Below are 72,089 nucleotides of genomic sequence, written 5' to 3' on the forward strand. Positions count from 1 at the left end.
TTTTCCTCACAGCGTTACCACTTCCTGAAGGCATTATGTATCCATGGTTCTCAATCAGGAATGATGTTCCTCCCCAGAGAACATTTGGCAATGTCTGGACACCTTTTTGATCATCACAATGGGGAGAGTGTTACTGGCATCTAGTGGGTAGAGGCCAGAGGTGCTGCTATACATCCTACAGCGCAGAGGACAGTCCCTGCAATAAAATATCTGGCCCAAAATGTCAATAGGACTGAGATTGAGAAACTTTTTTTTTGATGTTTATTTTTGAGAAACTGAACGTGAGCAGGGGAGGGGCAGAGAGAGAGGGAGACACTGAATCTGAAACCAGCTCCAGACTCCGAGCTGTCAGCACAGAACCCAAAGTGGGGCTCACACTCGCAAACTGCAAAGTCACGACCTGAGGTGAAGTCTGATGCTTAACCGACTGAGCCACCCAGGCGCTCTGAGAAACTCTTTTATATAAATCATTTGTCTATCCAGGATTAGTATAAATTCCATGGGACGTTGTGTCTGTCTTGCTCAGTTATTCCCAAAGCCTAGCTTTTAATGCATATTTATTTAAACAGGGTTCAGATCCACGCTTCTTTCCAAAATACTATATCAAATATGTGTATGGTCTTCTTTACTGTTGTCTCCAGTGACTACCTTTGACCTTCTTAGATTCTCCACAAATCCTGGATCAGGACGGGAATACTAGCACTCACACTTTGAAGATCTTCTTCTTTAAGAATTTATACTCTCTGATCTACATTAATCTAGAATACATAACTATTCTTTTAAACTTCTACTAGGAATTCTCAGAACCTTAATATAATGATGTTAATCATGTCTTTAAACCACAGTGGTGTTGGATCTATCACTTTCACGGTGTTGCTTGGCAAGCTTTATATATGAGAGAATATATTGCTTAGTCATTTTAGACTTATAGCTCTATTTTGAATTATCTAGATTTCATTACATAACTGTCTCTTTTTCTCCTATCCTTTAGGTCAGTGACCCAGTTGCAGCTAATTTGGTCTAAATACCCAGATGTTCCTTTTCTCCAGAAAAAAAAGCTCTGGATATCTGATGGGTCCATGGGTTTTGAGGAAGAAACTGATGTGATCTTTTCTGAAGATGAAGGACCTTCTGTATCTAAGGTACAACTTAGAGTTATGTTCATAGTTAGTATACATAAGTCCACAGTCTCTACCCTGGTGGTAGCAAATAAACTGCCTTTGTAACCATGTGACCTCATTCTCTTTCCCAACTTAAGACAAACATGTTAATCATGTTCTCCCTGTCCTGCTGAAACCCACAAATCTCCAAGTGGCTGCTACTAATTATCAGAATTTTCATAAGCAATGAAACCTGGTACTGTTTATGATTTAAAATCCCACAGAAGCTGCTTGTGTGAATGTGCTACCATTGGTCAAGAATCCTACATTTTATCCTCTGTTAAAAAAAAAAAAAAAAAAACTTACTATGAACTTAGGCACAAGGATATCACTTTCAGTAATTTTAAAAATTCCTCATTTCTTCAGAATAAGCAATCTATTTTAAAAAATAAAACTTAGAGTAATGCTATCTTCTATCTCAATAACTTTTATAGTATTTCAGCCTTATTAGGAAGTTCTTGGAGAACCTTATATTCATCATCTGATGTATTGGCTGCTCTTGACAAAATCTGGAAAATGTCTCCTCTAGGTCTTTATGACTTTTTTCCATTCTTCAACACTTGCAACCACTAGTTTTGCATCTAAAAAAAAGAAAATCTAAATACCAAACTCATGAACACACTCGAGCACACAACTCTCATCTGATCTGACTTTTCCCCCTGTGGTCACCATGACATCAGACTGGCATATTTTCTTTCGGTTTCATTGATCTAGCATCATGTAAAGGTGATGTAAAGTTCACGTAAAGGTCATGTAAAGTTCACTGCAACATCGAGAAGATGCTCCCATGCACAGAAACAGAAGAATGTGTTCCCAACATTCCAGGAAATAATATGGCTGCGTGGCTGACTTACCCTCCCTCCTCTACAGGTTCAATATCCTGGTATGTGATTCTTGTATATTTATTAACATCCACTCTATGGTCCATAATATACTATCTTAGGGAAAAGGGGAATGACCAGGAATATTCTTGCTGTGAGTGCACATAGCTGGCCAAATAGATACTATTAGCCCAGTTTCATGAGCTTTATTTATTGGTGATTCTTGAAATGAAAAATTTACACTTTATTCAGAAAGAAACTTATGGACTTTTGAATACTAGTGGTTAAAAGCTGATACAAATGGTCTCCTGTCATCTTCTAATATAAAGCCCACCCAGAGAGCCAAGTTAGAAAACTTAGCCATGTGGATTTTGATACTCAGCCACAAGCCACAAGGAAGCACTTCCTCTAGAGGAATGGCCAGGATCTGACGGTTTCAGCCAGTCCTCTGCTGCCCTCTTTCAGGTACGTATGTCCAGCAACTCCCAACTTAACAGTAGCCTCCGACTTCCCTGCCCCATCACTGCTCATACTTTGTAAACTCCCTAAAGTAGATTTTTGTTTGCTTCAAAAGTGACAACTGGGAGATAGTGACCTATCCACACAATTCCCACTGTCCAATCAAGAGAGCATACAAACAGCATTTGGAAAGAGGAGTTTGGAATATCGTCAGCCCATATTCTGCTTTGCTGGGGGCAAAACATTGAAACAGTGGAAGAGCCAATTCTGAGTTCCTAACCTGATCTCAGGATAAAAACAGAAAAATTAATATCTGACATATTGCCCTGAACCATTCTAAGTAAGCTGTCCTCAAGCTAGTTCCCAGGTGACAAGGCTCATGAGCAAATGGGTGTGGAAGTTATAAGTATGGATACTCAAAGCAGCACCATGTCTGTTGTAGAGGGTACATTTTGTCTCTTATTACTGTTTAAGACACTTTTATATTAACATCAAGATAACATGGTTTTTTTTTTTTTTTTTAGATTAATAGACTTCCCTTCTGCTGAGACCTATGCCTCTGATGTGAAATATCACCCAGCTGTAAGCAACTTTAACAGTAATCAGACCGTAACTCTGTTATTAAGTTATGGTGACTCCTCAGAAGTCCAAACTGTCTGATGAAGCTTGAAGAACCGTCTCTGACAAGTTGAGCTTGACTGAATCTGGGAAGCATCAGCATGGGAACCTGCTTTTCTGACTTCAACCCAGATTAACCATTTAAAAGTAAATCCTAAAAGAATATATACAGCAAATACGATGGGAATGATTGTTGTTGTTGTTAAAAACTGTCCTTCCTGTGAAAGAGAGGACCCAGTCATCCAAAATCATGGTCAGCAGGGCTCGTTCTTTGACCATCAAACCACTGCCCTGGATTCACTATCAGTGAGGTTGCTGAGGTGTCATTCATTGAATTACCAACATGCTTAGTATTATTTCTTTTAGTCTTATTTGCAAGTTTGAATAAGACCAAGCAAATCAGTCATAAGTTCAATAATTCCATTTAAAGAAAAGGGAAACAATAACCAATGGGTATATTGAGATGTACTAAAGCAGGATGCCTGAAGCTGAAGGGTGTAAGATGTAAATTTCAGGGTCCCACCCACAGATATTTCAATTCAGTAGATTAGAGTATAATCTGAGGATCTGTATTTTTAATAGGCTCCCAGCTGCCACCCACTGCTGCAGGTCTTCAGACCCTATACAGTGGGGTAAAGCTCCACTCTCTAATATATTTGGGGTGTAATGACTTAAATGCTAGTATATTGAAACTCACAAGAGGGGCACCTGGTAAAACTATCTGGATCTCCAAAATTTAAGATAAAAGCCTTTCTATAGAAATGAATGATTTTCCTCACCTAAACAAAAAACAAAACCCACATTACCTTGATGTCCTGTTAAATAAAGGTATCTGCTAGGGGCGCCTGGGTGGCTTAGTCGGTTAAGCGTCCGACTTTCGCTTAGGTCATGATCTCGTGGTTCGTGGGTTCGAGCCCCGCGTCGGGCTCTGTGCTGACTGCCAGCTCAGAGCCTGGAGCCTGTTTCAGAGTCTGTGACTCCCTCTCTCTCTGACCCTCCCCTGCTCATGCTGTCTCTCTCTCTCTCCTAGAAACGAATAAAACATTAAAAAAAAATAATAAAATAAATAAATAAAGGTAGCTGCTAAACAGTTATTGAGGTTCATTTTACTTTGCTTTGGCAAAAAGTGTTTAAAGCAGTGGCTTTTCAAAATTTTCTGTGAATATGTATCACCTTTGAAGAGATTATTAAAATGCAGTCTAAATTCAGCCTGTCTGCCCTGAGGTTTTAGATTCTACATTTCTAATAAGCTCCTAGGCTCTGAAACCTTTACCTATTACTGTTAAGTCTAAAGATTACTGTGGTATCAGTTTTCAAAATACATCAGACTCAGGTTGATACTTTTTTTTTTCAGGTGAAACTTGCAATGCCGAGTGATGCCTGAGACTTAAGCGGAAAAGTTGTTTCAGGAAGAGAGGTGTACATGAGGACATCAGAATGCTACCCTAGCTGATTCTGCAACAAATTTTACCAGTGCTCAGTGAGTGACCATCTAATCTTAGGAATTCTAAAACTTGACTGCCACAAATCTAAGTGTGGGGCCTATACACCAGTATTTTGGATCCAGATACAGCAGCCTGATCTCATTTTATTGCACTTTGCAGATATTGTGGGGTTTTTTGTTTTTACTTTTTTATAAATTGAAGGTTTGTATTTAAACTTCATTATAATTGTTACGGTGACCTGGGATCTTTGATGTTACTGTAATTGTTTGGGGCGCCATGAACCATGACCACGTAAGAGGGCAAAATTAATGGATAAATGTTATGTATGTTCAGACTACTCCCTAACTGGCTGTTCCCCATCTCTCTCCAGTGGCTCGTGCAGCCGGTGACTCTCATTTGAAATCAATGCTCACCAACCATCCTAAAAATCCTAGGGCCCTTCAGCATAATGCTAAATGTACTCTGCTTGTGCTCTATAAATGTAATAACAAAGCCTGAATGACAGCACATCTGTTTACAACATGGTTTACTGAATACTATTGAGACCTACTGCTCAAAAAAAAGTTCCTTTCAAAATATTACTACTTATTTGACAATGTGAATGCATCTGGTCCACCCAGAACTCTAACAGAGATGGACAAGATGAGTGTTGTTTTCATGTCTGCTAACAAAGCATCAATTTTGCAGCCCACGGATCAGAGTCCTTTCGACTTCCAAGTCTTTTTAATTTAAGAAATACAATTCATAAGGTTGTATATAGTTGCTGTAGGGATTCCTCACAGATCCTGGCAAAGTACACTGAAAACCTTCTGGGAAGAATTCACCGTTTTAGATGCCATTGAAAACAATCATGATTAATGGGAAGGGGTCAAAGTATTCACATAACAGGAGTTTGGAAGAAGTTGATTATACCCTCTTGGATGATTTTGAAGGGTTTCAAGACCTAACTGGCGTGTAAAAATGTGACTAAACTGCTGTCATCTCTTCATAAAATTTCAACAGAGGAGTTGCTTCTTATGTATGAGCAAAGACCGTGGTTTTGTGAGATGGAATCTATCCCTGGTGAGGATGCCATGAAGACTTGAAATGACAATGGGCTTAGAATATTCCATAAATGTAATTGATGCACAGCAGCAGAGTCTAAAAAGAATTTAATTTTGAAAGAAGTTCTAATGTGGATAAAATGCTAACAGCACTGCCTGCTACAGAGAAATCTTTCATTGGAAGGAAGAGTTGAGGTGGCAAACTTCATTGTTGTAAAAAATTGCCCCAGCCATCCTGACCTTAAACCACTGCCACTCTGAGCAATCAACAGCCAGCAACATCAAAGCAAGACCCTCCACTAGCAAAAAGATTACAACTCGCTGAAAGCTTAGATGATAGCATTTTTAGTAATCACACATTAGGGCATGTGCATTGCGTTTTTTTAAACATAATGCTGTCACACTACATTGTTAATGTAAAATATAAAATGTAAATATATAAAAATAATGTAATTTTTTATAGACACCAGGAAATCAAAATAGCCATTTGACTCCCTGTACTGCAACATTCACCTTATTGCAGTGGTCTGGAACTGAATCGCCAGTATTTCTGAGGTAAGCCTGTATACTGAAATAGGTTACACTATTTTTATAAAAAGCTACTCCTTCCTTGAAAATGGTTTTTAGGAATCAGGTCAACCATGTTCTATGTGCAAGTCCATCATTTTGCACTTGATTCAACCTCTTCAAATCTTTTCAGCTTGAAAACTGCCCACTGAATTGCCCTCCTAAAACACTAAGAAGTGTCAAAGCTGGCAGCCCTTCAGAAATGGAATTTTTAAATATTCCTCAAAATGTTACTAGAACTAAACCCATCTACCACTCTTAAGAACATGCAGATCTTTAAAAATAAATACTACAAAAATAACAAAATATTATAAAGTATAATTCTGAGAAAGATCTGAAGCCACTAAATTGGTAGGTCAACTGGTATCTAACAACCAAAAACTAGTCCATATATTGCTGTTTGTATCTATCACACTTAATCCCCACCTCTTCCCATCTCTAACCCATTCGCACCAGATGGTATTAGGCTGTTTCTCTTCCTCTTGAAAACCTGTCTTTGGTGACTTTCAAGTTTTTCTTCCAAAATGAGGCCATTTTGGATGTAACGCCTTCTTAAGAAGGGTTATGTTTCATGACAAGAGCAATCATTCCTCAAATTTTGTGTACATTAGACCTAAAACTGTGTTCCCCTCCAAACTGACCTCATTTTGACTGTGGATTCTGAAAACAAACTCAAATTACTCTATAACTAACTTGTCATAAACCCTTAATTTTGCTGGACACTGACAGCAACAACTCCACATTTTGGAAAAGCAGTATTGGTAATACTTTAAGAAATCAGCATTTTAAAATTAAAAATCTCAGTCATGTGGGCAGACAACAATGCCAAGCGATAGAAATTTTAGAAGAAATCTAAAGGAAAGAGATAATGTCCTAAGGAGAAAAAAACGGTAAAAAATTAAAGGAGAAAATTGAAGACATGGAAAGAAAAGACCACTTAAGGATTATAAAAGTTATATTTATTCACGATGCTACATTTATTGCATTCCCTTAGAAAAATGGAGAACTGTTTATGTACCCAATTTGCACATATAAAACTTTATACAAATTATGTGTAGCACATAAAGGCCTCTGGTACAGCTAAAATCCTGACACTACGATTTGGGTAAATCCTGCTTCAGGGTCTCCAGTTTATCAAGTCTGTTCAGAGAAAATAAACACTGGTATTATACTCAATCTTGCCATTCACACTTAGAAATTACTTTAAAATATAAAATTTTCAATTACTCTAAAAACTCAAAAAAGGTAAAGTGGAAGGTGACACATTTTGTTGCCGATGTCAATTTAACAATATGACAAATCCATACCTTATTTTGGCTGGGTCTTTTTAAAAAAACAAATCACCTTAAGTTTTGACATTCTCTAAGGTTGTGACTGCTTCAAGAAGGTAGTAGGTCAAAACCATTTACCAAACAGTAAAAATAATATTCCTTTTATAAAATGGTACAATTAACACATTACGGAACCAGAAAATACTAAATGTCTTTGGCTATACAACTAAAAGGCCAGTCTTCCAAAAGAATAGGGCATATTCACACCTCAGAACCAACTATAGAAACAAAGAATAACAGAAATATGCATAGAATTTAATGATAATTTGTCTTGCCTTTTTTCCATTCTACCTATATGATAATCAAGGAGAATGCAATTTACATAATCTTCCCAGATGAGACTCCATATAGCACTACAAAGATACCCAAATTTCTGCAAAGGCAAAGTGAATTAAAACAATTACACAACTAAGTGAAGACCAAAGGGACAAATGTTTGTTATCTGCAATTTTTCTTAGTTGGTTGCTTGTTTTTTTTAAGCTTTGAGTGTACAAATCATAGCTGATAAACAAAAAGTCACAATCTTCACAAATGGAACTATAATAGAAAAATAAATCAAATGAAACATTTATTAATAAATGAAGCCTGTTTTATTACTTCAAGTGTTAATGATAAAAAAAAATTTCAGCACAGCTGTCGCATTTTAAAAAAGTGAAAACTACATACTATGTTTCTAGCTCAGTAAACAGATGAACCTGATGTCTTTGAATGACATAACAATTGAGCATTGTACAGTACATCTTATGAAGACCCGTAAATTAAAGAACTACTGGTTTAAAGTTAGTGATTATGAAACAAATATGTATTCATAGTTTCAGCTTCTTTTTTCTTCCTCGACCATCAGGTGCTCCATCCATTTTACGTTTCTGTGTCTACAAATGAACAGAAGGATTGCTTTTCAGCACAAGACAATAAAGGTAAAACACAGACTAATTTTACTTTACTAATAACTGCTACACAGTAATAGGTATTAACCTTTCTTATTAGAATCTTACCTACTCCCTTTACTAACACAAATTTTATTGCTAATGAAATGATTTACAGTAAGCAATAGTGATTCAATACATCAAGCCAGTATAAACATGCCTACCAAAAGAAAGCATCACTATTTTATGAGCTTACATAAATACCTCAAGGGCATTATTCAGAGGCATTCATTTATTCATGACCTTCTACATTAAATCTAAATAAAAACACGACTTTTTTTTCTCTTAAAATAAGTGTTCACACATTGCTAAGATACCATTGGGAAAATACGCCAAATCTTGGAAGTTTACGGTAAAGGTTAGAAAAGCCAGTTTCTTTAAATATTCTAAAATTATAACTTGTACTATTCAAGGTCAAGTGTAGGCATTCATAAGACATTCCCAGGTTTTCAGGACTGCCCAAATTATGGACCACCATCGTAACATGATATTCTCCCCAGAATGCATAAAAGCAACTTATTCAAAAAAAAAAAAAAAAAAAAAAAAAAAGGACTAACACCTCAATGATAGCTAAGTAATGTTCAAATTCTTAGAAAGAAAGGCCTTCCAACCAAGTATTTACATATTCATGAATACTTACGGAAGGTTTTGGTCCTCTCTTCTTTTTCTCTGCCTTCTCTTTTTCTTCTAGTTCCATGTTTTCTCTTTCAATCAAGGTAATTAAGGTGTTACACCTCCTCTGGAGCTCCTGAATTGTAAAAAAAAAAAAAAAAAAAAATTATGTGGTAAATGTGTATTTTCCATTGTTTTCATGACATCCAGGTTTTAAAGTTGTAATGTTTTGGGGTGCCTGCGTGGCTTGGTTGAGCATCTGACTCTTGATTTCAGCTTAGGTCATGATCCCAGGGTTGGGCTCTATGCTTAGCATGGAACCTACTTGAGATTCATTCTCCCTCCTAGCCTCTCTCCCACTCATGTGCTCTCTCTAAAAAGAAAACAATGAAACTGTAATATTTTAATAATATAAAATCATTTCTACACCCCCTTAAAAAGGTAAGGCAGACCTTACAGCAACTAAATCACTCTTTTATTTCTAATCCATTTATAGTGCAACATTTCCCAAACAAGGATACCCAAAACAGGAGCCGCTTTGAGTGAAAAATAATCCTGCAGCAGTCAAACATGAAAGAACTGCACACTATCCTCCATCTTGAAGGGTGACATACTTTAAATATATGGAGAGAACTCTTACTATGAAATATGTTTAAACTTTGCTTATTCCTGTATATCCCAAACCTAAAACTACATAACATTTCTAGTAATTTCATCCTAAATAACACAAGATGGAAGTTAGAAGTTCAAGACTGGTATAAAATGCACAATAAAAAGAGCAATCCATTGAAGCTCAACTTTCCTGAATTTTAACTTTAGGAACTTGCTGATCAAAAACAGCTTTTAAATTCTTTTTTCTTTTTTATTTATTTCTGAGAGAGAGAGAGACAGCGTGAGCAGGGAAGGGTCAGAGAGAGAGGGAGACACAGACTCTGAAATAGGCTCCAGGCTCTGAGCTGGCAGTCAGCACAGAGCCCGACGCAGGGCTCAAACCCACGAACAGCGAGATCATGACCCAAGCGAAAGTCGGACGCTCAACCGACTAAGCCACCCAGGCGCCCCCAAAAACAGCTTTTAAAATGACCCAGACTCAACATTCAAATGGGCAGATACCTAAGCACAAGTTCTTTCTTTATAGAAATGTGTTCATTTGCAAAACCAAAATTTTCTGAAAACTTCATCACATTCAGAAGCTGAAACTGAAGAACCTGATTAAAATCAGTATCAAAAACTAGCCCTTATCATACATGATGATGTTAAAAGATATGTGATACTAAAGGATGGAACCAGGAAATTTTTTAAGTTATCCATAATAATAGCCTTTTAATTGTAGACCAAGAACTTTTTTCTAAGGATCTGGTTTAACCTATAATACTTAATGTAACAAATGTACTCCAAGTATAGAAACAATTTTACTTAATATTCTCCAGGTAAGTAAGGTAACTTACCTTAATACTTACTCTGAAGTGTTTGCTACATTATATAAAAAGGCCCAAGCACTCACCATTGCAGTTCTAGACTTCAGAAACCAGTCAAATCTGAACTGAGGAGAGTTGCGAATACACTGTCGTAATTCATCGTAAACATTTTCTTTGTCGAATCCAAGCTTGTGAAGCATACAGATTAGAAAACGATCCTCTTCTTCAGTATAATTTTTTCCTTTGTTAGTACCATATGATATTCTCAGCTGATGAAAAGGTGCTTTGTACCGTCCAATCTATCAAAGTTAAATTTTACATAAAATAAAAATGCTGTATAATCTGGATTTCCAACTCAGCTTTAGTAAAATTAAAAGCGTTATGTTCCAAGTCAGTATTTTTCTCAACTGCATTATATGACCTTTGTTGTGAAACAACTTTATAATGTTTATTAAAAGAAACCTAGGCTGAGACTCTCTGATACTATGTAGGAAAGACCAGGATCCAGTACTAAGGTAAATTCTGTGAGACTACATGTGAATGTTGTTCTTTCAAGAAAATTTTCATTTTAAAGCATCCTTTCATTTCCTTTTAAAAAGTTACTTTAAGTTGCATATTCTCAGATAGGAATTACACTGCTGACTACCATATGTATTAATACACAAAGTACCTTCGTGTCAAGTGCTTTTTTGATACTAATTCTTCTTTGAATTCTTGCCTCTCCCCTTTCAATCTGAGCCATAATCTTCTCTATGTCCTGGAGTTCATTGCATCTTTCCCAGAATACAGCTGGTTTAAAAACAAAAACAAAAAGGTGGACAGATGGAATAAGTGGAAGAAAGGGGAAAATATAAATAATTTCTCATAAATGCTCTCATTTAAGAAGTATTTCCATTTCTCTCCTAATATTACAAAGTAAATAAGTCAATTACTTAATTTTCTTAACTATAAAAAAAATGAGATGGACTAGATGATATAAGTATCTCCCAACTCTTAAATTTCTATTCTTGAATTCTAAGCAGACTCATCACAGCACAGCTACACCTATTCACCTGACAATCCAAGCGACATCAGGAAACAGAGGCATATAATGCATGAGACATTATGGAGAAAAAAATGAAAGCACAATTATTCAGTGTATTCAGTAATCTATCTTTGCTGTAGACAGTTAGCTAGGGTTAAAAAAACAAAATTTTTAAAGTGCCTTAAAAAATAAAAAGACCTTTTCTAAACCAATTTTTTAAAAAAAGGACAGTTCTAACTTGATTTTTTAAAAACACAAAAAGACAAATTGTGGCAAAATTTAGCAAAACATAATTCAGAGTAATAGAATCTGAACTCCCCTAAAGTTCTCCAAAAAACCCAAGAACACTCTTAAAATAAGAAAAGAATTACCAGAGTATTCAATCACTTCTTCTGGAGTTTTTCCTTCTACTTCTCTTGCAATATTTTCAATATCATCACGACCCCACTTCTCATTAGCTTTGATAAACTGGTTAAAATCTCTCTTATTCCAATTGGTAAATCCCTACAAAGCAACAGAAACAAAATATTAACAGCACACTGAACGTGGGTAAGATGCCATTACACTTTACCAATTCTTCTGAGGTATTACAAAAAATTTTCAATTACTCTTTGTTTTTAATTTCTTTTCAAGTAGTAACTTTTCATACACACAGATGTGCAATTTTAGCAGTTATGTCCTATGTTGCTTAGATAACCACACAATTAAATCTGAGTGAAAGAGAGTAAGGAATGCTACATGAAAAGGTGACCTTTTTGCTGAGCCCTGAGGATTAGCAGGAGGTTGCAAAGAGGAAGGAATAACATACAGTAAAGAGCAAAGACATAGCAAGTGGGAAAATGGAAGAAAAAAAAACTTCAAAAGTAGTGTAAGGCCAGATTGAAAGACCCTGATTAAACCTTAATGGTTGTTAAACAAGTACCAAAAATAAACTTGTATTTGAGAACAGAACTTAATACCAATGTGGAAGATTCATAGGAAGAGAGAGAATACTGAAAGAAAAGTGATTAAAAGGATATCTACTCTACCAATGCTGGTGCAAATCTCTAAACTTCTAAACTACCTCAACTCATGACAATCAAAATGTAACATACGTTATCATCTCCAACGACTCCATCTTTGAAAGAAGACATACTTCTTTGTATATCCCAACACAACCTAAACACTCTTATCTTACAAAATGATAGTTACTAAATTTTTGTTGATTAAAAACTATACCTGTGTTAGAAGCTTCTCTTTTTCCTCTAACTCTTCATCATTAAGGGGTTCAGCTTCATCAATTTTAAGCTGTTCTTCTTTCTGTGCCTGTGCTGCATTTGGTAGGTCGGGATTTCGAGGCACCTAAAAAAATATAATCCAACCATGAAAAAAAATACCGCTATATATTGTTTGTTAAAAAAAAAACAAAAAACAACAAAATAAAACAGATTAGTTATGAAAAAAGTGTTACTCCCATTACCTTGTACCCAATAGTTTTTCTGTAATACAGGATTTCTTTTTCCAATAATTCAAATAAACGTGGAGGAAAGAACTGGAAATCCTGAACATTAGGTTGTTTCGGAGGTCGAGGAGCCTAAAGAAAAAAATAGTATTGTTCATTAAAAAAACCTGTTTTAATTAAATAAGCTTCCTGTTTTCATATAGCATGACTGGCAATTCTCCAAGCAACTGAATCTATCATTAATACTGAACATTAATCAAATTTTAAATGCATACATTCACAACTGAGTTTTAGAAAATTTTTTAACAAAACTGGAGGATCTACACTATAAGAAGCCACAAAAATACCCAATTCTCAATCTGCTTTTACTGCAAGAACAGAAGGACAAAAATTACACTTCCGGTATTTTTAGATGTTTCACTGTTCTGTCAACTCACCTTGGGTGCTTTAGGTTCACTGACACGAAGAGCTTCCCTAAAATAGGCATCAACAGCATAGTTGGCTTTTCTTTCTCGTTTTGGTGGTTCAATCCACTCTGTGAATGCAATCTAGCATATGAGAAATAATTTATATAACCAATTTTTATATACAGTCACAAATCTTATACAAACGCAACTCATACTGTGTACATCGTTACAGCCATTGTTTGTAAAGAGACATTCATAAAATCCTGGACTATAAGCTCTAGGGAAATAGGACAGTGTCTAGTAACACACACACACACACACACTCACACTCACACACACTGTCTCCTGATCAAACAAACATTCTATCCAGCAGGGGGATAAAATTACATAATGTGCTATAACCCAAACTAGGAGAAAAATGAAGGTGTGTACTTAGCCTAGAAAAAATTCAGAAGATATACAGGCCTAAATGTTAACAAAAAAAAAAAAAAAAAAAACCACTGAGTACAATTATTTTTTTCTTCCAACCTGTATGTATTTTTAAATTTCTCAATAATACAAATAAGTATTACATAAGAAATTAGGAAGTTTTTCCTTTTAATTACCAGCCAATCTGTTTAAAAAAAAAAATCTAGGAAGGCTGTAATAATTTTTTTGCCATTTTAATTTTTAAAGATTCCAAATTATTACAATTACCCCATATTTCAACTATAATAGTATGTACAGTAAGCCTCATTAAATTTTTAAAACATTTCAGAGTTTACTAACTGAAAATCTGACATTACACATAAAAATAAATAATTTAGATGTCAATATACAGAAATGACTACTTTGAGACAAACTTACAAAGGCATTACATCTAACACTTAAAATTGCAAGTTGCAAGTAAAATAAAATGTTCAAGTAACCAAACTGTCTTTCAAAATTACCTTTTGTTTTTCTCTATAATCCTCTCCTTCAAAGTTATAAACACTCGACTCTGTATCCATTGTAAAGTTTCTAAGGGAGCTTTCACCCATCTTGGAGAGCTTTTCATTCATCTCTGCAGTCTAGGGGGAAAAACAGATTAGAGATAGAGAATAAAACAAACAAAAAATAGGTGAACTGTAGTCAAAATTAGGCTTTACAGTATACAAAAGCTTCTTTATTATGATTCACATTAACAAGTGTTTCCTCAAACAGTTCTGATTTAAAACATTTTATATATTAAAAACATCACACTGAGGGATGACTGGGTGTCTGGCTCAATTGGGTTAAGTGTCTGACTCTTGATTTCGGCTAAGGTCATGATCTCAGTTTGAGAGTTCCAGTCCCATGTCAGGCTTTGTGCTGACAGTGTGGGGCCTACTTGGGATTCTCTCTCTCTCTTTCTTGGCCCCTCCCCCTCCTGTGCATGTCTTTCTAATAACTTTAAAAACTAAAATAAAAACACTGTCACTTAATCTGTACCTCACCTTCTTTGCACCTCTTTCCAAAATACCATCAATATCCTCATCAGTAATCTCACTTTCCTTTGAAGCAAATACATGTGTTGCCCCATGTCTAATCATTTGAAGCATTTCATCTTTCCCAATTTTGTTCAAATTCTGATCCACAAGTCTTCCTGGAAATTAAAAAAAAACAAAACATATGCTGTATAATGTTAAACTATACTTTACTGGAAACTTGGAATTTTAAATGTTAGATGTAATACTATGTATTTTGCCTCAAGCATCAATCACTTGTTTATTCATCTGATAATTTTCATTTTCACATAGAACAATGCCAAATTCTTAGCTATAAGATTTAAAATATTCTAAAGCTTATCTGTTACATAATGAAGCCTACTGTACACCAACTCAATAAAATATATTCTTGTATGGGCTGAATAATAGCAATTTGGGATATTTGAAAATCAAAATTATCAATTTTTTTTAAGTATCAACAGAGGAGATTATAAACACAAGGAATTTCTGATAAGCAGAAATGCATTAACTTCCCAATCAGCTTTTTCTGCTTAAAAAAAGGTGAAGTACTAAAAAACTTTTACACTGCCAAACTTTAAGCTCTGAAACATAATCAATTTCTGATTTTAAAGACTAAAACTCTTGAAAGCATTTTTTTTGATTGTAGAACAAATTCAACCTAAGAAAATTAAGATCTTCAGTTGGTCGGAATTTGGCTAACACTGTAATTTGTGTTTTCAAAAATGCAGGCATCAAAACAAAACAAACCAAAATACAAAAAGAATTACTTTCGCCCAGAAGGCCATACAACACACAAACTTCGAGTTTCGTAGTCCAACCAACTTGTAATGAGTGTTTACATAAATATCCAAGTTGTTCTCTCAGATCTAAAATGCATGGATCCCTAACAGAATACACAAACATTTATGACTTAACAAAGTTAGAATAGATCTACAGAACACGTTTCTTTGGATTGAAGCCATCTCACTATCAAAATGTTCACAGCCTTATTGAAACTACTTCCCCACAGGACAGGGGAGAGCTATTCAGACATAAAGTGGTTCTGTGATACCTTTATCTTCTACCTTTAATTATGTTCCTTACTCCACAAGACGGTAATGCAAAGGTATACACCTGAGGTTTGCTGTTTGACTAATGCCTGCAAAGCTATCAGCACAAAATTGTGCTCCAAAATTTGACCCTTCCCCACAAAAAACCCCAACTAAGTAAAAAAACTCAAACAGCTTTTCTGAGTTGACAACTAATTTTTAATCCTTTAAAAAAAAAAAAAAAAGTGTTTCATAGATGAGAACAATTAACACAAGGTAGGTGTTCTTCTAAAAACATGGATGAAGAATGAGAGGGGGGGGTAAAAAAACTAGCCCTTACATTACCCATGAGAAAACTCACTGTTGGGCAGGCTCCAGACACTTTCATAATTAAACACTCCACTCTAATAGTTAATAAAGTTCTTGGTCCTCAATGAGTCGCTTCCTAGCTACACAAATGTTAAACAAGTGACTTGCCTCTAATTCTTATGCCAACATGAAGCTTGTATGAAGACTACAGGAGATAATAGATGCAATTTAGCATCTTGCTTGGCACAAAGTAAGCACATGATAATAATTACTAATAAAAACAATAAGCCACCATTTAATTGTCACATCTTCAGAGATGTGGCTAACACTATGGCTGGCATTAATGAGGTATCAAAGAAATGTAACATTCCCTTACATGAAAATTAAAGCTGGGTGACAAAACGAAGACACCTAACATGGAATCATCAGTGAACCGTATTAACCAGTGTATCTTTATAGACAGATAAAAAGTACATGCTCATAATGCAAATCTGAGAAAGAAAGAAACGAATGTGATTCCAAGGTTAGTGAGGTATTCCCCCCTATATTTTCATGTTATACATCCCATCACCAACCTTACCGTAATACAGCTTCATGAAAATGTAAATGTCTTCTTAAAAGCTAATCTGGCATGAGAACTTAGTTCTCTTCAATCAACCCAAAATAAAGTCCCACTCTTACCCACTAGTCCTATTTACATTATGTAATAAACATTACATTGTAATATTATATTGTGTTACCCTCTCATTAAATTATAAACTCTATGGAAGTACAGTTTGTTGCTTTCATTCACCACTGTGTTCTCAGCACTAAGAACAATGCCTGGCATCTGGTGGATGTTCAGTAAATAGCTGGCAGACTAAAAAAAGAGTAACATCAGATTCTTTGAGTGTCATTTGTATTTCTTCATTTTACCCCAAGGTAATTAAAAGAGTGCTTATTAGTACATGTAAATCATACTCCCTACAGCTCTACTTAATGTGTACCACACTGAATGCTGGGTTTTTTATATACATTATCCCCTTTCTTTAATCCTTAAAAGTCCTAAATGTAATTCCCATTATCCCCATTTAACAGATGAAGAAACAGGCTCAAGTAGTATAAAAACACTGCTAACTGGCAAAATCAATATGCAAACTTCAACCTTCCTGAGCCCAAACCAATCTTCTTAATAAAACTAAAGCTCACTTTTTCTCTGAAATATAAATAATGTTCAGGCTGCTAGCTTGATTCCATAGGTGCTCAATAACAAACTGAGGAAAAAATCTAGGAAGCAAACATGTCAATCCAATTTGGTAAATTCTTCAAAGTTCTAAGGCTCACCTTGTTGAATGACTATTGAATCCAGTCTGAGTTTCATCTCCGCACGTTCCACTATTCTTTCTTCCACAGTGTTATCAGTTATAAAGCGGAACACTCGGACTGTCTTGGTTTGTCCAATTCTATGTGCCCGGTCCTAGGCAAATTACCATGTTACTTTGAATACAGTTAAAAACTCACATAAATAACATCTGATTATGTATACTGGCAAACAAAATATTCTCAAGAATGAAACAGTTTTTAAGGTAACAAAAGTACTCTGAAAATAGATTTGTATTACATTTATATTTCTTAGATTCTCAAAGTTTCTCCATTTCAGTAAGATTAATTCGTTATCTCACAAGGAAAACTTTTAGGAGGTATGAACACATCAGATACTAAGTCTGTGAGAAACTATCTGGTTACTTTTACCAGGTTACACGGACATAAAATTCACATCTCTAGATATAACAAAGTTATAATTTTTAAGTCAAATAATAAAAAATTTTCCTGAATCTATCTTTCTTAGGTTTAAATTTACTTTTCTATAGTTTTATTAAATTTATTTTTGAAACAGAGAGACACAGCATGAGCAGGGGAGGGGCAGGGGGAGAGGGAGACAGAGAATCCAAAACAGGCTCCAGTCTCTGAGCTGCCTGCACAGAACCCGATGCAGGGCTCGAACCCACTAACCACAGGATCATGACCTGAGCAGAAGTCGGACGCTTAACCAACTGAGCCACCCAGGTGCCCCTATTTTTCTTAAGTTTAAATTCAAACTGCCTTTCCACTTAAATCATATATAAAGTTTCACTGTTTAATTAGGGAAAGGAGTAACATGAATAAAAGAATTCCACAAACAATGTAAAAATCCTAATCCTTAAATATCGCCCAATTAACTACAAGTAGTCAAATTAAATTCCATTTGTTTAACTTCTGTTAAGTTCACAAAACACATTTTTATAAAACATCCCTATTTCTAATTGATCAATATTCCTCAACTACCCTTATAAAAAGTACAGGATAAAAGCAACCAACACCAGTTATGGTCACCAACATTATGTATCCAGTACCAAATGTAAGAAATTTTTAACTTTTCATATTTATCTACAGATCACAAATCTTTTCAACCTAAGAATGACCTTCCTGATATAGCCAAAGTACTCCCACACATGGGTACAAATTTGGTAGGGAGGTTTGTAGTTCACCAAACCGGTTTCCCTTTCTTCCTAAGGCACAACTGTACTTTTACCAATTGTCTTGCACCCAGCTATGTGACTGAGTGCTGGCCAATAAGCGTGAAGACACTTGCAGGTCTGACCCAGAAAAAAATTTCCTTGGCAATCCTCAGGTCTCTCTCACACCCCTTCTACCATCAGAATATACAGGATATAGCTGGACTCCAAGGTCCTAAAATATGGCAAAACTATAAAGATGGAAATACCCTGCTTTAGATGAAAGTTCACCTATAAAATATCCTCACTGAATTATTAGGTCAGAGAAAAATAATATGCTACTGGGTTTAAGTCACTGACATTTGTAGACTATTAGCTTGCTCTAATGAAAATATTAAGCACAGAATATATTTACTGTTATCTCTTACCATAGCTTGGAGATCTACTTGAGGATTCCAATCTGAATCATACAAAATTACTACATCTGCAGTAGCAAGATTAATGCCAAGACCACCAGCACGTGTACTTAACATGAAAACAAACTTTGTGCTGTTTGGTTCATTGTATGCATTGATGGAATCCTATAGACAGAAAATAAAACAAATGTCAGGAAACTATTTTATCTGATTATTTTTTACCTTCCCCCTTGGATTTTACTTACTTGTCTCTCATCATGGGGTGTCTGCCCGTCCAATCTACAGTACTCATAATTTCTCCACATGCAATAATCTTCCAAAATATCTAATACCCTTGTCATCTGACTGAAGATTAGTACTCGTGAACCTGTTAGCAAATAGAATAGCCCATTTTCAGAAGCTTCAAGAGTAAAAAAAATGTATTTAAAAATTTAAGGCTAACTAAAACTAAGACTAACCAATTACCGCCCTTAATTCCAAGTTACCTAGTTGGGCGTCAGAAAAAAACTATACATTATTTACATATCCAAGTCAGTCATTCTCTACATTTTTCCCATCGTGGCACAAATGGAAAAGGGGGGAAATCTGTACAACACACTGAAGTAAACAGAAAAGGGTATTTGTTCTGGTGTGGGATGTCTTGCCATCCCAAGGCTGAGAGAACCATTCTTTTTATTCCACATACATTTAAAAGTAACCTTCCATCACCACCACAATTCTCCCATGTGCAGGGCCCTGAACATCCCCTAACACACTCAAAACCATCTCATTCTAGTTCTAAAGACCCCATTCCAGATCAAAAGACCAGAATATAAATGTGGCCTCACATCTACACTGGTCATCCTTCACTTATGCCATGATTCAAGTTATCCAACTGCCTTCCATTTCTTCAGCCAGCTGAACAATGCCTTCAGTAGAATGATCAAGGATCATTATAAAAAATGATTATGAAATTATCTTATTTTGGAAGCTGACACCAATGATCCGCTGTTGTCTCACCTTCTTGTACCTGAAATACTAACGATGCTCAACAGGTCTCATTTTTCTTACAGGGCTTAATACAGCTTTCATTAATATCTGAGTATTCCTACCAAGTTCTTGCTATTCCTCTCCACCAACTCAATCCTTTAATTACTACTCAGCTTTCAAGGAAAGCATTTTTAGAAAATATATTTCCACAAAAAGGTATAAAAGCAATAAAGAAAAAAGTAAACCAATTCACTGACAACTCTTAGAAGGTTTTTGATAGTCAATATCCTAAAGGAGACTGGTACAAAAATCATTCTTATCAAGACATTGAGAAAAACAAATGGAAAAATTTTAAATCTGTATATTTCACATTACGGAATAATTTGTGTATAAAGTGTTTTAATGTCTAGGACTAGTTTCAAAATCTGAGAGGAGTAAAGAGGAGAAAAAAGTTTTGCCATAAATTTGTAATTGTTGCAGCTGGTATCATACTAAATTCGTTCTACTGTCCTGTATTTTAAGTACATCTCTACACATACTACAGACATACTCATTTTCATATAAAAACTCAACATGTTATAAACAAATAAACAAAACTGCTTTGGGTCCATGCACATGCTTAATAATTCATAATTTATTGTTTAATTTGTTTAAATTTAGATAACTAATTGCTATTTAATAATTATATAAAAACCCACATAAATAATTGAAAAACAATACGACGGATACAACACTTCTACCAAAGTATCTGAGAGCTGTGTAAAGTGGAAAGAGTATTCTTGGCATTTTACTACAAAAAACTGATATATGTGGGAAAACATACATAAAATGAGAACTCTCTCCCAAAGTCCAAGAGTATAACTGCCCTGACTACTGACCAGTACGAAGATTTATCAGCCTAAAAATGGGGGGTGGGGTGGGGGGAGAATGAAGCTCAGATAATGGCTAGAAATTTTTAAATGACCCACACTCAACTTTATAAAGTACCAGATTAGTAATTTCAAATTATAGTGGTCCCTCATTTTACATTAGAATTTTAAAACAGTTTTCATCACTTCTCAATTTGATACTAGTAACACAGATACCTTGTTCTTTCAATTTAGGGAGCAGCTTGTCTAACACCACCATTTTGCCACTGTTGGTAACTAGATGCATATCTGTCGTGTAAGGTGGACCAGGTTCAGCTCCATCAAAGAGATATGGATGATTACAGCATTTCCTCAACTGCATCAGGATGTTCAATAACCTCATTTTGTCCATCTTCCCTGCAGAATTTAGTATATCTATATCCTTCATTAATATCCGAGTATACCTATTGAGAAGAAAAACATTTTAAAAGGGCTCAAGTGTTCCCTCCCCTGCCTCAACCCAAAAATATCTGTAAAGAACCAATCAACTTCTAAGATGTAATTAGGAGTTTACCATCTATTATAACATTTTCCTTTTTCGTGGTTTTTCTTTATTGCCCCCATTGTTCCAATGTTCACACTTATACTTTGGGCCTTTAGGTCCAAAATAGTATGGGATGAATTAAAAGAAAGCAGAATGACACAACATTAACTAATCAAAACTAACACTTAAGCTTTAAATGTAATTTTAATTTATAGTCTTTTCCAATGGAAGAGTGCTACCATTCAACTACAATTCAATGTAGCTAATGTAGCATTTGCATAAGAATGTGAGGATCTGGGAGGGGAGAAGAATCATGATACGGTAAGGCATGATGATGAGAAAAAAAATGAAAATGTGATTTAAATATAAACAGAAGTACATGAGGGGAGAAGGAGATATGAGGGCAGTAACGCTATAGCCATAGATGGATTGTAAAAAGCCTTGAAAGCCTATCAAGAACTTAAACATCCTGCAGGTAAGACAAATCTGTCTAAATACCAAAGTTTCAAGACTTTGAATCCTCTAAATAAAATAATTTCAATAACCTAAAGCAATCTATGCTTAACAATTCCAGTTATGAGGCATAAAATATTCATGGTAGACCTTTCCATCACATTTCTGACTGATAAAAAAGTTCACCAGTGTTTAACTACAAAAGATTTCTCTTCCCTAAATTTGAACTCATGTTGTAGTTCTGTTATTTTAGAGCCATACAAGACAAGCCTGATAGCTTTGAACCTTATAAAAGCTTTCCAGAAGTTCTGAGGACATTTAGGATGGACTACCTACCACAATAGTCATTTCTTTCCCAGATAATGTGCCCATTTCTTACATTCTATTCTTTGTCTTTTTACCAACAACTCCAGCCACTTACAAATACTTACCAAGTACAGAATTAAATACGCTTGAAATATAGTGTAATCAGTGAAGAATAAAAGGCTATTTGTCTCCTTTGAACACTATGTTTATATTAATATATGCTAAGATAACACTGTCTTTTTTTTTACAGCCTCTTCACTTTGTAGATTCACAATGACCTATCTATAAAAAAATTTTTTTTAATAACACCATAAAACCTGAGAAAAGAGGGGAAAAAAAAAGAAAAGAGACAAGACAAAACTTACAAGGGTTTTAACGTTCTTATTACCCTCTAGAGAAGTGTTTAAAAATAGCTACCATGTATTACCACCATAAATTCACAAAAGGACAGTTTATCCTGCCTAAAGTAACACATGAACTCAGAATGAAGTCTTATAAATTAAATATATATAGCTTTGTGAACTAAAAAAAAGAAAGCACCTAAATTTTCTATCTCTACAATCTCCAACTTCATCAGCGATTAGCACTAATCCACCATCCAGTATTTGTGAACCACCAAGTTAACCATATGTCTACATCTGTGCCATCAATTTCTTTTTAAAAAACCCAAGTAGAGGGGTTTAGAGAGAGAGATATATATATATATATATCCCTTTTTAGTTAAATGCTAAATTTAATCCTTGGATTCATGAACGTCCCATCCTGATTCTGTCAGCTATTAGTTTCAAGTCTTTGTATTATAAATTTAATTAGCAAGTCCTAAGTCATCTGACCAGAAAACTCTTCAGTCTGAGTTCACAGAGCAAACAGGAATTCCTTGAAGACACAATTAGGAAAACAAAACCCAACCGAAGTTAGTGAATAGTGATTTCAAAACATCTAAGAACACATACCATTCCCTTTGCATTTTGCTGAGACCAACATAGATTTTTACTTCCTTCTTTGGAGGTAAGCTCTTTTCAACATCAGCTTTAATTCGACGAAGGAGGAATGGACGCAAAACCTTTAAGATTCAAAAAGAAATGGAGATGACCTTATTTTATACGCATTGAGGATCTCAAGATTGTTTATGATATGGAAATTTATCTATTTTTTAGGACTTCTCCCTTCCAAATATATAATTTATTACCAAATTCCTACAGGGTAATACAAGATCATTACTTATTCAATACATAAAATCAATATATGCTTGCTATGTTGTCATAAAATACTAAAAATATTAAGTATTGATGCTTTCAACAATCACTGACTGTCAGGATTAAAACTAGTTATAGTCCTCCCTTACTTGTGTATTAACCACAGTCTGGAAACAGATGATCCTCATAACATATTATAAGGTCAGTAAAAGCCTAATGCTATGGCATAATGCCTAATGTCCTTCATCTTACTTCATCTCATCATAAGAAGAAGGGTAATACAGTACAGTAAGGTATTTTGAGAGACCGTATTTATATAACTTATATTACAGAGTATTACAATTATCCTATTTTATAATTACTGTTATAATCTATTACCTTACCTAATATATAAATTAAACTATCACAGATATGTATGTATAAGAAAAAACACCCCTATGTACAGGGTTTGGTACTATCCATGGTTTCAGGCATCCACTGGGAATCTTGGAATGGATCACCTGCAGACAGAGGTGGTGGAGAAGGAGGGACAAGACAGGACTACTGTACGTGCAGGTAGATTGTCCAACAATACTTCACGCTACACTCACATTTAAATGATTTTATGGTTAAGGTTTTTAAGTTTACTACCCTTTTGGTGGGTGGCTGGATGGGTGAAATAGGTGATGGGGATTAAGGAGTGCACTTATGATAAGCACTGGTGATGTACTAAATTGTTGAATCACTGTACTGTACACCTGAAACTAACACTGTACATTACCTATACTGCAATTAAAATGAAAACTTAGTAAAAGAAACTTTACCACCCTTTTTCATGGAAGTAGACCATACATAGAGTACACAAATCATGACTATACAATTCAATAAATTTTAATCAAGTAAACAAACCCATTAACTACCTACCACCTAGATAAAAACAGAATACTGCAGAAATCCCTCTTACAACCGTCCCAGTCACTATTCTCCTTTTTGTCCCCAAAGGTAAACAATATTCTTACATTTAACATCCTAGATTAATTTTACCTATTATTTTTAACCTCACCCACATACAGTGTATCTGTTGTATTTTTGTACATTTCATCTCATTTTTTATTCAGCATGTCTGTAAACCTATCTGTGTTGTATTATATGCAGTTCATTTTCATAAAAAAATTTAAAATATCTATAAAACTAAAAATTTTTATTTGTATCTTCCTATGTTCTATTTACACTAGCTTGTAAAAATACAGCAACAAATTAAAAACTGGTTAAAGAATCATCAACACTTCCTAATATCATCATGTAAGGAAGCTAGTATAATCTTAGCTGAGAGCCAGCACCAACTGCCAGACATGTTAGTGAAGACCTTCAGCCCCACTGGCCCTTTTCTAGAATTGTCCAGGTAAATGTAGGGGACAAATCGTGGTTAAAACCAGCAAAGAAACCACTCAGCCAACCCATAAATTCTGGAGTTAATAAAATATATACTATTAAGGGTTTTTTTTTTTTAGGGGGGGTGGGGGGTGTTGGGAGTATGTGGAAATAATAGATAACTGATACATCAAGTAAGAATGATCTCATTCATAAGTACACATATGCTGATTCTGAATATCCTCTCATCATGAGACCACAGGAACTATGGTGGGAATTTCAAGACGGAGTACAAAAAGGTAGCTACCAGGCCTCTTCTCCCCAATTTGATAAACATCTTCATACTACTCTCTGAATAAAATACACAGAGATGCCAAAAGTGGATGGTTCGGTCACGTGGACTGTTTTAGCTTGCTTTACGTACATGTGCCTATTTATTAAAGCAAAGTCTACATATATACTCCACACTCTTTCCAGTAAATGAATCTAAATTCACTGCTTACATGCTTAAATGCCATGTAAATTGAAACAAATAGGTCTAGGAGATTATGACCTTCAAATACTTAATATAATTCAGTTTCAGTACATGGGAATTTTAAAACACATTACAATTAATTTATATAGAAACACATATTTGAACATTCATGAACTTAATTACTCTCCTGTTCAAATATCCACTATGAACTAAGCATTGTGCTAGAGATACAAATGTAACACATTTCCTGACTTTGTATTTACCTTACACAACAAGAAAAACATTTGTAAGTTAAACATTTCAAAACTATGCAAAGTCCTATGTTAGAATGCCATGATTATTGAAGATGGATACAAAGAAATTTCTAGGCTGGCCTTGTCCTGGGTAGTCAGTGGAAGAAGTGACATTAGCACTGAGTGCTGGACTAGATACAGAAAGCAGGGGAAAATAGGAAAGAAGATTATTAGGTGCAGCAGAAAGGACACGCAAAGACAAAGAGACTGAAATTAGCACAATGTTTACAGAAAATTGATAGTGAGGTAATTCTAACAAAGTAAACTGATATAAGAAGTGAAACAGCAGTTAGAGAATGTCAGAAAGTTAAATCATGGGGGTTGGGAAGGAATGCTGCCTTGCAATGCCCAGCACTTGCAATGCCCAGCAACACGTTTGGTTGTCACAAATGGGGACATACTATTGGCATGTAGTGGGTAAAAAAAAAAGTATTAAGAATGCTGTTAAACAGGAAAACCACCTTCCCTGTTATTATCTAGATTGAAATGTCAATACGAGTGGAGAATCCCTGAGTTAGGTCATGAAAGGCCTTGTATGCCATGCTTACAAGGTCTGGCTTTATTCTGCTAATCAGGCTATCTTAATCTGGGTTGTATTTGAGAAATACAACCTACCAACCAACTTTCACTTGTGAATCTTCGTGAAGACGGAACAAAGCTACGTATCACAACAAAAACTTACCAACTGTGCTCACAATGCACTATTAGCAATTGCTTATACACGGTCACTGAATTTAAGAACAAAAGACTGACCCCATTAGCCTTTGAGAACCACATCTCTTAAACCTGGATTACTTTTTCCATTTATTAAATTAGGACTTCATCCTAGGTTCTAACTCTAAAAGCACCATACATCACCCTGCTTCCACTTGTTAAGATCAAATAGTAAGTGACAGGATTCAAATAGATTGATTCTGCGGGGCATCTAGGTGGCTCAGTTGGTGAAGCACCCAACTCTTGATTTCAGCTCATGTCATGATCTCATAATTCGTGAGATCAAGCCCACATCGGGCTCTGTGCTGTGGGTGCAGAGTCTGCTTGGGATTCTTTCTCTCTCCCTCTCTCTCTGCCACTGCCTCACTGGGTCTTTCTTTCTCAAAATTAAAGAAATAAACTTAAAAAAAAAAAAATAGATCTGATTCTGGTCACTATGTCTTTTTTTGTTAACAGAAAAATAATCCACTAATTTAAACCTCTACTCATGTTTCCCAGTAGAAATATGCTTTTTAACCTATTCCAAAATACTTACCATATGAAGCCTCTCAACTAGCTTTTGATCCCCAAGGCAATTGTTTGTATCAAACCATGAATCAAAGTCCTGGATTAACAAAACAAAAATATATTAAGATCAGAAATATTAACTACCAGTAATTAACTACAAATACCCTATTTATGCTAGATGTAACAACGATTTCTCGAATTAGTTTAGTATTTGAGTTGTAAATAGAAAAACTCATAAAACTCATTTGGTTCAATCCCATAGATTTCATGTGTCACTGTTAGCAATTAATTTTAGAACTACTTTGAGAATCAGATTACTTCCTACACAATTTTCTCAAAAACACCAAGATAACAAATTTCACAATGAAAAAAAAAAAAAACATTGGAAGGCAAATTCTGTAGAAATAGAGAATTAATATTCTTGAAAAATATCTTTCTTTAGAAAAGCTTAAGAATTAAAATCACTTTAGTTTGTTCTCTAAGGCTACTCAGACTACTCAAACACAAAGCTTCCAGAGCAACAGTCAATTTTAATTAAACTTACTAAATTACCAGCATTTCATTAGTATTTGGGTCGGATCTGAAAAAGGATAGATAACAGTTCCATATTCTTCTCTCTTTAGCACATTTGATATATATTTGTGCTTTGTTAGTAAGCATAATCTTAAAATTAATGGTGTTAACTACATCAAAACTTTAACAGATTACTAAACAAAGTGTCAATGCAGTAAGAAAAAGAAATAATCTCAAGCAAAAATGTCAAAATACATAAAGCAGAACTGAAGTATTTTTGTGAGATTAAACGTCTTCCAAGAACACAAACTTCTCTATTCTTTTTAAATGATCCTTAACACAACAATCCAAAATTATCCCTTTTGGAACTTATTGAGTTCCTTAAAGCCACACCCATACCCAGGCCTGTGCTTGGGCGCATGCTCGCTCTCTCTCCAGCCATGGAAACAAAATTAAAAAATGAACTCTGGTTCAGCAAAACACTGATTCATAAAATGATATTAAAATCAAAAGACACAGGGGTGCCTGGTGGCTCACTCTGCTGAGCATGCAACTTCAGCTCAGGTCATGATCTCAGTTTGTAGATTTGAGCCCCATGCAGGGCTCTGTGCTGACAGCTGGGAGCTCTGGAGCATGCTTCAGATTCTGTGTCTCCCTCTCTCCCTCTGCCCCTCTCCAGCTTGCATTCTCTCTCTCTCTCAAAAATAAATAAATGAACTTTAAAAAATTAATTAAAAAAAAAATTAAAAGACACAAACAAGCAAACTCTCAGGAGGCCTAGAAAAACCTCGGTAGGTTACACCAGGCCATATAAAAGTTGAAAAGTTAACAATTATCTCAAGCAAGGCTGAAAGGTCAATTTTATGATGAAAATATATAGCACTGAACAAATCCATTAATGTTCCAACCAGGCAACAGTAAGACATACTTACGTCTGCTGAATTAAAGACATCTGGCAACAAAAAGTTGAGAAGTGACCAGAGCTCGTGCAAGTTGTTTTGAAGAGGTGTTCCAGTTAATAATAGTCGATTTGTAGTCTTGAATTCCCTCACTATTTCTGACAACTGAAAGAACCAAATTCATCATTAGAAGATTCTACATATTGATCAAATTCTAAATGAAGGCACAAATGATTTTCACTTCCAAATACCAAATTACCTTGGATTTTTCATTTTTGATCCTGTGAGCTTCATCTATAACTAAGTACCTCCAATTAAATTTTTTGAAAACAGACTTCTCTTTTATAAGCATTTCATAAGATGTTACACATACATCCCATTCTCCTGGTAATAAAACGTCTCTGACAAAAGCAGCCTAAGCAGCAAGAGAAAAAATTTACATTAGGCAGAAATAAACTATACACTTAATGTATTGATGACAAGTAATCTATTACATAAAAGAGGGGAGAACTATTAAAAAGGAATAGTTACTTGTAGTATGCAAGCATCTAGAACTGGCTCAAACTAACTTCATTAATCATTTTAACTAATCATTTTTAAGCGTCAGGGCCATTTAGTAAAAAAAAAAAAAAATTTGACAAGTTGATCGTTGCAAAATTCAATAAACTAACCCTTCAGTGTCTTCTTTTATCATTTCCAATAGGTGCTAAAATTCTTCGGAGACAGGTTTAGGCAAAGGAGTGTGTGGTTTGTGCCATAAAGTGAAGACTCAAGGAGGTTTCACAGTTAACCATTTTCATTTCTTTCATACTTACAGATCTATTTAAGGCTTTGCTAGTATAAGTCTTATTTTACAAGTAAATAAACTAAAGCAAAAAGTGGTTTAAATTGGGCTCCAAGACATAAAAAGCAATTTGGTAACTTAAAATACCCAAAGTATCTATAATAAAAGAAAAAGAAATCTATAATCATACCTGATTGTTAAATCAAAAGGAAACAAAATTAAGTACATTTACTTTCAACATAGTACATTTTAAAATGTGAACTTCATATTCTCAAAAGTATCCTTATTTCCTTCCAAAAAAATGTCAATTGACCAACATTTTATTTCATTAAATACCATACCAGCTAACCAAAATACTGTAACTGGCTCAATCCATCTTTAAAAACTACCATGACTATTAATTACCATTATGTATATCAATCTAAAAAACTTCTTTAAACAAGGATGTTGCTTCTAGAATGAGAAGATGCCCTTTGATTTTATACAACCAATCTCAAAATAAAAGAAACAAACTATATTCATACAGCATGATACAATCTACAACTTCTTTTCCCCAGTAGGTCTTTTCTTGACCACCAAAAGAGTATGATATCTGTAAATTATGAATACTTGTGAAGACCAAGTTTACTACTGGAGTCCTTTTATCCTCTTCTAATTACTACCTCCCCTAAACCTAAACTCAAATTTAGTATCAAAAATATAAGGGAATATGAAAAGCTTACTCTTTGCTCTTTATCTCCTATCAAACAAACAGATCTAAGTGTTGGTACCCATCTCTTGAATTCACTCATCCAGTTGTGTAATGTAGACTTAGGAACCAAAACCATATGAGGACCAGGAATGTTTCTATAGTGTTTCATGTACCCAAGAAGAGAAATTGTTTGAAGAGTCTTTCCCAAGCCCTGAAAGAGTAACCAAAAAGCAATGAAAAACAAAAACAAAGTAGACATCCATATTTGTATTTCCTGACATATAAAAACATTTCGAAGAAAAGCTATGTGTTTATAATAGCTAACAAATGGCAAGCACACTTTATGTGTCGAGTTCAGCAGTGTTGTTTTTTAATCTTCAGAGGTCTATAAAGAAGTACTATTACCACACCCATAAGGCCCAGAAGTTTAAGTGACTTTCCCAAGAGTCACACAGCAGGGCTAGAATTAAGACCCTTTTCTTCTGAGTCCATACTTCATCCATAAAATTAAGTGTTTTAGCACTATCACTGTATGGAAATTCTGAAACATTAACTACGTAACTAATAAGCAGTAAATGAGGTAAATGTTTTGAGACAGAATTGTACAAGCTACCACCCTTGAGAAAATATTCATTGATGAAAAATTACCTTCACCTGTTTTACAGAAGTGGAGGGAAATGGCCAAAACACTTTACTACAAAAGTCTGTCAAGAGCATGTTTCTCAAAATGCATTACTTCTGACATATTTTCAATGACAAAATATGGCCTTCTAAAAAACTACCAAACACATACCATTTCATCTGCAAGGATACCATTGATGCCATTCTCATACAAAGAAATGAGCCAATTCAATCCTCGGACCTGATAATCTCTCAGTTTACCCCATTTTACATCTAAAAATAAAAGAAAAAACACAATGCGTATTTTAAAAATACAAGAAATAAAGAAAAGCAGTCCCTTTGATCTGATACTCAAGTACTCAGGTATAACTTGGATCTGCACCAAGTTTACTCTCACTTTTCTGTCTTCAATTTTTCAAGTCATTAGAGGCAACCACTGTGATCTCAAGCAGAGAAGGAGCAGGTGGGACACAGGGAGAATAACCCAGTGTAAAAAATATGACTGTAAAGCATCAGATTACCTACCCCAATCACTCAGTTCCTATGTTACCAATATATACTGGTACTAGAGACTCTCTTTCCTCTTTATATCCTTTTTTAATGTTATCACAAATGTTTTTAAACCAAGTGTTTTCATCTTCCATAATAACCTAGAGACATTCTCTGGGGATTTAGTTTTCCTCCTAACAAAGGGGAAATAAGACAAGATATACAGAAATTGTTTTTCCTTTACCTTTCATAAGTTACGTTTTTAACAGGTTCAAAAGAGACAATATCTCTTCTGGGTTTTACTATACATTTCCCACCCGAATAATTACTAAGTATGTATATCAAAATCACCACAGTTTTTTTTATTTTTTTTTTAATCTTTTTTTTTTTTTAATGTTTTATTTATTTCTAGGAGAGAGAGAGAGAGACAGTGTGAGCAGGGGAGGGTCAGAGAGAGAGGGAATCACAGACTGAAACAGGCTCCAGGCTCTGAGCTGGCCGTCAGCACAGAGCCCGACGCGGGGCTCGAACCCAGGAACCGCGAGATCATGACCTAAGCGAAAGTCGGACGCTTAACCGACTAAGCCACCCAGGCGCCCCAGATTGCTGAATTTCTAACCAGATCCTGTCTTGCCTTCTTGCCTGAAGTTTGACCTGCTAAGAGTTCAAGTTACAGTTCATTTAAATAACAAGTCCAAATTGTAGGTCCTATATTGACCTTTATAAATTTTTGCTGTTGTTAACAACCACTATGATCACACAAACGAGTTATCCAGTAAGACAGAGAAACGAGATCAGAAAAAAAAAAAGGTCAAGCTTCAGTAAAGACTAATGTGCTACCACACAATCAAGGTTATATATAAGTAAAACTTAAACCTGGTTAACCAGGTTTTCTTTTGGAAAACCATTAAAAACAAATGTTTCAGAAAAAAAAATTTTAAACTAACTTCATACAAAATCCTGAGATCAGTTAACGGAAGTCTTCATGAAGTGCTTTTCTTTACACATTAAGTTTTCTTATCTGGGGAAAATATAAGGCAAAATCCATTCCTAGTTTTACATATACATTCAGACAACAATAGACACAGTGGCATTTTATGCCCCTTTGAAATACAGCACCATTATTAATATACTAACATTTCCATCTAAAAAACCCTGAATTTTCACATTCAGTAAGTATCAAAAGATTACTAAAAATTCCCTTTATAAATTACAGCCAAAACAAATCCAAAACATTAACCAAACAATGTTTCAAAGGGGATTCTTGAAAAAATCAAGTAGTTATAAATACATATAACATACATGATGGAGAGTCTTCAAATCTAGTGCAAACATTGGTTGCTTTAGAGCTTTCTGTTAATAGTTCTTCATCCTCCTCTTGCTCTGTTCTACGATGTCGGTAGCTGTCAAGTTCATGATAAAATCAACTGATTAGCACTTTAAACTACCAGCTACTATTTCAACATAACAGTCAAAATGGCTGACCCAGATTCCACAATAATTTTCAATAGGCATTTACATTAAGACCAGAAAAGTGAACAATAGGTATTAGTAAATTTAAACCTGAAATGTTTTACATGGCTTTCTAAAATATATATGATGCAATTACGACAACAGTGTAACAACTGAAGTAATGTGATAATCTCATTTCAAGGAGCTATACAGTCAGAAAGATCTCCTAATTTGTAATTTAAAGGTACTTTTTAAAGTATGTTTGCCAGGAAGGAAAAAAATCTAAAGATCAACATTTTAAAAACTACAGCCTTCAAAAGGACAAGACTGTGTCATCTGGGACAACATGAATGGACCCAGAGGATATTAAGTGAAGTAAGTCAGATTGAGAAAGACAAATACCACAGGACTTCACTCATAAATGAATCCTTAAAAAAAATAAAAAGTAGAATCAGAACTATAAAAAAAAACAGAGAACTGAGTTGTCAGATGGAAAAGGGTGGGGCACTAAGGCAAAATGGGTGAATGGAAGAGAGAGATCTAGGCCTCCAGTTATGCAAAGAGTATGTCACAGAAATGAAAAGCAAGGCACAGGAATGCAATCGATAATATTATGACAGCCATGCAATGGAACAAATGGTAGCTATACTTATGGGGAACATAGCATAATGTATAAACTTGTCCTATCAATTAAGCTGTACACTCAAAACTAATGTCCACTATGTCAACTATACTCAAAAACAAAAATAAAACTACGACTATCACTGTGGTCATAATATAGGATAATGTACAGTTGTGGGATCACTGCTGCACACCTGAAGTAATGTAACAATGTGTGTCAACTATCCTTCTATTAAAAATAAATACACTTTAAAATACTTAAAATCAGGGCGCCTGGGTGGCTTAGTCGGTTAAGCGTCCGACTTTCGCTTAAGTCATGATCTCGCGGTTCGTGGGTTCGAGCCCCGCGTCGGGCTCTGTGCTGACTGCCAGCTCAGAGCCTGGAGCCTGTTTCAGAGTCTGTGTCTCCCTCTCTCTCTGACCCTCCCCTGCTCACGCTGTCTCTCTCTCTCTCTCCTAGAAATAAGTAAAAATATTTTAAAAAATTAAAATAAAATACTTAAAATCTACAACATTCAGCAAAAGCTGCAGAATATGCAGCACAGAAACCTAGCGCTTAAGCAGTGACTCTTCATTTGAGATTTCATCAGAATCACTCAAAGCTTATTACAAATGCTACAAATTCTACATCCCAAGAGAACTGGAAACAGCCTCTTAAAAACAAATTTTTTGCAGTTTTAATATTGCCAAATTTCTTAATCTCTAAAGGGCTCAGATTAGTAAAAGTACTTATTCTCCAATTATGAAGCTTCCAATTTTGAACCTTCATACTTCCAACAAATATTTTAAGTTAGAAAACAGTAGATTATGCCACTCTTGAAACCTCTAAATCTAAGCTCTAGTGTGATCTCTACCAAAACTACATGCTTGATGGAAGTGGGTAATAAGCCTTCTCAGAAAAGCATTCCTCAGAAACGCAGACCAAGACAGTAAATATATGCAAGAATTTTCTTGTTTTATGTGCTTCAAAGTAGAATGTCTTAGTTATGTTATTTTTCATACTTCTCTGCATTTTAACCCTATAAATCTTAGTACAAAGATCTACCCTAAATTCCAATTTATTCTCCATAAACTAGGAAAGAGCTTTTTTTTTTTTTTTAAATGTTTATTATTTTGAGAGAAAGGGGAGGGGCAGAGAGAGAAGGAGAGAATCCCAAGCAGGCTCTGCTTTCAATGCAGAGCACTGTGTTGATCTCAGGAACTGTTATGACCTGAGCTAAAAATCAAGAGTCAGATGCTTAACTGACTGAGCCACCCAGGTACTCACAACCTGGAAAGAATTTTACCTGGAAAGAACTTTAACTTTCTTTCTTTCTTTTTTTTTAATTTTAAATAAATCTCCTCAGTCTATCATCAAGATGATTATTATGGTCATAAAGCTGAAGATAAAGGCTGGCATGTGCTTATTACTTTGAAATGAAGGTTAACTGAGTATAACTGCAGGTGACAGATTAAAAAATATATATATGTGTCCTTATACTTAAAGACAGTACTATCGCCCTAATTACTTCGCATAAGCTAACTTTCCATTTAAGATGGTCTGAAGAGTAAAGAAGAAATGTGCTAAACCAAGACTCCTTTTCGGCAATAATACTTGTAAGACCAAGCTAAACAATATATTATATATTTACTATAGAATACCTTTATGTTATGTGATCTTAAATACAAGTGTTTCTTTTCATGACATCATATTAACTATACCATAAAAATATCCATTACAGTAGTTCACATTTCCAGAGCATGACATCTGATGCTATTTAAATAGCTGAAACTTCTCAAGTCTGAACAATTTAAATACATCAAAAGTGCAAGGGTCTCTCTTATAAAATTTCTTAAGTATTAAAACAAAAGCACTCTGATTACACACAATGGGTAAGAAGATATATTAGATGAGTGGAATATTCCCAGCAAGAATTAGATAGTATGCTTATGTTTTTGATCATAATCCCTTCAAGATACAGCTCACGTTTTAATGTTTCTGTAAACTGTGTAGTAAATTTAACATTACTGGTGAGTTTGTATTTTCCTCTTTTAAATGTATTTAATTACTGATTACTTTTCATTTTTCACCTTAGGAATTACATGGTCATTTCAGGGAACTGAGATTGCCCTAAATCTATTAATGTTAAATCTATTAGTTATTACTTAGTAAACATCCTAATTATCCAACCACAAAAATTCCAAGACAGTATTTATAAACCAAACATGTAAGAGATATTTTACACATTTTAAACAACCACCTACGAGCAGGATACAATCTGATACTTTATAAAAGGACAACGAAGTAATAAAAATTTTAAACAAACTACTGTCTTATAAATTGATGCATGTTTGTGGTTTATGATTACGGCCTATCCCAAATCAGACCTAAAGTCAAACTTGGACTATTCTAATTACTTCTAAGGATGTGAAACAGGGTGCTTAAGCTCTGCATTTCTTCTCTCTCCAAGGAAAGGATGACATCTGAATTCCATAAACAGTATAATGCTGTAAAAGCTAAGCTGTTATTCTTAATTATTTGTACACATATGGCTACATCCTGTCAAGCCAACTGGAGCCAAATAAATAATAGCCTAAAACAATTTTCTTAATGAAGTGATTTTATGTTTCTAACAAAGATTCTCAAAAATAAATTTGTTTCAACTATGAAGTACAAACTATTACTCACTCGCCAACTGATAGCAAGTTTTGTTTCTCATCCTTTTTTATTCGTGGGCGCCCTGGTTTCATCTTCAAAGGTGAGGTTGGAGTCTTCTGAGCAGCGGGCTGAATGAAATGTGCAAACAGTTCTGTCTGCTTTAATAAATACTCAAATCTATTTGCTCGGTCGGTTTGCTGCAAAAAGTTAGGACACATTTTATCAGAATATTAATATAACTTCAGAAATCAAAGTTTCAAAATGCCTCTAAACAATAAACTCAGCAATAAAAAGGAACTATTGAGACATGCAACAACATAGATGAGTTTCAAAAGCATTATACTTAAAAAAAATAAAAATAAAAAAGCATTAGCACTATACAAAGTGAAAGAAGCCATACACAGACTGCATACTATGATTCTACTTACATGAAATTATAGCTAGTGATAGAAAGCAGATCTGGAGTGTTCAAGGGTATAAGGACAAGAGCAAATTTTGGGCGAAATAATAACACTGCTCTATATCATGACTATAATGTGGCTAACTGCATAAATTTGCCAAAACTCACTGATTTAAACTTAAAATTGTTGTGTGTCAATTATACAGCAATATAGTTGACCACAAAATACTTAAAAATTAAGACATTTTTCAGTATAAGTGAATTTATTCAGAAATGGAAAAAATGCATTGGTCATTCATCAGTTAAGCTGTGCCAAATTTTAAAAAGGCATCAGGTTGAAAAACATCTATTAAAGTGCTCCTGACTGGCTCAGTCAGCAGAGCACGCGACTCTTAATCTCACAGTCATGAGTTCAAGCCCCACACTGGGCGCAGAGCTTACTTTAAAACAAAAACTATGAACTTTAAGTTCATGAAATATTCATTAACCCAATGCAGTTATTAATACTATTTCTTCCTGTCATGTCTAACACCTGCCACTTTGAAATCTTCTCTATTACCACACTAAGAGAATGGAAGAATTTGAACCAAAAAAACTTAAGATCACTGAAATCAGCATACTTCTCCATGAAAATTCCTCGTAGACGAAAAGCTTCAATTTTTTATTTTTGAAAATTACAAGCTATTTTATAATTTTTTTAAGTTTACTTATTTTGAGAGAGAGAGCACAGTGCACAAGAGAGCACGTGCAAGGCGGGTAGGGGCAGAGAGACAGAGAGAGGAGACCAAGAATCCAAGCACACTCTGCACTGTGAGCCTAGAGCTCGACATGGGGCTCGATCTCACAAACCACGAGATCATGACCAAATTTAAGAGTTGGATGTTTAACCAAGAGAGCCACCCAAGCACCCCATGAAGATTAAAAACTATTTTTAAAGTTTGGATAAGATACTTATATATAACTTACAGTATTTCATTTGTTTATCTGTATGTAATAAAAAAAGGTAAGCAACTAGAAGATGCTGAGACTGAAAAAATCTTATTCACTTATTATAATTACATTTGGAATCAAGATAAATTAAGCTCTGGAAATTAATTCAGATAGGTCAGAGTTTTTCTGCAGTATTCCAAAATCACTAAATATCCTTCACTTCTTTCAAGTTTTCAATCAACATTATCTTCTTAAATAGCTTTTCAACTGAACAACTACTTTTATGTTTCTACCAGAAAAGGCACATTTGTTCATTAAATTTCAGTATCAAAAATAAACATAAGGCATTATTTAAGATTGTCAGAAGGTGATAAATACTCAGAAAATAAAGCAGGAAAAAAGAACTGGGAAGTGGAAATGGTACTAAAATTTTAAGCGGGATGACCAGAAAAGTCCTAAGACATGATGCTTCAACAGAGAAGGGGGTACCCTCCACCCCCATTCTTAGATCTTATCACGTCTCTAATGCTCAAAAACCTTTAAAGGCTATAGATGTCTTAAGATTTTCAAAGTACTTCACGACCCATCAGAGCAAAAATATCCAAGACCTTCTACATGATCAAGTTTTGAGAACCACTACCTTAAGGAATTAAGTACAAATTTCACCAAAGTTCTACACAAGAGTCAATGACTTTAAAATTCTCACTATTTGTTCATTCAAGTGGTAGTGGGATTATAAACTAGTTGCAAAGAACCAAGGAGGAGTTCTGAACATTTACAGAATAAGCTTTCAATAGAATTGCGGCAAACGCTGAAGGAAAAACAGGCAAAGGCCTTGGTTGAGAATGAGAATATATATTAACATAAAATGATTTCAGATCTTACAGAGAAAAAAACTAACAGATCCTTAAAAAGTAAAAATAGAGTAAGATTAAAAACCTAAAGGACATGAGTCATAAAATCAAATGGATGGTTAAAATCAATAGCTTTAAACCAGTTTCTTTCTCTGAAACAGAAGGAAATGACACAAAGCAGTATAGGCCATGCATGTCTGGAAATAGAGGAAATAAACTAAAGAAAAGCCTGTAATTCTTTGTGGAGGAAAACTGAAAATAAGGCTGTGGCTGAAATGGAATAGAAAGTTTAACCAGAAAAGTAAAGCTTTAAGATGGCTAAATAGGATTGTTGAGCAATAATACTGAAAGCCTGAGAGTAAAAACCATAAATTAATTCTGGTACCAATCAACACTATTATTTAGTTTTCTCAAGTAGTATTCAAGATCCTTGATTCGAGAATAAAGAGTGGATACTGAGACTTACTTACCTACAGCTAGGAACTAGCAGATGACAGGGGAGCTTGATTAAAAAAGAAAATGTTAGTCAAGACTATGATGTTGAAAAAGGAAATGACTAGGAGACTGAAACATTTGGAAAAAATGTATGAAGAGATCTAGAAGAGGTCCGATAATAAGAAAGGAAGCAAATACAGAAGCCAACGAAATAACCCATTGCAAGAGAAGAAAAATGAATGAGAGCAATGAGGAAAAAAGAGAGGTATTTATATTAAGCTTGCAATATTATTAAAATTATGAAGTACTGCTATGGACAGCTTGCGTATATATTAAGAGGAACTGTCACTGACTGAGATAACACTAAGTAGATGTGTGAGGCAGAGAATAAATTCAAATTTGTACATTCCTAAGTATAAGGTACCACAGGGACTTAAATGTCCAACAAAAAATGAAAATACAATGGTTGGAAGCATCTGGGCTAGAGGTAAATATTGAGAAAAAAATCAGTTTAAAGAAAATCAATGATAAAGTTGCTGACTGGCTAGTCAGTACAGCATTTGATACTTGATCTTGGGGTTGTATGTTCAAGCCCCACAGTGGATGCAGAGATTACCTAGAAATAAAACCTAAAAAAAAAAAAGAGAAAAGAAAAGAAAAGAAAAAACCAATGACAACGATCAAACTATTCAAGAAGAAATGTTAGAGTACAATGGTAAACAAATGCAGAATACACACATCTCAAATAACTACTTCTCTGGTCTTTTACTCTTCTCACTAATACTAAATCATAAAATGAAGGTAACATAACCCATATATTTACATGATATTATTATGTGCGTTTATGTAGTACTTCTGTATTTGCTTTATGCAGACTAACAACAAAAGTTACAGTATCCCATGTTACACATACTTCAACCGAATAACTATACCTCAACTATAAGAATTAAATGCAGAAGTTTGGCCCATTCAATCACCTAATGAAAAGTAATTATAGACTCTATTCATATACCTAGAGCATACCATTTTTTCTTCATAGGTAGGATCTGGTTCTTGGATTTCTTTTTGCTTTCCAGGAGATGCATCATCAAATACTTCCTGGTAGGAAAGAAAAATCATGGATTGTTCTTCAAAAATAATCAACACACCATTATTAAACTAATTTCTGCTGAAAACACATTTTAAGCAATATCCTTCTACTGCAAACTTGCTAGATATTCAAATGGCTGTCATCTAACCTGATAGGATATCTTGATGAAATTAAATGCTACAATGATAACCTATTTAACCCAAATATGTAAACTACATGGCTGCTGGCCAAGATTAAAACAATGCAAGATTATTATCTACATCATCCTAGAATAATAGGATAACTTTCAACAAATCTGTTTCTGTTTTGTATTCAACAATTATCAAACCAATCAAACAGTATATAATATGAAGAAATCATGTTCCTTTTAACTATAAAACTGCAGTATCCACTAAGCTTATACATAACTATAAACCTGAAAAATAGCATCATTAGTCATGCTGATTTCCATCTTCTGGAAAAATACAAAAAAATTAATGCATCCTAAATCAAAAACTTTTTAACAACCTGATTCCTAAATTGGTAATAAATATTCTATTCCTATGAATTTACTCACCCTGACATTCAAAATGCCGCAACAAAAAACAGCAACAACAACTACACTGCAAAAGTTCCACTCACCCATCAAAACAGAAAACTAAGAACAGTTGGTAAAAGTATAATTTTCATTAACAATATAAAAATCTGGGCTTGGTACTATATATTATAATAAAGCTACCTGTGATTAAAAAATTGAGGGGCTGGAGCTGGTATAGTACTAGACTTAAGAGATCAAATAACCTAAATTCTAGTCTAACTTCAGTGCTAAAACCTTTTAGGCACCTGTGTAACCTTAACTTAAGCTCATCACAAATCTCTGGTTTCCACAAGTAAAAGGGATAAAGCCTACAAGCCTACTTCACAAAATGGTATTGGATATCATGAAAGGTCAAAATACACCCTAAAAAATTAAACTGTTTTCCAACGAGTCATGCTTTCTTTCATAGTTTAATAAAAAAAAAAAAAAAAAAAAAAAAAAAAGGATTTGAACTCCAAGACTCTCTCTGCCCCTTCTGCTGGCATTTAGTGTACTTATCAACTACTCTAGTCAACAGCGAAAAAGGCAAAGACAGATTCCATCTATAATGCCAAAAAGATCGTAATAAACAAAAACTGAAATTACTCCCTGGATTTATTAGTACCCAAGCAAAAATGAAAACAAAGTTTTGTCAGCCTTGTCAAAAAATTTATGAATACAAGATTTCATTTATTTTCTAATTTTGAAAAACACCCACCCTAAATTCTACTTTCAAATTTAAGATAGCCAAATATATTACATACATGTGCTCAAATCTGGTTTTTATCAGCAACCCTCAATGATTTCCAAATTCAGTTCAGAAAAAAGACTGAAGGTACATTTACTTAAAAAAAATTTTTTTAATCACACAGATTTAAACATACAGAGAAAAAAAAATCAAGATTAAAACTAATCAGTGAAGAAACTGATAAAAGATCACTGACGTTCCTGTACTGAGAAGCTTAAAATAACTAAGTCATTCTTCAAGAAATGAAATTGTCAAACATGCCTCTTGAAAGAATATGACAGGGTAAAATATGGGGGAAATGCATCAGTTTCAGAGCCGGACCTGGATTCTATCACAGGTTTTACTTATCAGAAGACTCAATTTCCTCATACAGTAAATAAAAATACCCTGGACTTCATTTGGTACTGGTTGTCACATCAATGTCCATACTTAAATTCCACTTTCATTTAAAAATAGCAACTAAAAGCCAAGTTAGGCTTTATTACTCTGCTTTCTGATATTCAAATAGCATCTCTAAATGAAACACTTGTTGTTATTCAAAAATTTGAATGACAGACTCATGAGAAGTTTACAAAATCCATGGACAGCCCTGTGCACTAAACTGTCCATTTACACAAAATTGCTTTCAGTGTCACGGATCTTCAAACCCTCTATACCATGGAGCTGGAATCCAAGTTATGAAACAGCCCCCGTAATCCCAAAGAACCATTTCAAACCTTAAGAAAAGTAAGGCAACACTAGAGTGAGGAATTTGAAACAAATCTCAAATCACTTACAAGTACAGAATATCCATGTTCTACTGCACTAAAACCTACCCTCGCCACTAAAAATTCTCTCATTAACTATTAACATAATGTCACTTCACCCTAGATTAGACCTTGGGTGCCCAAGTAAAACTTTGCTGTGTCAAGCGCTTCAATGGTAAACTGCACTTCCATTTACTGATGGTGTTACTTTTGCATCAAGGACCATTTTTTAAAGCAGTGTTACTTTCACTCCCTGTATCTTAAGGATGGAAAAATCCCACAAATCTCTGGGCTACGACTATAAAATATCTCAAAAACAGATCGAAGGCCAGGAATAAAATTTGGAAGGAGCAAGCAATCACTTCGTTCCCAGACATCGCACAGTCTTGGAGCATCCCCAAGAGACCCGCCTGGCAACTCCCCAAACTTTACACCCCCGCAGCACTGTCACCATCCCCTGGCCAACCCCAGTCCTTAAAGCAAGCTCAGCAGCGAGCGGTACCAATTTTCAGAAAAATAAGAAAATAAACTAAATAAAAGGCCAAGGCCTCAAAAGAGGAACTGCGCTGGATTGAAAGCTAACCGCCCCAGACTCACTAATTCATCCATCCCCCGACTCAAATTAAATGAGGGTCCAAGACGGCTGCTGCTACCTCGGTCGCTTCCCTCCCAAAGGAACAGTGTCTGGGAGGAGCCTCCTTTCCCTTCACCCGAGCAGCTGCGCCCCGCTTATCCCCACTGCGCACTCGGCCATCCAGCTCTAGCCATTGTTTCTGCCCAGAACAGATACCGCCCCCACAAGGACCGGGATGAAGAAAAGGAGGCCTGGATCCTCGGATGCGCCGCTTTTAAACGCCTTCCCCACCCGGTGCATCCTTCCCTCACTACTAAGTGGCATCTCCCTCGCCCATCCCGCAACTTTAGTGGAAACTAAAACCTAGAATCGGATGGGCCAGGGAATCATGGGAGTCCACCGGGAAAAAAAACAAAAAACAAAAACGGGTAGGTCCCTCTCGACCTCAGTAATCACTAACATCTGTTTAATAAGAGGGTTCGAAGATTTGGCAAGATTCGCTAAACAGACAAATAATGGAAATGCGAAATGCCAGAAATCCATAGGAGTTTCTGGGCAGGTTAAGCACAAGGGCGCGAGAATCACTTCGGATCCAAAGGGTCTGAGGCCGACTCTGAGTGCAGAAGGGGTGGAGTAGCGCTCTGCGTCTGAGCACTAAAATCTGGTTGAGGGAACCAGCTCCACCTCCCAACTGCACCCTCTCCCCGCGCCGCAAGCCACTCTCACCTCCATCTCGGAGTCCGCGGGGCCCGAGCTGGCCGCGGAGGGAGCCGCCTGGGCCGCGACGCCCTCGGGGCCGCCTTTGTTGCTGCTGTTGCTCACGTTGCTGGCGGCCGAGGCTGCTGGCTTGGAAGGCGCGCTCTCGGGAGGCGAGGGTGGCGGAGGCTCGGCCGCGGACGACATGATGTTCCGTCTGCGTCACCCTCTGCTGCCAGAGGCCCGGCTCGGCAGAGATGAGGCCTAAGGCCTGGGTGGCTACGTCGCAACGGGCTGACGGAAGAGCGAGAGGACCACCCGAATGCCCCGCTGCGCCGCGGCTCCGCCACGAGCCTGAGCCGGGCCCAGCAGCCTCCCGGTCTCGCCTTCCTCCTCTTCCGCGGGGCTCGGGATTCGACCGGCGCTTACCTCACGGCGGGAATCACGTCGACGAGAGTGGGCGGGGCCACCTGGGTCACCGAGGTCAGGGAAGGCGTGTTAATTTACGGGAGGGCGGAGGATTGGGGTAAGGGGGAAATAAAGCGAAAGAGAGACCGACGCCGGGAACTAGATTCGCCGCCTCCTTTTCTTCCTCTGGTAGAAATCATCTAGCTTGCCAGCATCCAGGACAACTACCTACGCCACCGACTTTCAACCCTCGCGAGATTAATAGTTGGCTAATTGACTCGGTTCAGAGTGCGCTTGCGCGGTCTCCTCTCCTCACCCTTGGCCACGCCCCCTCTGGGCCCCCAGCGGGCTCTGGGACGAGGAGTGGGCGGGGCCTCGAGGGAGATCTTGGAGACGTAGGTCTGTGCGTCGGCAATTCGGCATGACGCGAATACAGTTCTTAACGGCTGTCCTCATTTGCCCTGGCCTGTGGGCCTGGCGGGGGTCGGTGGCACCCCCTGAAAACTTGCCCAGGTTTTGCGTCGTCTGTTGAAACGTGGAGGCCTGTGCCGACCTTAACACTTGTACCGGCTCCGCTTATAGGCATGACACCATAGTGTTGACGTTATGGTTATCCCAAGTGACGTTTTGTTTTCTCAGGAAAACTTGGTGTGATTTCTTTTTTTTTGTCTTCCCATGTTAGCTGTATCAGTCATTTCTAAATTGCTTCTACTTCGGTACATTTCCTCCAAATTTACATGCTAAACGAAAGCAAACTATGTGCACGCTGCCCTGCTAGTGAGAGACGAGTAATCAAAGGGAAAGGGCGGTGGGTTGTATCGTTCCTCGACCACCAAATACTAAATAAAAAGTACATTCTGCTCTTCTCATAAATGTTTTGTACACCGCCTTAGGCACTCTTGAACACAGCCTAAGAGTCTTGTGCATCCATCTACTACAGAATTTAAGCGCATTGTACTCTATTTGATAACAAATCTGCATATTACAGTAAATTATTACTGCACTGCCCAAGCCTTTTATTCATTTTTGCATCCCCATGTCAATATTCCATCAGTGAATAGAGGAGACATGCTTTTCAGGAGGTAACGTTTGAGCTAACTGGTTAATTATGTTCAATTTCATACACGAAGGACCTCCTTAGAATGCATAGACTACCAACTTTTAACTAATTAAATGATAATTCTTTGAGATCTGGAAAATGTCCGCCAGCCCATTAGAAATGTTATTTCTAAGACTATAAAAAAAAAAAACTGGAAGGATATATGACAGAAATCCCTCCAATGACATTTAACATAGTCTTCACATGCAGTTGCAAAAAGCTAGCAACAGGCTGAATCCAGCATTGAACTGTTTTTAAAACTATACTGTACACCCACAAAATTAATCTTTTAGCAATGATTAACATAGAAGAATGTTTATTATATAGTGTTAACTGAAAAAAAATTAACAGTTCAAAAATATAGATAAAAATTGGAAGGATATATACGTAAAAATATTGAAAGTATTGCTGGTATATATTTCCTAAGTCTTTTTTGTTTGTATTTTTTTTTATTTTCCTAAAATGAATTTCTATATTATTATACTGAGAAAACTTATTTTTAGTATTAAAAAATGTTCTTTGGGGTGCCTCAGTCATTTGAGCATCCAACTCTTGATTTCAGTTTAGGTCATGATCCCAGGATCATGGGATTAAGCCCCGCATCAGGAGCCTGCTTAAAATTCTCTCTCTCTCTCTCTCTCTCTCTCTCTCTCTCTCTGTCTCTCTCTGTGTCTCTCTCTTCCTCTCCTCTTCTCCCCTGGTCATGTGCTCTTGCTCTCTCTACAATAAAATTTTTTTTTAATTTTTAAAAATGTTCTTTTACCTAAAAAGGCTTGGGTGGAAGAGTAAAAGGTAATGTCTAGGGTGGTACCTGACATATAAATGTGCAATAAGTAGTTATTTGATAAAAATTGTCATTGTTAAGTAGGAAGAATAAAACATTTGTTTAGTATTCAGAATATTTTTCTACTCTATAGTGATGGGTAAGTATCTTGGGTCCTGGTTTGAAAACCCTAAAAATTATATACTTAAGTACATAAATGGAAAGTTCCTAAGCCTGACAACTGATTAAGGAAAGCAGTAAATAGCAAGAAAAGCAATAAACAAAATTGCCTTTAAAATGGCAATTGTATTTTAACATGTGCACTTATACTGTGAGTTTCTCTTAGGAGCATATGAAAGCTGTATAGGAATCTTAAGAATTGTAGAGGAAAGATACTTAGAAGAAAGGAGGAAGAGAAGACAGAATGTTTAAATCCACTAATCTAACATTAGAGACAGAGAAACAAATTTTGAGCAGGGTGTAGAAGCAGAGAAAGAGAGCTGCAGAAAACACAGGATGCCTGGACATTGAGCTACAGGGACATTATCTAAGTTAGGCATATAGTACTTATCTGGTAGCCAAATCACAAAGACCTATTTTTCTTCAAAGACCAGTATGTTAAAGTAATAGCTAGTTCTGGAATTGACAGTATAATATAGGATTAGTGTAGTGGTAGGAGAGTAATTGGGGAGTCAGGCTAGCATAGATTCCAATGCAGCCTCAACTTCTTTGAAATCAGTTTTCTCATCTTTTTATTATTATCTCAACTTTATATTGGGGTAATATTCTTACAATGACATCATAAAAATTAAAAAGATAGTGCATGTAGTGTATTTAATACAGTGCCTGACATGCAATGAGCTCTGTGTTCAAGTGTTAGGTATTCTAATCCTGAAGAATCATAAACCCAAGCATCGGTACAGTTGGAGGGAGGGTAATCTAATTGTTTTAATAAGGAGGAAGGGAAGAGAAATCATGTCAAGAAAACTCAAAAAAAAAAAAAAAAAAAAAAAAAGCTGCTTTGACCATGTTCCCAGAAAGAGAATGTTATAATGTGAAAACATGTTAGCATCCTATCTCAAATATGCAAATATATATTGTTTACACCTAAGATGTCTTCTGTTAGATTTAGTGTGTCAGAACAGCATGTGCTGTGCTGGAGACTAGAACAAAGAGATGTTGCCAGAGGACAAAAGATTCCCAAGAGCCAAGACACTCAGCATTTTGGCCTTGAATGATAACAGAAAGGAGTTACATTTATCAAAGTAGGAATGCTGAGCCTCTCTTCATCACATACTTATTTTATTTTGTGAAAGCCTAAGAAAATAAAGTCTGTTACTACATGACAATAATAAAACAATATTGAGTGTGTATATGTGAATGGAGATTTCCAACACTAGATACCAATGATCACATCTTGTATGTATATTTTTTCAGAATTATCTTACATGGGTCATTTGCCATGTAAAAACATGTAGATGAAACATTATCTAAGCTCTAAATAAAAAGATAATGTTTAAGTGTAGTTCCTCATATTTGGTTACTAACACATATCAGTGGGTGACTTTGTATCCATATTGTGTGTAACATATTTTTGTGATCATTTAAAGTTACCTTTTCCTTACAATGTACAAGTTAAAAATTCTCTGCACATTCTTTCCCACTTGTGAATAAGATTTTCTTCTTTATTGAATTTGCTCTAAGTAGAATACTCCTAGGAAGCTAAACATATTCCAAAGTTAAACTTTAACAACTACCACTCCTGAAATACTTTCAAAAGAACTAACTATGGCCAAAACTATGGTTAAGAAATTTGGGATACCTTTGCTCCAAATATTGAAAGTAATGGAAAAAGATATGCCTGTAACATTATTCAAAAGAAAGCAGAAGCGGCTATATCATTATCAAGTAAAGTAGACTTCAGAGCAAAGAAAATTAGAGTGTAAATCTACCAAAAAGTGTCAATCTACCAAGATAATACAACAATTCTAAATGTGTATGCACCAAACAACACAGCAAAATATGCAAAGCAAAAACTGACAGCACTGAAATGAGAATAACAAATCCACAATTATAGGTGAAGACTACACCATCTCTCAATAACTGGTAGAACAATTAGGCAGTGGGGCACCTGGGTGACTCAGTTGATTAAGCATCTGACTCTTGATTTCAGGTCATGATCTCACAGTTCTCGAGTTCAAGCCCCATGCTGGGCTCCTCACTGACAGTGCAGAGTCTGCTTGGGATTCTCTCTTACTCCCTCTTTATACTCCTCCCCCACTCATGCACACATGCACATGCGCACGCATGGTCTCTCTCTCCTCTCTTTCTTTCTCTTAAATAAACTTCTAAAAAGTGTTAAGAAAAAAAAAAAAAAAAAGAACTAGGGAGCAAACCAGTAAGGATATGGAAGAGCTTAACAACAGTGCCAAACAGCAGAATCTACTTGACATTTATAGGACATTCCACACAACAATAGAAGAACACTTTTTTTTTCAAGAACCCACATAAAATGTAACAAGACAGATTATAAAAGAAACCTCAACAAATTTTAAAAAATTGAAATCATTCAGAAGCATGTGTTTTTCACCCACAGAATTGAGCTAAAAATCAATAACTGAAAGTTACAAGGAATGTCTCCAACTAAACAACACACTTCTAAGTAATCCATGGGGCTTGCAGGAGGTCATAAGAGAAAAAGTAAATTGAAATGAATGAAAATATAATATATTAAAGTTTGTGGAACAAAATGAAGTGCTGAGAGAGAAATTATGGTACTAAATACTTACATTCAAGGAAAGGGAATAGTCTCAAATTTAAGCTTCCATATCTTGGGGCACCTGGGTTAAATGTCTGCTTTCAGCTCAGGTCATGATCTTGTGGTTTGTGAGTTTGAGCCCTGCAGCAGGCTCTTTGCTATCAGTTCAGAGCCTGGAGCCCACTTCAGATTCTGTGTCTTTCTCTCTGCCTCTTCCCTGTTTGTTCTCTCTCTCTCAAAAATAAATAAACATTAAAAAACTTTAAACTTCCATATCAAAGACCTGGAAAAAGAGGAGCAAAGTAAACCTAAAGTAAGCAAAAGGAAGGAAGTAATAAAGTCAGAAGCAGAAACTGATGAAATTAAAATCAGAAAAAAAACAAAGATAATAAAATGAAACCAAGAACAGGTTCTTTGAACAGAAAAAAATTGACAAACTTCTGGGAAAACTGACAAAGTACACAAATCACCAATATTAAGAATGAAACAGAACTTAATGCTACAGATTCTGAAAACATCAAAAGGATAACAAGGGAATACCACAAACATAAATTTGTACAACTTAAATGAAATAAACCATTTTCTTAAAAAATTCAAGCTACCATGATTCAGACAATATGAAATTGACAAATTGAATAGCAATATAACTATTAAGGAAATAAAATTCATTACTTAATAATTCTCGAAAAGAAATCTCCAGGCCCAGATAGTGTCCTGGGGAATTTCACCAAATATGTTTACACAATTCTATACCAATTCTACACAATCTCCTCCAGAAAATATAAGAGGACACACTACCCAATTTATTTTATAACACTGCTATAACCCTGTTCCAAATCAAACAAAGACACTATAAAAAAGAAAACCAATACCACTGGTGCATACAGACACAAAAATGCTTACCAAAATATTAGCAAATACAGTTATGCAATATATATATTTAAAAAATTGTGCACCCTGACCAAGTAGAATATATTCCAGAGATGCAAGACTGGTTTGATATTTGAAAGGCAACTAATGTTACCTGCCTATAAAACTCACATGATTATATCAATCAATGCAGAAAAAGCATTTTGACAAAATCTCAACACCCATTAATAATAAAACTCTCAGGGAAAAAAGAGGGAAACTTCCTCCACTTACTTAAAAAAACATTCACAATACCTACACAAACATTATGCTTGACGAGACTGAATGCTTTCCTCCTACGATCAGAAATAGGCAAGAATTCTGCTCACCCCACTGATATCCAACACAGAGCTGGGAAAGAAAAAATAAAACTGTCTTTATTTGCAAATGACATGATTATCAACACAGAAAAATCCGAAGAAATCTACATAGAACATCTTAATGCCTGATAAGTGAATTATGCAAAGTCCAGGATACAAGAGAAACATTCAAAAATCAACTATATTTCTATAAATTACCAATGAATATATGGACTCAATGCAAATAGACTTTTCAACAAATGGTCCTGGAAAAATATCAATAGGTAAAACAAACAACAACAACAAAAAAAAACACCTTGATCATGTCTCACAGCTTATACAAAAATTAGCTGATGATAAATATTTTTAAAAAATGAATGACAAATTTAACATAAAATAGAAAATTATAAAAAACTTTTAGAAAAAAAATAGAAAATACTAAGGATCTAGGGCTAAGTATAGAGTTCCTAAACTTTGAAACCAAAAGTATGATCCATGAAAGGAAAAACTGATAAAGCAAATCACAAAATGTAAAAAAATTGCTCTTATGAAAGACTGTTAAGATGAAAAGACAGGGGTGCCTGGGTGGCTGAGTCGGTTAAGCATCTGACTTTGGCTCAGGTCATGATCTCACTGTTCCAGCCCTGCATGGGGCTCTGTGCTGACAGCTCAGAGCCTGGAAGCTGCTTCATATTCTATGTCTGCCTCTCTTTCTGTGTGTGTGTGTGTGTGTGTCTCTCTCTCTCTCAAAAATAAATAAACATTCGGGGCACCTGGGTGGCTTAGTCGGTTAAGCGTCCGACTTTCACTTAGGTCATGATCTCGCGGTTCGTGGGTTCGAGCCCCGCGTCGGGCTCTGTGCTGACTGCCAGCTCAGAGCCTGGAGCCTATTTCAGAGTCTGTGACTCCCTCTCTCTCTGACCCTCCCCTGCTCAAGCTGTCTCTCTCTCTCTCTCTCCTAGAAATAAATAAAACATTAAAAAAATTTTTTTTAGTAAATAAACATTAAAAAAATTTTTTAAGAAAAAAAAGATGAGAAGACAAGGTACAGCATAGGAGAACGTATTTGCAAAACACCTATCAGGCAAAGGATGAGTATCTACAATATACAAAGAACTCTCAAATTCAACAAGTAGGAAAGCAAAGAGTTTAGAACACAGGGAAAAGATATGAAAGGACAATTCACCAAAGAAGATATACACATGGCAAATCAGCACATGAAAAGATGTTCAGCATTATTAGCCATTTGAAAAATGCAAATTAAAACCACAATGAGATATCACTTCAAATCTAACAGCATGGCTACAACAAAAAATAATGATAACACTAAATGCTGGTGAGGATAGAGAGAAGCTGAATCACTCATACATTGCTGGTGAAAATGTAGTGTAGAGTTTATAGACCAAAAAACTCTGAGAATGGCTGCTTTTGGAAAAGACTATTTTCTTTGAAAAACAAAAGCATGTGCACTATTTTATGTCTCTGAAACTACTGCTCCTAGGTAGAGTCTCAACCATTTGTATTAATTTTAACTTTTATTATTTTACTGTTTTAACCAAAGTAACTTTTATTTCACACAAAACTAGAAAGTAAATAATTATAAACTGCATATCATACACTGATATTTTAGCAGACCACCAAAACTCATGAATACACATACCATGATTTATAGCCAGCTGCATATGTCCTTTAAAAGACTTCTCTAAGTGGCAACATAAGTACATTTATTAACAAGCCCACAGTGATAGCCTCTTTGTAGCACCTAAAATACAAAATAAAAGCCTATAAACTAAAAACTATGCTTAGTAATCAATGTTTTGGTGTCCTATCTTAGAAATGATTTCAACATCCAATGATTATCTAGAAAGTAATTTAAGTTCAAGGTTTTTTGTTGTTTTTTTTTTTTAATGTTTTTATTTATTTTAGAGAGACAGAAAGCGCACTAGCACGGGGAGGGGAAGAGAAAGAGGGAGACACAGAATCTGAAGCAGGCTCCAGGCTATTGGCTGTCAGCACAGAGTTCAACCCGGGGATGGAAACCACGAACCATGAGATCATGACCTGAGCCGAAGTTGGAAGCTTAACCAAGTAAACCACTCAGGAGCCCCTAAGACCAAGGTTTTGACTCACCTAAAGAAATTACCTTCAAGCTAACATACTGTACAATGTAACTACTATTGAAAATGAGACTAATAATTCAATTTGAGTAAACACAAATTTGTATTTTTTCTATAATGTTAAAGATTAAGTGGAAGTAATGCTAGCTTATTTGATCAATAAACCAGTATAAATTTAGGAAGAATTCTCCCAACCAGAATTAGATACAGGCTTGTATTATACTTAACAGTGATAAACCAGAGAAGACATAGCGGGACTTATGAAACAAAAATATTGAACTACCCTTGTTTGCTCAAGATTCTCTTAAATTTTGTGAACTTGCCTTCTTCAAAAGTTATCTGTTAATTTTGCTAAGAATACTTTTCTTTCCTTTAAGATTCTAGTACATTTAAAGTATTAGAATTTCATTGTTTTCTAGGATTTTAGGAAAAAAATTCAATTTGATAATTGAACTTATATTCAAGCTATATAAGTGCTTATTTACCTCACTCTATCAATCAGAACAGAATTTACTGTCTCAGAGATTATGATCTAATCTGTCAATAATATCCTGAGATGGAAAAGCATTACATATTCACATGATGAAAAGTAAAGATCTTTCTGAATTATAGACATATAGAGAGCCCTTACAGTTTCAATTCTAAAATTTAGGCCTCGAGTCAAGCAAGCGTAAACACAACATCACAATAAATCTCTGGTCCAGATATCAAAGAGCTAATTTTCCTACTGTTGGGCAGGAAATTCCTATTTATTCATTCATTTATTTATTTAATGTTTATTCATTCTTGAGAGAGAAAGAGCATGAGCAGGGAAAGGGCAGAGAGAGAGGAAGACACGGAATCTAAATCAGGCTGTAGGCTCTGCACTGTCAGCACAGAGCTCGATGCGGGGCTCGAACTTACAAACCGTGAAATCATGACCTGAGCCAAAGTCAACACTTAACTGACTGAGCCATCCAGGTGCCCCAGGAAATTCTTAATTGATTCTTAATTCTTAATTGAGCTCACAATAGACAAATATACAAAACGTTACCAAACCTAATACTCTGTTGTCTCTCACCCAGCAGAGAACAGGTCTCCACAAAAACCTAATTCTTTTAGAGAAATCATCAATCAGACCATATAGCCAAATCGCCAATCATTACTGCCATCAATAGAAAGTAATTTATCAGATGCAAAAGAACCAAAACAAAGCACAAAATTATTGGAGAGGAAAATTTAGAATGAAAAAAAAAAACAGCACTGCAAATTTGCTGTTTTGGATTCACCTCTAAGAGCCAAGAAAAGACATACATGGGCTTAACCTACCCTTGAGGTGCACTTCTTCAGGAACCAAGTTTACCTGGTCCTATTAAGGAATTCACTGGACATCATGGTGGAAGACTTCTGAAACCATTTAAAGAAAAAAAAATTTTTAAGTAAAACCATAACTCTCATACATATCTGAAAAAGAATGCATGTTAGATGTATGCTTTATTTAACCTATCAGTGAAGAAATGAACGAGGTGTTAGAACCAGTTGAATGAAGTCAAAACAGCACAAATTTTTATGGAGTAAAAGAATGATGAAGGGAACATACAAGTGGAGGTAAAACTAGCTTCTTCACAGTGGGAAGGAATGTCAGCTTACTCTTTGCTGAACAGGACAGGATTTGCATTGCTATGGATAAGAATTATTTTGCACTTGTATCAGTTATTTGCAATTTAGAATTGTAAAATAGTCCCATAGAATCAGAATACCTAGAGTGTTGTCATCTATAGTCTAGATAATTCATAATTGTCATTGAAACACATTTTTCTCTACACATCATGGTCCTAGATTATTATAAATATTTTCATTTGAACTATTAAGTAGCCTCTTAACTAGTTAATTCTTCTTCATTTTGCATGAAATGTAAGAATTGAAATTCAACTCAAGTCCATGCTGGTGACCATTACAGTGTGTGTGTGTGTATGTATATATATATATATATATATATATATATATATACACTTTGCCACTCTCCTTCATCTCTCACTAGGATAGCTTTCTCTACTTTCTCTTTGTTTCCCTGCCTCCAATTAAGTGCATTGTGTTTGGTCGACCCCAATTCCAATGGGATATGCTCTGTAGTACCTCATAGATTACTATCTGCGTTTCAATTTCAAATGTTTGTTTATTTTTGAGACGAGGGGAGGAGAGAGAGACAGAGAAACAGAGTGTGAGCTGGGAGAGGCAGAGAGAGAGAGAGAAAGAGACATAGAATCTAAAGCAGGCTCCAGGTTCTGAGCTGCCAGCACAGAGCCCAATGCAGGGCTTCAACCCACGAACTGTGAGATCATGACCTGAGCCAAAGTCAGACACTTAGCCAAATGAGCCAGCCAGATGCCCCAGGAGGCAGGTTTTCTTAAGAAGGAGACCGGTCAACACAAAACCTGGCATCTCCAATGTATGTCTATAGTCTATGCCTCAGAAATTAAATTATTTTTGTAGAAAAACATATTAATGTTCCCATTTCAGCAGTGATCTTTTTTTTACATAAACTTTTATTTATTTGGTTTTTAAAAAATTTTTATTTTAGAGAAAGAAGTGGGGAAGAGGGGCAGAGAGAGAGAAAGAGAGAAACCTAAGCAGGCTCCATGCTCAGTGCAGGCCCATGTGGGGTTCGATCCCATGACCCTGGGATCATGACCTGAGCCAAAACTGACAGTCAGAAGCTCAACTGACTGAGCCACCCAGGCATCCCTATTCTTCTTTTTTTAATTGAAGTATAATTAACACACAGTGTTAAATCAATTTCAGGTGTACAATGTAGTGATGCAACAATTGTATAGATTACCCTTTGCTTATCATGATAAGTGTACTCTTAATTCCTATCCTCTATCTTACCCATCCCCTCACCCACCTCCCCCTGTCAACCACCAGTTTGCTCTTTATATTTAAGTCCGTTTGTCTGTCTCTTTTTCTTTGCTTATTCGTTTTGTTTCTTAAATTCCACATATGAGTGAAATCATGTTGTACCTGTCTTTTTCTAACTTTCACTTTGCATAATATTCTCTAGCTCCATCCGTGTTGTTGTAAATGGCAAGACTTTATCCTTTTTTTTATGGCTGAGTAATATTTGAATGTGTGTGTCTGTACACATTACACAGCACTATGATCTTTTTAATTTTTATAATACAGTTTAAATTTCATTAAAGGTGTCAATTCTAAGCTCATTGGTACTTGAAATACATTCAGCTAAATTGTATTTGAAATGTGTTATTTTTACCTGAGAAAGTTCATTTTAATATGTGTCATTATGGGGGCGCTTGGGTGGCTCAGTCGGTTAAGCGTCCCACTTTGGCTCAGGTCATGATCTCACGGTTCGTGGGTTCGAACCCCGCATCAGGCTCTGTGCTGACAGCTAGCTCAGAGCCTGGAACCTGCTTCTAATTCTGTGTCTCCCTCTCTCGCTGACCCTCCTCTGCTCACGCTGTCTCTATCTCTATCTCAAAAATAGATAAAACAGTAAAATAAAATGTGTAATTATGATGGACTTAAGAGTTCTTTCCCAAAAACCATTCTCCAGTACTCTCATTTTAGTTAGGCGTGTGGTCATGCTGAGTAAAAACAGCATTTCCCATCCTCCCTTGCAGCCAGATGGCCATGTAAGTGAGGGATGAGTGGAGTTCCTCATGTTCCACCTAGGTGAGAGAGAAATAAATTTCTATCTTCTGTAAGCCACTGTTGTGTTGAGCCCGTTAAATTCCACTAATCTGAACTCAATAATACAGTTTAATTTTTCTCTTGTGCACAATTCTGGCCTTGAGACTGTAAATTTTTGAAACTGATTGATATCAAGGGATTTACAGATAAATACTCAAAAATATTTTTTTTTACACGGAGCAGGTACCCTTTAGTAGAAAACAAAAAATACCTTTGAAGTGTCTGAAAATTAATTTCTTTTTAAAATTTCTACATAAGTGTGTTCATCCATGTCACCTATCCAGGAAAAAGGTAAATGTTTGGTTAAAATACATTCATAATTATAAGGTTCATATAAACTTCAAGAAAAGAAAAGAAAAGAAAAGAAAAGAAAAGAAAAGAAAAGAAAAGAAAAGAAAAGAAAAGAAAAAAGAAAAAGCACAAATAAAATACCAGGAATGAAAAAAGAAGAGCATTACAAAGCCACCTGGCATTGAAATGATTAAAGCTTAATATGAACATTTTGCCAGTAAATTTGAAAATTTTATTTGAAATGGAAAAATTCCTAGAAAAATATGAAATCCACAACCAACAAAAGGAGAAAATAGAAGTAGGAATGTTGAATAATTTTAAGTCTACATGAGGTATCCCTGCTCCTATCAAAGTCTGCTTGGGCTCTGAATTCCATCCAGGCCATTTCAAGGAGTCTGCTTCTAAAGTTATTGTTTCTGGAGTGCCTGGGTGGCTCAGTTGGTTAAGCAGCTGACTTCAGCTCAGGTCATGACCTTACAGTTCGTGGGTTCAAGCCCGACATCCAGCTCTGTGTTGACAGCCCAGAGCGTGGAGCTTGCTTTGGATTCTGTGTCGCTTTCTCTCTCTGCCCCTCCTCCACTTACACTCTGTGTTTGTCTCTCTCTCTCCTCTCTCTCAAAAATAAACAAACAGTAAAAAACTTTAAAAATAAAGCTATCCTTTCTTTTCCCAATATCATAGATATTTTTCTTCTTGTTTGCTGGGTCATTGCTAACAGCATATAAATATGGGCTCGTATCTAATACTCTTAAAAAAGGAAAACCCCACATCTTTGATATTATACACTCCTACCCTTCAATATTTCTGAATCTCTTCATAGAAAAACACCTTGAAAGGGGTTCTGATACTGATGTCTCTACTTTGGCTCCATCTGGACCGCCATAACCATGCTGCTGTCTTCACCGCTGTACTAAAAGTGATCTTGACCATCAACAATTATCATGGAGCCAAATCAAATGGCCACTTCTATGTTCTTATCTTACTTTAACCGCTCGGTAGGATTTCACACTTTCAACCACTCCCTTTTTCCTTAAATAATCTTTGTACATGAGCCCACACACTCCCAGTTTCCTTTCTACTTTATTACCTGCTCTTTCTCAGTCTTCTCTACTAATTCTTTGTCCCCTACTTGATCTCTATATGTTGAATTTAGTTATGTGACAAGTTCTCTTCTCTAGCTATGCATGCTCTTAGGCACTCTCACCCATTTCTAGGACTTTTTATAGATCTGTATTTTGAGAACTCCCAAATCTCTATCTTGATCCTTGATTTCCCCCTAAAAATCTGTCACATTCAACAGCCTATTTGTCTTTTCTATAAGAATGTTTAGAACATTATCTCAAACTTAAAATGGCAAAACAGAGCTTTGTCCTCAAACCTCAAGTCCATCCTATCCCATAAATGGGCCCACAATCTAGTCAGTTAATCACACAGACTTCTAATCTCTTAGGACCTCCTGTTGAATCTACGCTAACTATATCCTGACTCCAGTCAGTTCCCTCCATCTACTAGTCCAGACAACATCATCTCTTGCCTAGATTACTGAAACCCCTAACTAGTCTTTTTACTTTGGCTCTTGCTCCTTCAAACTATTCCCCACATAGTACCCAGAGCAATCATTTTAAAACTTAGATCATGTCATTTACATACTTAAACCCCATCCAATGGCTTCTTTAAATTTAGAATGACATCCTGCACAATATGGTTCTTCCTGCCTAACTTTTGAACATCATCTCATGCTGCTCTCTACCTTATTCACTACACCACACTACAAATCTCAAATTGATCATATCAAGTATCTTTCTGCTTAACAAATTACCACAAGATTAGCAGCTGTTACATTTATTATCTCACAGTTCCCACAGATCAATCTCATTTATTTCGTTGCCAGTGGGCATGGGGGTAGTTGGCCTAGGGGGAGGGTAATGAAATATGCAAAAGTGGTCCAGGGAAACAAACTTCTGGCTATAAGATGAATAAGTTCTGGAGATCTAATATATAGCATGGTGACTACAGCTAACAGTACTGCATTCTATACTTGCAAGTTGATAAGAGAGTAGATCTTAAAAGTTCCCAACACACTCACACACACACGCACACATGCACACAGACACACGGTAGCCCTGTGAGGTGATGGAAGTGTTAACTAACCTTAATGTGGTATTCTTTTCACAATATACACCTATATCAAATCATCACATTGTACAGCTTAAACTTACACAATGCCACCTGTCAATTATAACTCAATAAAGCTGGAGAAAACATCGCTTATGAGACTCCTACATCCCATTGCATGGAGAGGCAGTTCGTTCATTTTTGTTTCTGTATAGTAACAAAATTGGATTAATATACCACAGTTTTCTTAAACCATTCTACTGTTTATGAACATTTGGGTATACTCAGTTTTTTTGGCTATTGCGAATAATGCTGCTGCGAATATTTTATCCATATGTTTTGAACAATACACATATGCATTTCTATCATGTAAATATCTAAGGAATAGAACTGCTGGACTTTAAGGAATGTACTGCCAAGCATTAGCAAATACTATCAAATAGTTTTCCAAAGTGGCCAGGCCAATTTATAAGAGCATATATTATGTGATAATTCCAGGAACTATACTCCATGCCTATACTTGATATTGTCAATCTTTCTAATTTTAATCATTCTGATAGGTATAGAGTAAATCATAACGTGATTTTAATTTGTTTTACTTGAAAATAATAAAGTAGGGAAAAATTGAATTTGTTGGCACATCTTTTAAGTGCCAATTCAAGGCTTTTATCTACTTTTCTAGTTGCCTTTTCTAATCTAATCTGTTTCCCTTTTCTAACTGATGTGTCAGAGTTTATTATATTGTTTGGATGTGAGTCCTTATCAGTTATATATATTTCTTTGCCCTCTAAAGGCTTGGCTTTTCACTCTGTAATAGTATGTTTTGATAAACAAGAGTTCCTAATTTTAATGTATTACAAGTTAACAATTTTATCTCTCAGTCTTTTGTTTTACAGCTAGCACTTTCTGAATTCTATTTAAGTTATAAAAGCTCTGTGATTTGGCACAATCATTTTTCATCTGAAAGAATTAAGATTAATTGTCTAAAAGCCTATGGGCAGTTAGTGATCCATTCACCTTTCAACCTTTTGGACTCCAAGTCTAGTACTCTTCTCAATTTTTAAATTATTATTTTCCTCCGCAAATTTATTAATATAGATTTTTAAATCTAAACTTCATTGGTAAATTACTAAAATTCTCCTTTAGGGTTACCATTATGAGCTTTTTTTTTTTTTTATGCGATTTAGTATAGTCTAAGTGATTCACATTATACCAAGTATCATGTAAGATATTACGAGGTTTGGAGATCACAACAAAAATCCCATTGGGCAACTATAGTGCAGTGTCACAGCCAGGATCTTGACATTGATATAGTCAGGATATAGAAGATTTGCATTACCACAGAATCATCTCATGTCTTTTTATAGCCACACCCACCCTGTCCTACCCCCAACCCTTACTGATGTCCTGGCAACCATGAGTCTCTTCTCCATTTCTTTACATTGTTATTTTAAGAATGTTATGTAAATGAATCATGCAGTGAGTAACCTTTGGGATAGGTTTATTTCACTCAGCAAAATTCTCTGAAGATTCATTCAGGTTGTTATATGTGCCAATAATTTGTATTTTGTTTGTTTGTTTTCTTTAGGTAAATATCCAGTAATAGAATGGTATTTCTATTTTTAAGTTTTTAAGGAACATCCATACTTTTTTCCACAGTGGCTGCACCAATTTGCATTCCCACCAACAGTGCATGAGAGCTCTTCTTCCTCGGTATCCTGGCTAACACTTGTTATTTCTTGTGTTTTTGATCTTAGCTATTCTGAAAGGTGGGAGGTGATATCTCATTATGGCTTTAATTTGCATTTCCCTGATGATTAATGATGTTGAGCAATTTTTCATCAATCCATTGGCTATCAGACTATCAGGTCTTCTACCCATTTGCAATCAGATTGTTAAGTTGTGTGTGTGTGTGTGTGTGTGTGTGTGTGTGTTGAATTGTAGAAGTTCTCTATATATTTTGGGTATTAACCCCTTATCAGATATGTCATTTGCAAATGTCTTCTCTCACTCAGTAGGGTGACTTTTTGTTTTATTGATGGTTTCCTTTGCTATGCAAGAGATTTTTATTTTATTGTAGTCCCAGCAGTTCAATTTTGCTTTTGTTTCCCTTGCCTGAAGAGATATACCTAGAAAAAAGTTTCGACAGCTGATATCAAAGAAATTACTGCCCCAAGTTCTCTTCTAGGATTTTTGTGATCCTTAATCCATTTTGAGTTTACTCTTGGGTATGGTGTAAGAAAGTGGTCGTTTTCCTAACACCATTTATCAAAGACACAGCATTTTCCCCATTGCATATTCTTGCCTCCTTCATCATAGATTATTTGATCATATAAGTGTACATTTATTTCTGGGCTCCTTTTCTGTTCTATTAATCTATGTGTCTATCTTTGTGCCAGTACCATACTGTTTTGAGTACAGCTTTGCAGTAATTTCCTTTTATTGTTACAAACTCTCTTAATTATTTTTGACATGGTAGGAATAATGACATTAATCAATAGGTATCATACTTTAAGGAATCACACAACAATGATTTAATGATACCATTTGTAACTTTTGTTTCACGTATGTCTGGAAATGTTGAAGAGTCATTTAGATTAAACTGAGATCACTACAGTAGAGGAGGTGTACAACAACAATCAAATCCCCTTGGTAACAATAAGTTTGTAACTCTCCATATATACTTACAGAGTTGTACGTTTTAGAAAATACAGCTTTTATTCGACATAATTGTCTCATTACTTAAAAGCCCTCATATGCATAATAATTACCAAACACGCAGGCTCCCCTGAAACTCTGAGCACTTGCAGGAGCCATGATGTGAAGTGCTATACTGAAGACTTACACTAAATGTTGTGTGCTCTAGTCCCTTAGAGATTGCTTGCTCTTTTATAATTTTTTAATTTTTATTTTAAAAAATTTTAATGTTTATTTATTTTTGAGAGAGAGAAAGAGAGACAGAGCATGAGCAGGGGATGGGCAGAGAGAGAGGGAGACAGAATCCGAAGCAGGCTCGTGGCTCCAAGCTGTCAGCAGAGACCTGATGCAGGGCTTGAACTCACAAACTATGAAATCATGACCTGAGCTGAAGTCAGACGCTTAACTAACTGAGCCACCCAGGTAGGTGCCCCTGCTTGCTCTTTTTAAAATAAGAATTGTATCCTAGAAATCTCTGACTGCCTCAGATGTATATTTGAATGCATTTCCTCTCTCCCTCCATGTCATCTAAATTCCAGGCCCTGGGCCAGGGTTTGGATGGGCCAGTCTTTCTAGGACAGGTACAGCCTGCATTTCATCCCATGAAGGGCCGAATAACCCTAGAGCACCAGAAAACCCAGGGAAGAGGAAGAGAGAAGGGCAAGAGCATTTGGAGACATAGAAGAGAATGAGGCCAGAGAGTTAATATATTTGTATTCTATCGCTATGTTTAAAAAGAGTACCAAAAAAAAGGGGCACCTGGGTGGCTCAGTCGGTTAAGCGTCCAACTTTGGCTCAGATCATGATCTCACGGTTTGAAAGTCTGAGCCCTGCATCAGGCTCTATGCTGACAGCTCAGAGCCCGGAGCCTACTTAGGATTCTGTGTCTCCTTCTCTCTCTGCTCCTCCCCCACTTGTGCTCTGTCTCTATCTCTCAAAAATAAATAGAAATGTAAAAAAAAATTTTTTTAATTACCAAAATCTATACACTGAAAACTATAGTAAGCTTATGAAAGAAATTGAAGAAGACACACACAAAAAAATGGAAAAATATTCCATGCTCCTGGATAGGAAGAGCAAATATTGTTAAAATGTCAATATGACCCAAAGCAATCTATACATTCAATGCAATCCCTATCAAAATAACACCAGCATTCTTCACAGAGCTAGAACAAACGATCCTAAAATTTGTATGGAATCAGAAAAGACCCCGAATAGCCAAAGCAATCTTGAAAGCTGGAAGCATCACAATCCCGGACTTCAGACTGAATTACAAAGCTGTAATCATCAAGACAGTACAGTACTGGTACAAAAACAGACCCTCAGATCAATGGAACAGAATAGAGAACCGAAAAGTGGACCCACTAACGTATGGCCAACTCATCTTTGACATGGCAGGAAAGAATATCTAATGGAATAAGGACAGTCTCTTCAGCATGTGGCGCTGGGAAAACTGGACAGCGACATGCAGAAGAATGAACCTGGACCACTTTCTTACACCACACACAAAAATAAACTCAAAATGGATGAAAGACCTAAATGTAAGACAGGAAGCCATCAAAATCCTCGAGGAGAAAGCAGGCAAAAATCTCTTTGACCTTGGCCACTGCAACTTCTTATTCAATAAATGTCTGGAGGCAAGGGAAACAAAAGCAAAGATGAACTATTGGGACCTCATCAAAATAAAAGGCTTCTGCACAGTGAAGGAAACAATCCACGAAACTAAAAGGCAACCGACAGAATGGGAGAAGATATTTGCAAACGACATATCAGATAAGGGGTTAGTATCCAAAATCTATAAAGAACTTATCAAACTCAACACCCAAAAACCAAATAATCCAGTGAAGAAATGGGCAAAAGACATGACTAGACACTTCTCCAAAGAAGACATCCAGATGGCTAACAGACACATGAAAAGATGCTCAACATTACTCATCATCAGGGAAATACAAATCAAAACCACAATGAGATACCACCCCACCACTGTCAGAATGGCTAAAATTAACAACTTATGCAACAACAGATGCTGGTGAGGATGCGGAGAAAGGGGATCTCTTTTGCACTGCTGCTGGGAATGCAAACTGGTGCAGCCACTCTGGAAAATGGTTATGGAGGTTCCTTAAAAAATTAAAAATAGAACTACCCTATGACCCAGCAATTGCACTACTAGGTATTTATCTAAGGGAGACAGATACGCTGTTTTGGAGGGGCACATACACCCCAATGTTTATAGCAGCACTATCAACAGTAGCCAAAGTATAGAAAGAGCCCAAATGTCCACTGATGGATGAATGGATAAAGAAGATGTGGTATATATATACAATGGAGTGTTACTAAGCAATCAAAAAGAATGAAATCTTGCCATTTGCAATTACGTGCATGGAACTGGAGGGTATTATGCTAAGTGAAATTAGTCAGAGAAAGACAGATATCACATGATTTCACTCATGTGAGGACTTTAAGATACATAAAGGAAGGGAAGCAAAATTAATATAAAAACAAGGAGGGGGACAAAACATAAGAGACTCTTAAATATGGGGAACAAACAGGAGGTTGCTGGAGAGGTTGTAGGAAGGGGGATGGGCTACATGGATAAGGGGCATTAGGGAATCCACTCCTGAAATCATTGTTGCACAATATGCTAACTTAGATGTAAACTTAAGAATAAATAATTTTTAAAAAAGATTATTAAAGCACATGCTTTCCAAAAGAAACTCAAAAAACTAAGTTTATGGGCTTAAAACAACATGTATTTATTGTCTCACAATTTCCATGGGCCAGCATTGTTGATGCAAAATGAGCAAACCTTTGAAAAACTTTGTATTTTTTTAATGTTTTTTATTTATTTGTGTGAGAGAGAGAGGGAGACAGTGTGAGCAGAGGAGGGTCAGAGAGAGAGGGAGATAGAGAATCTGAAGCAAGCTCCAGGCTCTGAGCTAGCTGTCAGCAGAGCCCGACATGGGCCTCCAACGCACAAACCGTGATATCATGACCTAAGCCGAAGTTGGATGCTTAACTGACTGAGCCACCCAGGCGCCCCTTAAAAACTTTAAAGAGAAAGGAAAAGGTTTTTTCCAGCCCACATTAGGACAGCTATCAGGGATACACAATCTTCACAAAGAAGAGAGTGCTCCAGGAAAAGGACATTTGATGCAGGGTTATATATAATTTTTACATCAAGAGTTACAAATTATCATGGTGAAGGACTTTCCAGAAAGTTACAGACTTTATCTTATGTATTTGGTATATGCAAGGCTGTATGACTTTAATCTCGTGGGAACAAGAGAGGTTTCTTTGTTTTTCATATCTTTATGTTCAGAAGGCTCCTTTTTGGTTATTTTCCTTTTTTAATGGAGCAATGAACAATGTGTGCTTGGGGCAGAAACAGAGCCCACGATTTGAGGCTGTGCTGAGTCATTTTGTCCTTGATAAACATTAAAGTATAACTTCTCTGAGAGCCCAGGAACAGGTCCCACAAACATTAAAACTTGAAAGTGTCCTTTATCATTTCCCTCTGTTGACCAACAATCTTTCCTCAGAAAGCATTGATGGTCAACCTTATGTTTTTATGTCCCTTGGTGACAGCGTGACTGGCTGATCTTCCCTGAGCATCAAGCCCCTCATTGCTAGATATGAATACATATATTTTTTAACCTAGTGTTCTTCATTGGGAGGAACTTCATGTAACACAAATGATGGGAAGCTTAAAAGTGATATATGTTCTCTGTTAATTCCCATGGACAAACAAACATGTTTGTGCTTATCTTAGATTATCTGTTTTTGCATTTCATAAAGCACTTTTAACAGAGCACATGGGTAGCAAAAGAATTCCAATAAATACAATGTGAAGGAACCAATGCAATATTGAAATAGACTGGAACAGACAGGAGAGAAAAAATCCAAAGAACCCTTTACACACATCTTGATAAAAGGGTAAGGAAATTTATGATTATTTATGAGGAAAGATGGAGTATGTGCACTGAGCAAACATGTATGTAATGTATATTCCCATGTTCACTTTGGGGTGGAGACTTAACATCAGAACAAGGCAAAGTTCAGTCCCTGACATCAGGAAGTTATCTTAGAACAAGAAGAAGGGGCTCTGGGCTCCAAGAGCTGGTATGACCTGGATGGGGTCTTAGGCTTGTTGTCTAGGGTAGGCATGCAGGGCCTTGCTTGTTGCTAGGCTGGAACCATATCAGTGGACCTTGAGTCCAGGCCTCTGCAGAGGCAGCTAGTGAGTTTGTGGGTGGGGTCTGAAAAGAAAGACACAATAGCAGATGAGGGGGAAACAGTTATCTGAAAAACAAACTTTAAACTTTCTGGTCGTTTAATCTCATTAACTCTATGGGGCACAGTTTCAGTTCTCCCCTGAGTTTTGATCACTTTTCAACCTTGAAGAATTGGGATGATGACTTCTTTGACTACTTCCTTATTGCCTCAGGCACGGTAAGTTTTGGGTAAAGAGAATTTTTAGTAATTCTTTTTTTTTTTTTTTTAAATTTTTAGTTGACTTCTACTTAGTTAACAAGCAGTGCCATATTGGTTTCAGGAGAGGAATTTGGTAATTCATCACTTATGTACAACACCCAGTGCTCATCACAACAACACTGCCCTTCTTAATACCCATCACCCAACTAGCCCATCCGCCACTCAGGTCCCTCCATCAACCTTCAATTTGTTCTTTTTTTTTTCCCTTTCTCATATGTTCATCTGTTTTGTTTCATACATTCCACATAGATGAGTGAAATCATATATTTGTCTTTCTGTGACATATTTTGCTTAGCCCAACACACTCTAGGTCCACGAATGTCATTGCAAATGGCAGGATTTCATTCTTTTTGATGACTTAGTAATATTCCATTGTGTATATACGTCACATCTTCTTTATTCATTCATCAGTCAGTGGACATTTGGGCTCTTGCCATAGTTTGGCTATTGTTGATAATGCTGCTATAAACATTGGGGTGCATGTGCCCCTTCAAATCTGTATTTTTGTATCCTTTGGGTAAATACCTGTTAGTGCAATTGCTGGGTTGTAAGGTAATTCTATTTTTAATTTTTTGAGGAAACTTCATACTGTTTTCCAGAGTTGCTCCACCAATATGCATTCCCACCAGCAATGCAAGAGGGTTCCCCTTTCTTCACATCCTCAGCAATACCTATTTTTTCTTGTGTGGTTAATGTTAGCCATTCTGACATGTGTGAGTGGTATCTTATTTTGATTTTGATTTGTATTTCCTTGATAATGAGTGATGCTGAGCATCTTTTCATCTGCCTATTGGCCATCTGGATGTCTTCTGCCCATTTCTTCACTGGATTATTTGCTTTCTGGGTGTTGAGTTTGATAAGTTTTTTGCAGACTTTGGATACCAACCCTTTATCAGATATGTCTTTTGCAAATATCTTCTATCCTGTAGGCTGCCTTTTATTTTGTTGACTGTTTCCTTCACTGTGTAGAAGCATTTTATCCTGTGAAGTCCCAATAGTTCTTTTTGTTTGTTCATTTGTTTTATTTTGTTCTCCTTGCCTCCAGAGACGTGTCTAGTAAGAAGTTGCTTTGGCCAAGGTCAAAGAGGTTGCTCCTGTGTTCTCCTCTAGGATTTTGATGGGGGTTTTTTGTCTCACATTTAGGTCTTTAATCCATTTTGAATTTTTTTTTTTTATGTATGCTGTAAGAAAGTCCAGTTTCGTTCTTCTGAATGTTGCTATCCAGTTTTCCTAACATCATTTGTTGAAGAGACTATCTTTTTTCCATTGACTTTTCTTTTTTCTGCTTTGCCAAAGATTAGTTGACCATAGAGTTGTGGGTGCATTTCTGTGTTTTCTATTCTGTTACACTGATTGTCTGTTTCTGTATCAGTACCATATTATCTTGATGACTACAGCTTTGTAAAATAGCTTGAGATCTCAAATTGTGATGCCACCATTTTGTTTTTCTTTTTCAGGATTGCTTTGGCTATTTAGGGTCTTTTGTGGTTCCTTACAAATTTTAGGATTGTTTGTTCTAGCCCCATGAAAAATGCTGGTGGTACTTTGTTAGGGATTGCATTACATGTGTAGATTGCTTTGGGTAGTATAGACATTTTTAACAATATTTGTCCTTCCAATCCATGAGCATGGAATGCTTTTCCATCTCTTTGTGGTTCCTTCAATTTCTTTCATAAATGTTCTACAGGTTTCAGAGCACAGATCTTTTACCTCTTTGGTGAGGTTTATTTCTAGGTATCTTATTGTTTTTGGTGCAGTTGCAAATGGAACTGATTCTTTGATTTCTTTCCCTGATGCTTCATTATTGCTATATAAAATGCAACAGATTTCTGTACGTTGCTTTTATATCCTATGACTGCTGAATTCATGTATTAGTGCCAGCAATGTTTTGATGGAGTCTTTTGGGTTTTCCACATAAAGTATCATGTCGTCTGCAAACAGTGAAAGTTTGATGTCTTCCTTGCTGATCTGGATGCCTTTTATTTCTTTTTACTGTCTGATTGCTGAGGCTAAGACTTCTAGTACTATGTTAAATAGTAATGGTGAGAAAAAATAATAATAAAAATAAAATAAAAAGAAAACAACAACAACAACAAAAAATAGTTATGGTGAGAATGGACGTCCTTGTCTTGGTCTTGACCAAATGGGAAAGGTTCTCAGTTTTTCCTCATTGAGGCTGATATTAGCTGTGGGCCTTTCATATATGTATGGCCTTTATGACACTGAGGTATGGTCCATCTAATACTACTTTGTTGAGGGTTTTTCTCAAGAATGGATGCTGTACTTTGTCAAATGCTTTTCTACATCTATTGCCGGGATCTTCTGTTCCACGGTTTTGTTGTTGTTTCTATATCATTTATTTCTGCTCTAATCTTTTTTTTTTCTTCCCTTCTTCTACTTGCTTTAGGCTGTATTTGCTGTTATTTTTCTAACTTCTTTAGGTATAAGGTTGGGTTGTGTATTTGAGACTTTTATTCTTCTTGAGATAGGCCTGTATTGCAGTATACTTCCCTCTTAGGACTGCCTTTGCTTCACCCCAAAGGTTTTGGACTACTGTGTTTTCATTTTCATTTGCTTCCATATACTTTTTTATTTTGTCTTTTAATTCCTGGTTAACTCATTCATTCTTTAGTAGGATATACTTTTTTTTAATTTTTTAAGTGTTTATTCATTTTTGAGCGAGCGAGAGAGAGAAACAGACTGTGAGTGGTGGGTGGGCGACAGAGAGGGAGATGCAGAATCTAAAGCAGGTTTCAGATTCTGAGCTGTCAGCACAGAGCCTGATGTGGGACTCAAGCTCATGGACTGCAAAATCATGACATGAACCTAAGTTGCATGCTTAACTGACTGAGCCACCCAGGCACCTCAAGTAGGATATTTTTTAACCTCCATGTATTTGTGGTCTTTCTAAATTTTTTCTTGTGGTTGACTTCAAGTTTCATAGTGTTGTGGTCTGAAAATATGCATGGTATGATCTCAATCTTTTTTATTTGTTGAGGGCTGATTCATGACCCAGTATGTGTTCTGTTCTGGAGAATGTTTCATGTGCACTCGAAAAGAATGTGTACTCCGCTGCTTTAGGATGAAATGTTATGAATATATCTGTTAAGTCCATCCAGTGAAGTGTGTCATTCAAAACCATTGTTTTCTTGTTGATTTTCTGCTTAAGTGATCTGCCATCCATTGCTGTAAGTGGGGTGTTAAAGTCCCCTACTATTATTCTAGTATCATTAATGAGTTTCTTTATGTTTGTTATTAGTTGGTTTATATATTAGGTATCTCAAGTTGGGGGCATAAATATTTATGATTGTTAGATCTTCTTGGTGGATAGACCCCTTAATTATGATAAAATGTTCTTCTTCATCTCTTGTTACAGTCCTTGTTTTAAAATCTAGTTTGTCTGATATAAGTATAACTACTCTGGCTTTCTTTGATGTTCATTAGCATGATAGATGGTTCTCCATCCCCTCACCTTCTATCTGCAGGTGTCTTTAGATCTAAAATGAGTCTCTTGTAGGCAGCATATAAATTGACCTTGGGGTTTTTTTTTTTTTTTATCCATCTTGATATCCTGTGACTTTTTAAATGTTTATTTATTTATTTTGAGAAAGAGAGAGAGTGTGAGAGCTGGAGAGGGGCAGAGAGAGAGAGAGAGAGAATCCCAAGCAGATTCCATGTTGCTTGATCTCATGAACAGTGAGCTCATGACCAGAGCCAAAATCAAGAGTCAGTAGCTTAACCAACTAAGCCACCCAGGCACCTCTGACACCCTATGTCTTTTGATTGGAGTATTTAGTCCATTTACATTCAGAGTGATTATTAAAAGATATGAATGTAATGCCATTGTGTTACTTGTAGAGTTGATGTTTTGGTGATGCTCTATGTTCTTTTCTAGTCTTTGTTGATTTTGGTCTCTCCACACACCACTCAAAGAGCATCCCTTAATATTTCTTGCAGGCCTGGGGTGCCTGGGTGGCTCAGTAGGTTAAGCATCCAACTTCGGCTCAGGTCATGATCTCACAGTTCGTGGGTTCGAGCCCTGTGTCAGGCTCTCTGCTGACAGCTAGCTCAGAGCCTGAAGACTGCTTCGGATTCTGTATCTCCCTCTCTCTCTGACCCTCCCCTGCTCACGTTGTCTCTCTCTCTCTCTCAGAAATAAATAAAACATTAAAAAAAATAAATAAAAAATATTTCTTGCAGGACTAGTTTAGTGGTCACAATCTCCTTTAGTTTTGGTTTGTCTGGGAAACTCTTTATCTCTCCTATTCTGAGTGACAGCCGTGCCAGATAAAGTATTCTTGGCTGCATATTTTTCCCAGTCAGCACATTGAATATATCCAGCTATTCCCTTATGGCCTGCCAAGGTTTTGTGGACAGATCTGCTGCCAACATGATCTGTCTTCCTCTGCAGTTTAAAGACCTTTTTGTTTTCCTTTGCTACTTTCAGGATTCTTTCTTTATTTGTGTATTTTGTGAATTTGACTATGATATAACTTGTCAATGGCTGGCTTTTGTTGAATTTAATGGGAGTACTCTGTGCTTCTTGGATTTCAATGTCTGTGTCCTTCTCCAGATTAGAGAAGTTTTTAGCTATTATTTGCTCAAAACTTCTGCCCCTTTTTCTCTCTCCTCTTCTTCTGGGACTCCTATGTTATTATGTTTTAGTAAGTTGCTAAGTGCCCCAATTCTTCCTTCATGATAAACATATGGCAGACTTCAGGAATTAGCATGTCGTCCTTCTGCAGATGCCAGGCTAATCTCTGTATCTTTCCACTTTTAGTATATGTGCTGCCAAAGCAAGCACACTTTTTTTTTTTTTTTTTTTTTTTTGGTAAATCTGAGCTGTAACAGGCCTATATTTGGGACTAAGCAGAAGTTTTTAATCTATAGGTGTTAGCAGCAAGGGAAATAGAAGCAACAAAGAGTCAGACATGCTAAATTTTTTCTTTTTATAATTTTCTATTGTCAATCTTTCCTCCATTTCTATTGAACAGGGGCAGAGGTGGTCTTCTGTAACTGCTTTAAGCCAAAATAGGGCACAGTAAGGGCTTTGGCATGGAAGGATTTAACATGGTACAGGTTGTGACTCCCTTATTCTAAGGGATGGGTTATCACAGATCTTTCCATATCTGAGAACTTGGATATTTTTCTGCATACTTTGGCACTATATGACATTATTAGTTTTATCCCCAAGTATACTCTAAGGAATAGTAACAGTAGAGTCAAACCCAGTTTTGTCATTCCCTCTGAAACTGATCTGATATGGATGCGTATCCAATACATCAGTAAACCTGTCCTAGCCACCTTGGAAAAGGGGGTGGGGGGGTATGGTGGTCAATGGCTTCTTGTAGCCATAGGCTTCCTGCTTGATTTTATATGGATTATTATTTTCCAGGAGGAGTTAATATAGGTGCAGCAAGTGGTCTTAGCCATCATATAGATTCTGCCTTGTTCAGCAAGCAATCAGTAATTAACAAGAGGCATTTCTATGGAAATAAAACAAACATAGGTTAATGGTTGGAGCAAATTATAAGCCCAGTATCTGAGTCCACATGCTGCCAGTGAGAAGATTTTTAGGTGTCAGGCTTGAAGCATCCTCAGATGGAGTGGGAGCAGACAGTAGCAACCTGATGGATTTTCTGTTTTGTAGTTCAAATGCTCCTTTTGAGTAGCCCATAGCAAACAGGCATGAACATCATCTATACATGAGCTATTGTGGCAATTTCTCTGAAGTTTATCTCAAGTTGTCCAACTTCAGTTTGCAGGGCTTCAGGAAAAGAAAGTTTTAGTTCTCAATGATTCTCAGATAAGAAAATGGGGAGAAGATTGTAATCTGTAGTTTGGAGAGTCATAGTCAGATATTTTAAGAAATCGGAAGAATACAGTGTGGGTCCAGTTTTATAGGAAAACAATAAACATTCAAAGATAATTAACCAGAAATAGAATCTAATATCCACAAAAATGTTTGTTGAAGTACAATCTTTCTCTTTAAACTCATCTTTATTCCTGTCAAAAATAGTCACATTAAGAGTAATTTGTTCATGAGGGCCGCCTGGGTGGCTCAGTTGGTTAAGCATCCAATTTTGATTCAGGTCATGATCTCACGGTTCATGGGTTCAAGCCCCACATCAGGCTCCGTGCTGACAGCTCAGAGCCTGGAGCCTGCTTCGGATTCTGTATCTCCCTGTCTCTGCCCTTCCCCAACTCATACTCTGTCTCTCTCACTCAAAAATAAATAAACACTATTAAAGATTTTTTAAAAAGACTACTTTGTTTCCAAAATAAGTCTAGTTTTCACAGACTTGGCCAAATTATTTGCATAAGCACAGCAAAAATAGTGATTGACCATATAGGGTTGTGTGTTTTTTTTTTTTTTTCATTTGCTTTTCTAGGACTTTTCATAAAGAATTTCAGATGGAAACTTTAACAGCTTTTTAAGGCCAGAAACCAAGCCGAATAACTTGCCATTAGATTTGCCTACAATACCTGTAGATTTGGGCGAATTTCTCTCTTTTCAAGGTCCCTCAAATATCCCGAGGTTCCTGCCCCCGCCAAGAAGTGACATCCTTTACTCACCTGGTGAGGCAGCTGGGAATTCTGTAAGCAAGGTATCAGGCCAGCATTTCCAAGAGCTCTATTAGTTCCTTAAAATCAATGTTAGCTCCTTAAAGTTATGTGATCATATCTTAGTCTATGCATGCATCTCTCAAATATGACATTTCAGTCAAAGCCTTAGTAATATAGCCAATGTATCCAATGGTGTCCTGTTATAAGAACATATTTTTATTGACTGTATGCAAATAATTATAATTGCCATTAAAAGAAAGTATTCACTGAGAGTTTTGAATTCTGGAGGGCTTAGTTATGGAGAAAAGGTAAATGCTTCAATTTTTTCATGAAGGAATATTTTATCTAATTTTTGTAAGTCATAGATCTCTTAAGAGAAAAAATTTCCTTAAACCTGGAAAAGCAAACCTGAGAGAACCAGCAATGTTTTAAACAAGAGTCATAAAAAAGCTATAATTGTCATTAATTCATTTAGTCCCATGTTATTAATTCTTGTTCTATTCAATGCAGCTTTTTCATTAGTTCTGGAAATTCTTAGTTCAGTTTTATGATCTTAAGGGTATCGGGAACCTGTTTTTGTCCTTTTCAGGAATCTCCTTAGGCTGAAACATATTTTGCAAGACCACTGGAACAGTAACTGTAAATGACAGGAGACTTAAAAATGGACATGGTTGAGACATCTGATAAGAGTTCCTTACAATGCAGTTGACAAGGAAATTTGGCTTTTTTTGTGATACACATTTTTTTTTTTACAAATAGTTTATTGTCAAGTTGGTTTCCATATAACACCCAGTGCTCTTCCCCACAAGTGCCCTCCTCCATGCCCATCTCCCCCCCCCATCAGTCCTCAGTTTGTTCTCAGCATGATAGACAACATTTTAATAATTAGAATTTTAAGTGATGACCTTATGGCAGGATATACTGAAATTTTAGGAATTTTACATAATTTCTGGAACAGTTACAGCATTTACCTACATAAATAGAACCTAAGAAGGCTTATCGTTATTTGTTTGACAATGTTTCCCATTTAACTCAACATACCAAATAAATAAGCCTAATTAGTCAAAAGGAAGACTTTATTTAGGACTTGGACTTGATGTCTGTTAAAGAACACACACACACACACACACACACACACACACACACACATTTTAAGCCCATGTCTAAACAGGATCACAGATCATTACAAAAACTTAAAACTTTATTATTTGTTTAACCAAGGTGGCCATAAGATTTTCTATAAAAGGTTATATAGTTGTTAGCAAAATTTAGCTCCTTTAATATTGAGAAGTTTTAGTTTTCTTTCTTGTTTGTTTTAATTATCTTTTTTAAAATGTTTATTTATTTTTGAGAGAGAGAGACAGCGCAAGCAGGAGACAGTCAGAGAGAAAGGGAGACACAGAATCTGAAACAGGCTCCAGGCTCTGAGCTGTCAGCACAGAGGCCAATGCGGTGCTCAAACTCATGGACCAAGAAATCATGACCTGGGCTGAAGTTGGATGCTTAACCAACTGAGCTATCCAGGTGTCCC

At 36.0% G+C, this 72,089-nt stretch overlaps 1 protein-coding gene, 1 long non-coding RNA gene and 1 other non-coding gene across 3 annotated transcripts; 1 reads left to right on the forward strand and 2 right to left on the reverse strand.

Annotated features, from left to right (window-relative positions):
• The first annotated feature begins 1,897 nt into the window (after positions 1 to 1,897).
• On the forward strand, positions 1,898 to 6,000 carry LOC120242427. The gene is made up of 5 exons (XR_005531069.1): positions 1,898 to 2,043; positions 2,311 to 2,446; positions 2,965 to 3,205; positions 4,413 to 4,538; positions 4,874 to 6,000. It is a non-coding gene; the product is annotated as an uncharacterized LOC120242427 (long non-coding RNA).
• A 1,050-nt stretch (positions 6,001 to 7,050) lies between these two features.
• SMARCA5 (SWI/SNF related, matrix associated, actin dependent regulator of chromatin, subfamily a, member 5) lies at positions 7,051 to 42,954 on the reverse strand. The gene is made up of 24 exons (XM_039248213.1): positions 42,388 to 42,954; positions 38,971 to 39,045; positions 35,359 to 35,525; positions 31,920 to 32,020; positions 30,301 to 30,401; positions 29,539 to 29,718; positions 28,292 to 28,447; positions 28,066 to 28,197; positions 26,649 to 26,717; positions 23,039 to 23,148; positions 21,020 to 21,246; positions 19,211 to 19,332; positions 18,978 to 19,130; positions 17,399 to 17,531; positions 14,727 to 14,875; positions 14,202 to 14,321; positions 13,303 to 13,413; positions 12,884 to 12,997; positions 12,643 to 12,765; positions 11,796 to 11,928; positions 11,071 to 11,189; positions 10,487 to 10,699; positions 9,011 to 9,118; positions 7,051 to 8,316 (listed from the first exon to the last, which is right to left on the reverse strand). Exons 1-24 carry the CDS (start codon positions 42,562 to 42,564, stop codon positions 8,251 to 8,253), a joined length of 3,159 nt encoding a protein of 1,052 aa, XP_039104144.1. The 5' UTR covers positions 42,565 to 42,954; the 3' UTR covers positions 7,051 to 8,250.
• A 25,737-nt stretch (positions 42,955 to 68,691) lies between these two features.
• LOC120242442 lies at positions 68,692 to 68,795 on the reverse strand. Its single transcript, XR_005531073.1, has one exon. It is a non-coding gene; the product is annotated as a U6 spliceosomal RNA (small nuclear RNA).
• Between the last annotated feature and the right edge of the window lie 3,294 nt (positions 68,796 to 72,089).

The sequence above is a fragment of the Hyaena hyaena genome, unplaced genomic scaffold (assembly GCF_003009895.1).
Source record: "Hyaena hyaena isolate Hyena2069 unplaced genomic scaffold, ASM300989v1 scaffold_304, whole genome shotgun sequence".
NCBI classification, from domain to species: Eukaryota; Metazoa; Chordata; class Mammalia; order Carnivora; family Hyaenidae; genus Hyaena; species Hyaena hyaena.

Excerpts from the sequence above, each read along its gene's own strand:
- SMARCA5 (XM_039248213.1), bottom strand. The coding sequence starts at position 42,564 with ATGTCGTCCGCGGCCGAGCCTCCGCCACCCTCGCCTCCCGAGAGCGCG. Across the intron at positions 26,718-28,065 it reads ATGTCTTTAATTCAGCAGAC|GACTTTGATTCATGGTTTGA; the intron begins GTAAGTATGTCT and ends TTGTTAATCCAG. Across the intron at positions 13,414-14,201 it reads ATTATAGAGAAAAACAAAAG|ATTGCATTCACAGAGTGGAT; the intron begins GTAATTTTGAAA and ends CTCATATGCTAG.